Below are 60,948 nucleotides of genomic sequence, written 5' to 3' on the forward strand. Positions count from 1 at the left end.
AAAAATTGCGTCTTTTGATGATTTCGATCTATTTGAGACTATCTACGTTTTCCCCGGCAAAATTACCATTAACAGAGCGTGTTATTCTTAGTTCTTTTTTGCAATAGCGATAAGTAATCCCTCGGGCCTTGCTCTTTGGTTTGATGCACGAATAGTTTTTCTTTTCACTTGTAGTTTTGTTTAGAATTTTGGTCGAATCAATTGTTCTCTTATTTGGGTCTCTTCAGATCGTATTGTTAACCTTCTTGAATTTTTACCTAATTTATTTTCTATAGTTCCGGAGTGTTTGATATCGTAGATCACTAAGGCATTTCATATTTTGTCTAAATATATGAAAGGAGGCATTAGCATTTTTATAAAATAATTTAACAATTTGGTGGTTGGCTCGTAGGATATCTGTGTTTTTCTTATGATTATTTTCTCTTCTTTTTATCCACTTTTCAATTGATATTCAACATTGTTGCATTACTGATGAAACTAAACATATCAAATAAGCACCAGGAAACCAAATCACAGCATAATTTTGTAGCTCTGCATTCGATCATTTTTTGTTAGAAGATTTTATTGTTTTCTGTTCTCATTCATTAGATTTAGACCTCATTTCCTTATATTATCTGTTGGGATCAATCATCTTTGACTTCCAATTCGGGAGCCTTGAAATATCTTCTTAGATTCAAACTTCCGCACATGTTTTGCCCACAAGTTCCTCACTCGAAGGACACCTAATTCTCTCTCCTTGAGGCTCAATTCTTCTTCTTTTATTGTTTTATGTTATTTTCAGGATCAAGCAGTTGCAGTGATAGCAGGAGCCATTCAAGCACAACCATAGCTATGCAGCAGCACTCCTCTGAAGCAACCAAAGGAAATGCTGAGAAGTTAATCTCCAGTACTGCACAGTCCAACTTGATGAAGAACATCAAGGAACCCACCCCATTCATCTCCATGAACAAATCAATCTCAACAGACGACAGCAGAACTGGAGACAACTCGCTACCGCGGATGCCATGCGTAACGACGACTGGTGATGGTCCCAGCGGAAGAACCATCACTGGCTTCCTGTACAAGTACTCGAAGTCGGAGATCAGCATTGTCTGCACTTGCCATGGGAGTTCCTTCTCCCCGGCTGAGTTTGTTAAGCATGCAGGGGGGAGTTGCACCTCTCATCCTCTGAGACAGATAGTTGTAGTGCCCTCATGAGAGGAGGAGGAGGTTGTGAGGAAGGAGGAAGATTTTCTCCTTCCCATTCTGTAGGTGTGGGGAGTTTGTTTTTGGTTCTTGTTTTTGTGAACTATTTTGGGATGACAATGGATGGACAGATGAGATGGTGTCTTGATAGATGTAGAGATGTAGCAGAACAAAATGTTGGTCAAGGAAATATGAGGGAGGACACTGTAAATGTTTACAGAAGGTCTTGTTTCATTAAAATTTTCTTTGTTCTATTGCTGATTGCGTTTCCTATCCTGCATTTCTTTTTTCTAAATTGCAACAAGATCTATCACTTATATTGAACTTCCACGTTAGATGAGAAGTTGATTTTACAAAATTCTTCTTTTTATATACACATTTGAGCTGTAAGGAGGGGGAGAAATTGGAAGATATTAAGAGAGATTGAGAGAAAAGAGAGTAAAAGTTGGTAAAATAGTTGGTAGAAGAGGAAAATGTTGGGAGAATAGGGGAAATGATTTCCAAAGATTGGGAGAGGAGGAGAAATGATTAGCAAAGATTGGAAGGGGTGGAGTATAAATATCTTAGTATAAGTCGATTTGAGCACAAATGTAGCAAAAAAAAGGGCTATTTTAAAATATTTGAAAAGTTTAGGCAATTTTAGTGTCACGGTTTTTGATACCGGATCATAATTTAGAGTGTCCTGGTGTGTTTTTATATAAAAAGATTTTTTTTTTGTTTTTTGTTTTATAGGGTATGCTAAATTGGAAATTAGAAAATACAAATTCATTCATAAGAGAGTTTTTTTTACCAAACTAGCCCGCTCCGAATTTTATTTACTAAAATGGACGGGCTCAAGCTTATTATCAAAAGGGATCTATTTCAATGTAGTCCTAAATAAAATGCTAAACTCGTAAACATTTTACTTCTAAGTAAAAACACTACCAAAATAAGCATTTTTATATGAAAGTAAAATATTAATTTACGCAACTAAAATACTAACTTAAACGGATTCATACAGATAAAACGTTAAAATATTCAACGTTTGTAGCCTTAGATCAAACGCCGAACTAATTAGTAATTGGGTCCAAATGTAAAATGCTTATGAGTTCAGCGTTTGGTAATAAATTTGAGGAGCAATCATGTGTCACTCACCACTAAACATGTGCCTAGGTAGAACCCACAGGGCCTAACTGGTTAATATTTTAACACAATGTATAAAATAAAAATTCATATTTTCACAAATAATACAGAAAAAATAAGCCCATTTCATAAAAGGCCACAACAAGTCATAAAATACATATCATAATGCCCATGTAGGAGCTATAAGCCATCTAACTTACTTTACAAGAATAACTAAATAACAGAATTATAAATAAATCTTCTCCAGCTCCTCCGTGAACTCGAGGTCATCTACGAATCTAAAAATATTTTCACCAAATATTGGTGAGCATAAAGCCTAGCAAGTATCTACTTCTATAGTCTACGAGTAGTGTAAACAAGAATACAATAACAAATAAATATAAATATGCACATCATGATTAAATTAATGCATCAATACCCCATACTCATCATGTTCATTTAATGCGCATATGCATTAGCAATCAAAAACATAACATACCTCAATCCGGACTATCAAGTCCTCAAACTTGAGCTCACACCGAGCTCCACCCATAGGCCATGTTAACATTATACCATATGATATGTATCACCTAAGATTATCAAATCTGTAACTCAGGCTCATGTATAGCTACGCTTGTAGGCCACATCAATACTCACACATAATCTTACACATATCCCTAAGGGAGGGTAAACCCTAGCGGTAGAATCGCCAGCCCATTACTCGGGTTGAATAGCAAAACCAATTGTTCGCCATGCAGACTAAAGACCTTAATCGCAAGCTCATCACATGAGTTAGCATTGCACCCGATTCTACTCTCTAACCCATTAGCTCCATATCATCGCAGCACCGTATGAAATTTCATGAGCCGTTGCTTACGGACGCTCTCACCTTCTTCTTCTTAATCCACTTCATCAATGAAGTTGTTAAAGGACGACGAAATGTATATAGAATAAAAAAATAAAAGTTGTTAAAAGACAATAAAATATAAATTTTTACCACTATCTCTGATTAATCTCTTACTTTATTAATTAAAGAGTGACTAGAGAGACTTGTATAGAAAAAAAGAATAATTAAGGCATAGAAGAAAAAGAAGAAAGAAAGAAAAAAGATTTGTATAAAAAGCGTATAGAAAAAACAACGAAATTTTTTATTATATTTGTGAAAGTTGTTATATGTTTCTTCTTCTTCTTATTTTTCTTCTTAATCTATTTCACCATTGAAGTTGTTAAAATATGACGAAATGTGTATAGAAGACAAAAATGAAAATTTTTAAAAGACAACGAATGTAAATTTTCACCACTATCGCTGATTAATCTCTTACTTTATTAATTAAAGAGCGATTATAGAGACTTGTTTAGAAAGAAAATAATGATTAATAGAGACTTGTATATAAAAAACAACGAAAGTTATTATTATATTTACAAAAATTGTTATTATATTTACGAAAGTTGTTATTATATTTATGAAAATTGTTAATATGTTTATTCTTCTTCTTATTTTTTTGTTATTGTTTCTTTTTCTTAATCTATTTTACTACTGAAGTTGTTAAAAGACAACAAAATGTGTATAAAATAAAAATAATGAAAGTTGTTAAAAGACAAAGAAATGTAAATTTTCACCACTATCTCTGATTAATCTCTTACTTTATTAATTAAAGAGCGATTAGAGAGACTTATATAGAAGAAAAAGAATAATTAAGGTATAGAAGATGAAGAAGAAAAATAAGAAGAAAAATAAGAAGAAAAAGAAGAAGAAGAAGAAAGAAGAATAAGAAGAAGAAAGAAGAAGAAGAAAGAAGAATAAGAAGAAGCAATAACAGAAAAAAAAAATAGAAGAAAACTATATATTAACAACTTTTGTAAATATAATAACAACTTTTATATATTTTTAACAACTTTCGTTGTTTTTTCTATACATGACAGAATTTACATATTTCACCATTATAATTTACATAGAAACAAATAATAATTATACAGAGTCATAAAGTTGTTAAAAATAAATAAAAGTTGTTATTATATTTACGAAAGTTGTTATTATATTTACGAAAGTTGTTAATATATAGTTTTCTTCTTCTACTATTTTTTTCTGCTATTGTTTCTTCTTGTTCTTCTTCTTTTTCTTCTTCTTCTATGCCTTAATTATTCTTTTTTTCTTCTATACAAGTCTCTCTAATCATTTTTTTAATTAATAAATTAAGAGATTAATCAGCGATAGTGGTGAAAATTTATATTCGTTGTCTTTAAACAACTTTCATTTTTTTTCTTCTATACATATTTCATGTCTTTTAACAACTTCAATGGTGAAATATATTAAGAAGAAAAAATAACAATAGAAATAAGAAAAAGAAACATATTAACAACTTTCATAAATATAATAACAACTTTCGTAAATATAATAACAACTTTCGTAAATATAATAACAACTTTTGCAAATATAATAACAACTTTTGTTGTTTTTTCTATACAAGTCTCTATTAATCATTTTTTTTTCTATATAAGTATCTATAATCGCTCTTTAATTAATAAAATAAAAGATTAATTAAAGATAGTTGTGAAAATTTATATTTCATTGTCTTTTATAGCAACTTTCATTTTTTTTTCTATACATATTTTATTGTCTTTTAACAATTTTAGTGATGAAATCGATTAAAAAAAAAGAGCAAGAAGAAGAAACATATTAACAACTTTCGTAAATATAATAACAACTTTTGCAAATATAATAACTTTCGTTGTTTTTTTTATACGCTTTCTATACAAGTCTTCTTCTTTCTTCTTCTACCTCCTTCTTCTTCTTTTTCTTCTTATATGCTTTAATTATTATTTTTTCTCTATACAAGCTTCTATAATCACTCTTTAATTAATAAAGTAAAAGATTAATCTGAGATAGTGGTGAAAATTTACATTTTGTCAACTTTCATAAATATAATAACAACAATCGTTGTTTTTTCTATCCGAGTCTCTATTAATATTTTTTTATGCAAATCTCTATAATCGCTCTTTAATTAATAAAGTAAGAGATTAATTAGACAGTGGTGATAATTTATATTTCATTATCTTTTAACAACTTTCATTTTTTTATACACATTTCGTTATCTTTTAACAACTTTAGTGGTGAAGTAGATTAAGAAAAAAGAGCAACAATAGAAAATAAGAAAAAAAAAATAATAAATTAACAACTTTCGTAAATATAATAATAACTTTCGTAAATATAATAACAACTTTTGTAAATATGATAACAACTTTCGCAAATATAATAACAAATTTCGTTATTTTTTCTATACGCTTTTTATACAAGTCTCTATTAATCATTATCTTCTTTTTTCTATACAAGTCTCTATAATCACTCTTTAATTAATAAAATAAGAGATTAATTAGAGATAGCGGTGTGAATTTATATTTCGTTGTCTTTTAACAACTTTCATTTTTTTTTCAATATGCATTTCGTTTTCTTTTAACAACTTCAATGGTGAAGTAAAAAGTGCGATTAGAGACTTGTATAAGAAAAAGATTAGAGATTAGAAAGCGATTAGAGACTTGTATAAAAAAAATAATTAAGAGATAAAAAAGGAGCAGTAGAAGAAGATGATGAAGAAGAAGAAAAGGAAGAAGAATAAACATATGAAGTAGAAGATGAAGAAGAAGATGAGTACAATGTCCCGTCAGGCACTAAAGAACAGAAATGACCTCAACTGCAAGAAAAACTCAAAACTCAAAATAACCCTGGCTTACCAAATCGAAAACCAAGTAAATTTTCGGTGCAAATAACCCTTTCCAATATGATTTTATTATTCTCTATTATTTTAATATCAATTTTATGTCATATCAAATATAATTATTATTTCTTAACTAATATATAACTAAACATTAGAATAACTTATATCAATATTAGCACTTTTTCCTAATATAAAAAATTAGAATACTTCTTATTAAATTAACCTTATTCCACAAAGTGATCAGAACCAAAATGTACACTCTGCAGTTGCATACATAATTCCCTTTTGTATCTACTCAGATAGGAAACAGCAAACCAACCACAGTTTCAGAAAAGGAATAGTAGAAGCTACTTCACTGGATGGTGTAGCAATACAAAGTTGAGAACAATATGCATGATAATCTAAAATTCTTTATCCTATATGAGGAATTTAGGTTACTGTCTAGTTACTTTGACAAGATCGCCGTAGCGATCACAACTTTAAAGAAACAGCTATAAATCAAGGATTCCTCTTTGATTACCATATCTGAATCAACTGCAATGTCCTTTAAAAGTTCTAGCATCATCTAGTTTGACAGAAAGAAACATATACAAGAGCTGCGAATATGTTAAGTTTCTGGCTCATTGGAAGAAAACGAAAAAAAGGGAGCATGTGATATATATTAGGCAAATATGCACATAAAAACAAACTATGATAGTGTTATAGGTCAGAACTAGGAGCCCGATAGTCAAACACAACATTTAGCATCATTATTAGAAAAGGTTATGCTCTTGGTGGAGTAATTCCAGAGAGTGAACAACTAAAAGTTCCAAATACAAGATGAATAAAGAAGAGGGAATAAAGAACTGAAGCTTTCCATCATGGAGGAAAGAAAGAATACAAGATAACAAGGGTTACAAGATAACAAGGGTTAACTCCTAAAAATGACATATTTGAGCCACCTACCAAAAGATAATGTAGTTATCCTAAATTTTTTGAAAGAGAGTTTTCTTATGCCTTGCTACGAAATAAAAGAGAATGATGGACCAACAGAAACCTAACAATCCACTTGGAAATATTAGCAGAGTGGTGGCCATGGATGATTAACATCTGAATGTCTGATGAATGTGTCCTTTGAATCATAAACCATTAAAGGCAGCTTCCTGATTCAAAGCCTTAAGCTGGAGCTGGCACCTGAGATGCAACATTTCTGGGAGATGCATTGCCAGTCGATGACCCAGGGCGGTTCCCATGGTCAAAATTAGATCCACTATGGTCAACTCTCTGATATCCACCATCACCTCCAGCACGGTATGAAGATCCTCCACGACTGCCACTTCTGTTGCCAAAATCAGACCTGCTATTATAATCTCCCCTCCCATAACCTCTCCCACCACCATAGCCTCCACGCCCTCTACCACCATCATTCCTGAAAATGCCTCCTCTACCAGAAAGAAACCTTCCTCTGCTGCTAACTGCTCATACAATGTGAACAATATGATGATATAGGGCATAAGTGTAATGAAACTTTGGAACAAAAAGATCAATATTCGAACATATTAGCAATATTTGTAAGACTTAAAAATTAAGATGATGTAACATCTTTGTGCTCCCAGATGACGAAAATGACTGGGCAATTTATGCATTAAGAATGATGTTGGGTAAACTTGAATGGAAAGAGCCCATAGATACGGCTCAAGATCAAAAGCACACTAAGACAAAACATGAAAATAATGTTCCACTTGCCTCGTGAACCTGCGGGCCGCTTTTCCTCAACATATGCTTGCCGACCACCAATCATAATGGGTGAAGCCTGTAAAAAGATGAATCAGGCCTCCATATTATACTTCAAAAATTGCAACAAACTAGTAAGCCAACAGCAAAGTATAACGCAAGCTACTGTAAACTTAATTCTCAAGATTTAGTTGATCACCATCCATATGTCATCTTATTCTGACACCACATGAATAAAGCCTATATTCTAGTGTTAAACTTATTATCCTTGTATTTGCATTTTTGCAATCAACACAAGATGTCCACAATTTTATGTATTTCTAATGTGTGTCTCTTACATTGGTGTGTTACTCTCCTAAACCTAAAATATGATTAGACAGAATGAAGGGCTAATACTCCCAAAAAAAAATTTTTTTGCTAGCTCAGGTTGAAGAGAAACATATTTGAGGCTGTTTGGTTCCGTGTATCTGGAGGGGTATGTCTCCTAGGATAAGTGCCTTTGTCACCTTAAGGTAGGGTCTTCCACTCATTTATTGGGTGTCCATTTACTAACCCAATATTTAGTCGGAGAAAAACCTAAATACCTGCCCAACTATTGTCTTCTCTGATTATTCTCCCTCCTTCCCAAAAGGCACCTTCTAGTTTCTTTTGGTTCATCTTCCTTTCTGGCTTATTCTACTAAATCTTGGATAATACTTAAAAGAACCATGAAGAATAAAGTTCTAAAATTAAAGAAGGCTTTGTATGGCTTAAAGAACCTCCAGGCACTTCAAATAAAGAATTGTTTATTCTTTGCAAATAAAGAAAAAGACAATCCTACTACAAGGCGGCAACAGTAGTTTCCCCTAAAAAAGCTTTTGCATATGATTTCTTTGTAAGTTTATGAAACAGAAGCAACAAGATATTTCTTTGACAAAATATCTCATAAATCCACTATTTTTTCATGTCACATTAAATATAATAATAACACCACTTTCTAGTTTAGAACTAAACACCTAATTTTCCTAAACAAATTTAAGGTACCTTCTAGTTTAAAAAATGAGAGTTAACTACTCTAATTTTGGAGCTAAACTCAATCCAAATGGACTGTAAAGATATTTTGTATCCTCATGTCTATGTCGTATTTGTGCCCTTGTCTATGCTTCTTAGTAGCTTTTAGCAAAGATAGAGCCTAACTTGAAAAAATGTAGGGAGTACATGATATTTTAGGCAAAATGTAAGGATCGAATGATAAATATCTATATTGTACGGTGTAAATGATAATAAAAATAAAAGGCAAGGTATTTTTGATTAATTTCCAAAAAATAAAAGCTAGAAGCCAATGCACTCATTATGTAATATAATTTCACAAACAAAAAAAACAAAACTTCTTAGAATTGGAAAGATGGACAAAACTACAGAGTGTAGGGGTGTCAAAATAAACCAGCGGCTTAGGCTCGACTTGAGTTGAGTTGAGCTAGAGCTTTGTTTTTGGCTCGATTTGAATTTCAAGCCAAATCAGAGCCAGAGCCGACTCGCTCAGGCTCGGTTCAAATATAATATGTATATATATATTAAATAGTTCTTGGCTTAGTTTGAATAGTTCTTGGCTCATTTTAAGACTTGGCAGCTTGGGCTTTGTCTAACTTGGCTTGAATAATAGGTTTGGTTTAGCCTAGTTTCAAAATAGCCTAGTTCCAGGTTTGGGCTCGACTTGATTTGAGCTGAGCCGAGCTTGAATCCCAAGCTATGCTCGAAATTAATTTTGAGCAAGCCTGAGCTAGAGCCAGCTCGCTCAAGATTGACTCGTTTACACCCCTTAATAGAGTGTAAATCAAATATTTGATGCTATGCCTTGTATGATCAACACTCATGTAACAAAAGAGTAACATAACACGAAAAGAAACAACCTTAAAGTACAAGAACAAAAGGACCAAAAGAATATACTACAGGACTAAAGTATAATACAGAAAAGCTCCCAAAGTATGAAAAATCAGTGGCCTACGAAACCATATATAGTCTGAAAACTTAGTCATAAGAGATATATTTGCCAAATAATAATATACTACATCCTAATAAGGAACGCATAAGTATAAGTAAAATGAAACAGCTTCTAGCAATGAATAGGGTATCCTTTACTAGAAAAGTTACAAATCAGTTGGCTCATGAACAGCACCTCTATTGCAGTTTGGACAGAAGTAGCCATCTCAAACTCCACAAAACCAAAGCAGAACCCTTGTTGCTGCATTTCATTAAAAATGCCACTTATTAGAGGAAAAGAAAGAATACATTACATAACATAAAAATAACTTACAGGTTAGTAAATGAAGAGAAAGTTCAACAAAAAGATACCTTATGGCTTCTAACTTGTATGCCTCCAGGCTTAATAGGTCCAAACCTCTTGAACTCCTCCTCAAGTTGTGCAGGAGTAGCATTTAATGGAAGGTTTTTAATATAAACCGAATGCCCCTCAGCTGACAAAAAAGGAAACAAGTTTAATAGTTGTAAGACCTAGTGTATGTGAATTGTAAAAAAGGGAGAACTTCTTAAAAAGGGATCTGCACAACCTTCTGCCTCTTGGATCTCGTTGGCTTCGGCAGCACTGGAATTGGCAGCAGAGTTCTCCTGTGAAACAGGTGTAGGAGAAGGGGTTGCTTGCCTCTCTACGTTAAGAATTGCAGGCCTAGCAGGAGTAGGTGTGGGAGCTGATACAGGTGTTGCATTCTCTTTCCTATCTTTAACCTACATCAATTGATGCGTCTCAAACCAGTGGACAGATTGGACCACAAAATACTTTAGAAGGATATATATAGTACTATAACATATGATGTTATAGATGAGCAAACCAATAAGTTTCAGCAAATTGGAAATGCTCAAATGAATACTTACTATTGACGCATATGACTTCTTAGGAGCCTCTTCCTGTATAGTACTATGACTCACATTAGCTACTACCGCCTGAGAATTGTTTGGGGCCGCATCAATCACCTCGTCCATTGGAACTTCCTCCTCCACAACGAAGCCATTCTCATTCTCCGGAGGGTTATACACTTCCTCCTCGTTTGCTTCCTCTTCCACCGGTTGTGAAACCGTTCTTTCAATTTCCTGTTGCTCCCGTGGAGGAGCCTCTGCTACAATATAAAGAGGAATGAGGATTACTACAAATTTGAAAAGAAAAGCTTTCAGGAGCTTCCGAACCATACCCAGCTCAGGTGTGGGAGCTGCATCGCTACAATTCACTGATCCACAGTTCCCCTCCTGCGACTCCGTGCCGTCTTTCACGTACCTAAACATGTCATTCAAGACGTAGTAGCCCTTATCCTGCGTCGCAAGGAAGAACGACTGCGTGAAGTGCCTCTTAACGTTGTCACTCCTAGTGAGACACCCGGTCACAAGAACAAGCACCCCGCCATCAAGCGACTCCTGGGCGTCCACCGTGCTGATCTCCGCATTCACATCGCTATAATCCATGGATAAAATCTTCTCATTGATCGACTTCATATCAAAATACACCAAAAAGTTGCATCAATCATTCCAAGTTCAAATCTCTCTAACAAATCAAAGCTAAATAGGGTAGAGTACTGGACACTTACTTGCATAGTGGTGACGGAGGACATTATGCCCTGGGATTCGGGGCGGCCGAGCTTGCTTCCCTCTTGGTAGAAGCGGTGGACGAGCTCCGGCGACCCGTGGAGGATGTGGTAGTACTGGTGGACGAAGGCATTTCCGACCTAACACAAATCGCACAGACGGGAATCATTGGTAACCGGATCAAGAATGGCGAGAAGAGAGCAGAGTGATCGGATCGAGAAAGGGGATTACCACTTGAGCGGAGGGAGGAGACGCGGCGGATGCGTGCTCGGAAGCCATTTCCGGTGCTCGAGAAGAGGGGAAAAAACCCTGTACCGGTGAGGAAGACTAAGAGGAGGGACCTCTCTCTCTCTACTTTCTCTCTCTTAGGGTTTGGCGCTTCGGATCTGAGAGCGAGGAGACGAGAGCAGAGGAAGCTGCACTTTTTGCTATTTTTCTGTTTATTTTTGGAATTATTCTGGTAATTGGTAATGATAGGCTAATTAGGGGTTTAGGACAAGAAAGTTAACATTGTGAAAGACCGCAGAATTATATATAGGCGGAGGCGTATTCTGCCGTTGGATACTGATGGCAAGAAGAGAGTAATGGCAGATTCTTTTATACGCATAAGATTATTATGAGACAGATTAGGGATGTTTAAATTTTTTTCTGTTAAAATAATTATTGGCACACGATTAAACTAACACTTGGAACAAAACCCTGACGTTGATTGGTAGATAAGAGTGGGACCCGCAAATCGACTGGGTGTTATAAAAAGTGGGTGCCTTACGTCGTAGCCATTCTGACGCGATACGGGAAGAGCACGTGGGAATAGTAGAGGTACGTCAAATAACCTCGTGGCATGGCGCGAGGGCTTCGGGGGTATTTTGGTAAATCAAAATTTCTCCATTATCTTTTCTCTGAAATATAAAGGTCACATAATTTGCAGGCGATTTGCACCGTCAAGCCCCATTTTTCCTGTCCATCACCTTAGCGTGATTTTTCAGATATATACTCCCTTTATTTTTTTTCTCTCTTGTTCGTTTGCCGTCTTCCTCTTATTCTTCTTCCGTCTTCATCTATTGCTCATCAATAACAATTTAAATATTCTATCTCATCTAAAATAGTATTATTTAGTAATATTAGAAGATAGTTTCTTGATTCAACATCTCTCTCATATTTTTCCTCGTTCATCTTCATCATCTTGTTCTTCTCTTATTAAAGTATTCTGAAAGATAATTTAGAGATCGCATGCAATGTAAGCATATAGATGCATATAAATATTAAAGGTCTTTGATGTATATTTATGAAAATATGTGTATATTATAAAGGTAAACGATACACATATATAATGCTTACTATGTTGTATCTATATGAGACTATTAATTTATAGAAAAATACTCTTATTTTTAGTAATAGAAAGTTTTTAGTCTTAAAATTGAATGTGTTTATTTTATATACTAGATACGTATCTTTTTGTAATTAAATACACATAAATTATATAAGAGATGCGTAAAATGACCCATTATTAATATTTAGAAAATTAAAAAGTTGTTGTGCAAATACCCCTCAATTTGTGCGTATCTCTTATGTAAGTGGTATATAATTTGTCATAAAAAATATGTATCTAGTAAAAAAAAAAGAAGAAATGAATGCATTTAGCTTCAAAAGCTCAATCTTGATATTGCTAAAATCGAAGGCATTTCTTTTGTAAATAACCCCTAAACATAATCTAATATAACTTGAACTCAATGGGACGCGTATATCGCCTATTATGCAAGATATATTCACATTGACTCTGCAAAATATGTGCATAAAATTAATATAAATAATTAGCAAAGGATAATATGATTTGTATATTTTGTTATCGAAGCTAAGACATTCTTTTTAAGTAAGTAATGATGCATACTATTTTATTTCAGGTCTGATATCTTAAAACAAAGTTTAAAGGAAACAAAAGATGTTAATTATCTCTTGCAAATATGTATGTTCTTATAGATGAGGAAATCGATAATTTAATTATAGACAAGTAAGGCATTCCTCCTTTAGATGACAAAATTAATAATTATAGAGTAGTAGAAGACTTTGTTTGTGAAGATAGACCACTTATTTCAACACCTATTGAGTTGATCATAGGCTTTAAAAAGGGGGTACCTACGGCTCAAGCAAATGCATTATTGAATGAAACATTTGAGGATTTTCTTGATGAATTTATTATTTACTTTAACACTCTTGAACAAAAGGGTGATACTTATATACCCATCTCAGATTTATATATTAGACAACGCTTTCATGGGATAACTAATTTGAAGCATGCTCTCAAATTATACATAGTCACTCATCGATTTGAATTTAACCCATAAAGTGTAAGCACTATAAAGTAAAGGTTCGATGCAGCTCCCTAGATTGCTCATGGATGATAATGGCAAGAAATTGAATTGAATTGCAAATTTTGATATGAAAAAAAATTTATTGATAAACACACATGCAATTAACTAATAGTTGGACAAGGTCATAGATGGGTGACAACTGATTTCATTTTGAATAAAGCTCGAGAGTTAGGCCAAAGTTAACACAAACATTTATATAAATGAAGTATGGCATGTGTGTATCATATTGGAAAGTATATGTTAATGAGTACAAATAACTAAGGAAGTCCGAGAAAACTTTGACAAGTCATACAGTTTGCTAATTTCATAAAAGGATCCAATGAACATAAGCACACTAAATTATGAGTTAGATAGGCACATTCAGAGCTAACATACGTCCATTTTTTGCTATTGATGACACATTCCTCATAGGCAAATATACATGGTCATTGTTAGTTGCAACAATAGTGGATGGCGATAACCATATGTTTTATATCGGTTTTGTTGTAATTGAAAGATAAACTCTTGGACTTTATTTCTTACACACCTTCGTGATTGCATTTCACCAATTTCAAAACTCACATTTATGCTCGACCGACAAAAGGGGTTGATCAATGCAATACAAAAGATCTTCCCAAATGTAGTACATGGGTTTTGTTTGGTCTATCTTTCAAAAAATCCTTCAAATACTCTAAAAAATTATGTACCTTACAATCAATTTTAGGTTGTTGCTCGTGCTTTTACATTCTCTAATATAAGTTATATGGATATGTTAAATGAGTTTTACCTAGAGCAGTATAAATATATCGAAACAATTCCAAAGGAAAGGTAGGCAAATCATTATTTTTCTAGGTGTAGATATAATATTATTTCAACTAATATTATAGTATTAAAGTTATGGACCAGATTTGGAATGATCCGTCCGTAGGATGATTATGAAAATTTAGGTGGTAGTAGCCTCATGAGATAGAATTTTAATGGCTTTAGTTGTACATCAATCAGATGTTTGGATGGAAATATATAATTAAAAAGTGGAGAAAGGTCAGAATAGGGTATAATAGTAAATATCTAACGTTGCGGCCATCGTCGGAGGGTGGCGGACGACCAACGGTGGTGGTGGATGGCCATAGGACAGGGTGGCTGCTGGAGGTGATAGTGGCTATGGGTTAGAGGTAGAATTAGGGTTTCTAACTTAGATCTACTCTTAGAAAGATAACGATGATCTAATGGCTACGGTAAAAGATAAGGACAACAAGTAATGCAAGGCAAAGAAACTTAACTTAACTCAATATTCCTTCCATTCAATTCCATGCTTAAACAAAGAAGCCTAGCCCCTTTATATATAGATGTCGGGTATAATGAGTCTTACTCGGATTATCTCTAAAGACTTATACAACTCAAACTAGGACTTGCCTTAGAGGCTTACGTGACTTAATTAAACTTACCTAGCTTACATGGCTTAACTAAACTTGTCTTAAGTGCTTACATAAGAGATAAACATGACCCAGAGATAAACATGACTTAACTAAATCAGCTTTCTTTATCCTTCTCAGATTGATTCTTCGTTCTACCATAGATAGAGTCTGAATTTGGAGAAACTTTAAATACGGATGTTGTAGATCAGGACGTATTCGATCTTCTTCAAGTGGTTTTGTAATATTTGGTCATCTGTGGAATATCTTTTAAATATTTTCTCAAAACTACGCATAGCTGAATTAGTTAACTAATAAAATCTAAATTAATAAGACTCTAATTAAGGCAAATAAGCAGATAAGATAACTAGACTCAATCCATTAAGCTCAGTCTCCCTTGATGTGATCCAATTTGACCCGGTTCACATCGGTTAAAGAGGTAATATATTTTCCTATACGATATATGATTGAAAGAACTAAAAAGAAAGTAGCAAAATATTTCTTGAAACGGCATAATATTGCAACAAAGATAAATACTACCCTGACAATATGGGCAAAGAAAATAATTATGAATGCAAGAGAGAGGGAAAGACAATATATAGTAGAGCTGTCCAACATATTTGAATTTCATGTATAAAAATGCTTACTTACTAGAAAAAAGAGAATACACATATAATGTATGGAAGGTAGTTGGTTCTCTATGCAAGCATATACTTGTCGCTATCGGATTTATATTACTTTCAAAATATAATTATTATGATAAATAGTTTATTATATAAGAAATTGCACCCAAACTATAATAAATGATGATCAATTTGTCATGAAAATAGACATAATAGAAGAAGTTGCACCCAAAACTATGCCCATTCAAGGATTGACATAGTCACACTTTAATATTTTGTCAATATATTATAAAGAAAGAAATATTTGGAATATATGATATATATGTATTGTCTTCATATATATCATTTTGTGTAATTAAGTCAATGTTTGGTGACCGTCTAATCTTGCTAAAAAAAGGTGTATAACCTACGTAAATGTTGTCGATGCATGCATATTATTTTGTCAATATTTTTATTCTAATTTTACAAAGGTGTCTCTAATTTTGTAAAATATTATTATGTATCATTTATACAAATTATGCGCATGCATAAACAGTATAAAATGTGCGCTTTGATATTAGATAAGGTATACATTGAAAGTAGTGAAAAAAGTCTTGCTCATTACTTATATATTATACGTAAAAACTATACAAAATGTGCACTTTAATATTATACAAGATAATAATTGAACTAATGAAAAAAATATCGTGCATCACTTATGAACAAAAAAAATACAAAATGTGCTCTTTGATATTAAACAAAGTAAGCATTAAAAATAGTGAAAACGTTTTGCGCATCACCTATGAAAAATATATATTGTATTATTGAAATAACATTTTATTTTAGAACAAGACATTTATTTAACAAATTACTATCTATCCTATAAAAAAACAACACAAAATATGTAAACAAGATGCGTCTAAGACTCTAAAAGTGGTCAAACAAATAATTTATGTATAAGACAGAGTATTTAATACTATTTGATATATATCAATTGAACTTATTTGCACTCCTATTGTTGAATTGCCTCTATTTGACACATACCACATTAGATCCTATCAATCAATACTCTAATTGAGAGATTGAATTATTTAATATAATAAAGATGACTAATTTGAAAAAGTGTATAGAACCACCAAATATTTCAAACAAGTACAATTGTATTATATCTATCTATCTAGTATATTTAAGAATATTAGTTACATACTAGGTACCTGAATTGGCTAGCCACCAAATTTTTTTAGCCTCAATTACAAAAGTAATGTGATTCCGAGCTATATTTTCAGATGAATGTACATATATATGATAACGATGCAATGACTATAAAGTTATAAAACTCGTGGTGATAAAATTTAGGGATATTCATAGCTAGGTGCACATGATTTATGGAATGAACTTTGAAATTGTATATGTTTTAGCATGCTTGTTGGAAAAAAAAATTAGAACTCCTTAACTCATTTTTGCCATCATATTTCATATCACACATTTTTTAAATCATTTTTCAGTATACTGAATATTATATCAAGTATTTTTTTGTTAATAACTATCAAATCTATGTCCTTTAAGAAAGGAATATTCATATTCTTCTAATATTTGTTCCTACCAAGAGTCTGTTTTTCACCTACACTTGCATAGAAACACATGAAAACCTTTAAATATTTATATTTGAGAGTTGATACAGGGTGTTGTTTCCAATTATTTAACTCCCCAAACTTTCATATTTATGATTGTCTTGAATCCTTATACAATTTGTTAAGCTAATGTGGGACATTAGCTTGTAGATAACTATGAGTAAGACCATTGCTATTATACTTTTCCAAGTTCTCATACCAAGAATATAATTATTTGATATTTTACCTTTTAGTGTCACTTCCTATTCTCCTATTATTTTTCTCTTGTTTATTATGTATGAATACATGTTTTCAAATTGAGTAAGTAGAAGCTGAATATATCTAAACTTGTGATGCCCGAATTATATTAAATATTGGATGTGATACTTATATGATGCTTCATGAATATCATTTACTTGCTTTAAGTATCCGATTAAGAGACTGCTGATATATTTTATTTATGGAGTATGATTTATCATCTGATATCCATAATAGACTTTTAAAGTGCTAGATACTTTCTACATATATCACGGATCTGAATTTGTAATATGTTAATTGTTTAGCATCTACGTAAGGACTTATACAACATTCATCCTTCAGCTTTTTTCATACAATCATTTATTAAAGCAATCCATGATAACACAGAAGGCCGTTTCAGAAGTATAATGTCAAAACCCTCTCCTGGTGTTTATACTTTTGCTACTTTAAGAAGTAGAAAATTAAATATTTCATACTAATCAAAATACTAATTACTTGAAACAACCTCAGAATTTGTCTTGCACCTTTGCCGAGGGGGTCATAAGATCAACCAAATATACTTAAAAATAGTGAAAAAGAGAAAAAAAAAAAGAAAGTAAGAATTGAACAAAAATTAGTAAAAAAGAAAAAAAAAAGCTTGATTCAAGTCTAAATTAATTCAAACTTGCTCAGGATCGAAAATGGCTTGAATTAATAAGACTTGAAATTACTAATTGAACAGTTCGTTTAAGCTCGAGCTCGGCTTAAATTAAACTTATTTCAATTCAAGCTTGATCAAAGAGCTAAGCTCAAAATTAATTTCAATCCAAGCTTAATCAGAGCCGGGCTCGATCAAGCTCGGCTAATTTACACCCCTACAAACAAGTAAACATTCCTCCAGCTCTCAAGATCTGCCATTTGAAACAATAATAAGAAAAATAGCAGTTAGTAGGTGATGGCAAACATACTGAGGACCTTTATTGGACATGCTTGCAGTTATCTATGAAATCTTTTTGAAAAGTGCATGCATGTACATGATAGCCAAAATGTTTCATTGGAACCTGTGGATTGTGTGCGCAATGAACCCATAGTGGGTCTTAACGCAAATATTTTTTTTCCAATATATTGTTATTCAATTTGCATCTGTTAAACTAAATCACATATATGTAATTAGTAATATGTCACATCAAATTTTAGCAAATAATAAAATTAAAAAACAAAAGCCTGAAGAGATAAAAGAATATAGATGTAGAGCCAGTGCTGCTGCCCTCTGCGCATAGCGGCCGTTATTAGTGACCCGTAGTACGAACAAATTAGCTGCAGATAAGAGTTATTTTTCTGCAGAGTGGGGTTATTTTTCCACAGAGTAGCATTCTACCTGCACTGCATGGTTGTTTCTTCGTGCTAAAATAATGTGGGGATATTGCGGTAGTGTGGAGGAAAATATAGATAGTGCAGATATATTATGCATATATTACATATTTTTATTAATAAAAAAATAGCCACAAGTACATATTTGTTAAAATATGAGTACTTTAAATTCAATCAATGGTATTTTGGTCATTTGGTATAAAATATCACCAATTCCTAATTGATTTCACTAATTCTCTATTACTTTAATATTAATTTTATATCGTATCAAATATAATTATTACTTTTTATACTAGTATTAACTAAATATTAGAATAGCTTGTACCAGTATTAGCTTTCTTCTTAGTATAATAAAATAGAATAATACTTCTGTAAATGGCCTTATTCCGCAAATGAACCGAGCCAAAAAATAATAAAAGAAAATAGAGGAAAAACATGCAGCATAAATTCACATATCAAAATTTTCTATATCCATTCTCCTTCAAATAAATATAAATCTTGTCTAACAAAAAGATACTGGTCTTCTAATTAAACATTATTAAAGAGAAATTAATATTTTCTAATAAATGGACGTGCAGTAACAAATGTTATTACTTAAAATTAATTAGATTGATGTCGCCAATAATAAGAACGACATGTACAACTCTATTGTTTCAACTCATTCAATCATTTTATGTGATATAAAGTTGAGATAAATAAGAAAACTTTTATTTATGCTTTTGATGAATTTATTATATTTGCACATTTGCGTCCAAATCATCCACAGCCCAGAGACTATGACGGCCCTAAAATTGCTTATAGAGGCCCCATTAGAAACAATCTCCACATATAACCAATTTACAGGAAGAGAGTGGGAAGCTCAAGATCTCCCCAACGTTGGCCCACACCTTACAGGCATATCGGCATTTGAAAAATAGGTGAAATATCCTTTCTTCCTTCATACCACACAAGGGACATAAAGGCTCAAAATCAATGTGGAGATATCTTAAATGAAACTTAGTAGGAATCTTGCCATGCATAAGCTTCTAGATAAAAATTATAACTTTAGGTGGGACAGAGAACTTCCATATCTTAGCCCACCTAGTCTAGAGAGACTTGGCAGGCCCACGGAGGAAGGAGTAAAAATCCTTAGCTTTAGGGGTAGCTTGCGTCATAGGCCCCCAGAACCAATAGTCCGAGCTATCCGGAAGACTAATCGGGAGCGAGCCGATCAAAGTCCTAGTAGTGCAATCAAAAATGGAAGAGATAAAAGATTCGAACCAAATGCCTCCCCTCAGCAGGTCACTAACCTGCACGCCAAGAGGCAACACCTGATAATTAACTAAAAGAGCCTGGCGATTGAGAGGAACACTTTCCACCTAAGGATGCTCCCAAATGCTAGTAGAGAACTAGACCCAATAGAACACTTGAAGCCAAGCCGGAGGGCTTTTGCAGCTCTCCATAGAGTCCGCCAAGCCCAAGAGGAGCCAGGTTTGACCTTAGGAGCCCAAAGGTTGAGCGTCGAATATTTGTGCTTCATAATTTGAACCCAAGCTAGATTAGGATTGTTCAGAAAGTTAAAAACATTCTTCCCCATTCAAGTAGATCTGGCAAGAATCAGGTTCCTAATGGAGAGGTCCCCCTTAGATTTAGAGCGCATTGCGATACCCTAATTGACCAAATGAAGCTCGGATTTAGAGGCGTCTTTCTCCCACAAAAAAGACCGAGCGAGCTTAGTTATGCTCTATAACATAGAGTCAGGAACCCAAGAAGAACTCAGCCAATAAATAGGGATAGCATTCAAGGTGGCATTAATTAGGGTTAGGCAACCAGCCATATTAAGATGACCCTTTTTCCACCTAGCTAGCTTACTAGCAACTCTCCTCACAAGATCCATGTGGTTGTCTACCCTAACCCTATTGAAAGAGATCTTAGTCCCAAGGAAGACAAAAGGGAAAACCCCATCCTGAAGCCCAAGTTTAGAGCACACAACCTACCTAATCCAAGAAAGAAGGGAAGGAGTGAAATAGACCGAGGATTTGGCCACATTAACCTTCTGATGGGTGAGAGCACAGAACTAGTTGAGTACTGCCCGAATAGATCGAGCAGACCTCTTGGTGGCTTGAGAATAAACCAGGATATATCGGCATACATGAGATGAGAAAGAGTTGGTTGGTTAACTCTTAAAGGAAAGCTCGAGATAGCCTCGTCTTTGTAAGCAATATTAAATAGACCAGTCAGAACCTGCCAGCAGAGAATAAAGAGTTATGGGAACAAGGGATCGCCCTGCCTAATACCACACTTGAGGCGGATCCAATCTAAAAGTTTACCATTAACCAAAATTGAGTAAGTGGGAGAGGTGATGCACTCCTTAACCTAGGTGCACCACTTAGGGGGAAACCTCATACCCTCAAGAACGTGGATAATAGCCTCCCAACTAATTCAGTCATAGGCTTTCTCCATATCTAATTTTAGGATCATCATAGGGGATTCTCTAGGGTAGGAGCCAATTGAGTGAGCTAACTCCTGGGCAGCCAGAATATTTTCTCCAATGTTCCTACTAGCCACAAAAGCAACTTGCTCAAGCCCGACTAGGTTACCAAGAAACAGCTTGAGATGAGAAACCAAGATTTTAGCAATGACTTTATAATACATGTTGCACAAGGCAATAGGTCCGAAATCAGTGACTCTCTCAGGGTTAGACGTTTTAGGGATCAAAACAATGTAAGTCTTGGCCCATTGGGCCGGCAAATGCCCTTTGTCAAAAACCATAACACGACTCTAGTTAGAGGAGGACACAAAATGTTTCAATGAGACCTATACACCTCCGCATAGAAACCATTCGGCCTAGGGGCTTTGCCCCCAGCTAAGCTCCAGACGACTGATGATTTCATCAATAAAGACGTGAGTCACTAAGCCCTCAACCTCCGAGGCTGCAAGGGTGGAGAGCGAGGGCCACGCCCCAGACAGGTCAATCGAAGCAAGATTAGAGACCCATAGGTGGGAATAGAAATTAAAAAACTCATGCTCGATCAGTGCAGGTTCCGTATGGGAACCCTCAAGGGGAATAAAAAAATAACTAATGACATTCCGTCTCTTTCTAATGGAGGTAGAAATATGAAAAAATCTTGAATTAACATCCCCATCCAAAACCCATTAAAATTTGGACCTCTGCCACCACTTGAGACAAATAAGCCTGTTCAGATTAGCATGTCTTCCATATAAAAGCATTTAACATCAAAACATTGAAAGCAGAAATACTCCCGTGGCATCTGAGGCCTCAAGGCTAGCTATATCTTCAAGAACCTGAGCTCATTGGCACTCAAGGTCCCCCACCGCAGAGTGGCTCCAACGCTTGAGGTAACCCTTAGAGTGCCCCATCAAGTAAGAGAATTGCTACAAGGGATTACCCCGGGCTAGTTGAGACCAAACCTCGGCCAGCACTTCCCCATAGGCTAGAAACTCTAACCAAGTAGCCTCGAACCTGAAAGGCCGATGAAACCAATGAGGCTGCCTAGCCAGAATTACTAGTATTAGGGCATGGTCGGAGCCAGTTCTACTCAGATGCAAAACTTGACAATCAAGAAAAAGAGATAAAGGATCCGAATTAACAAAGGCCCGATCAAGACGGATCAAAATCTTGAATAGTCCTTCTCTGTTGTTACACCAAGTGAAAGGAGATCCTTGAAATCCCAAATCAATAAGCCTAGCAGTATTAACAATGCTATTAAAAAATTTCACCTTAGATTCGAGGGTGAAAGGTTTGAAGCTTTGCTTATCTGTGGCACAGAGGTAGGTATTGAAATCACCTACAAGCATCCACGATAGGTGGGTCTAAGGGAGTCTATCCAACTTGGCCTAGAGCTCCCTTTGGCCCCCTATCTCTGTGTTGGCATACACAGTAGTCAAAAGCCATCTAGCCACATGCAATGGCGAAATGATTAGATGGACTGCTTGATGAGATATTGCTAGGACATCTAGAGCTCTAATTTCTTCTTTCCATGCAGCGATAATGTCGCCTGAACCACCCTTAGTCGGGACGCAATATCCTTTGATGCATGTGATAGAAAGTGTATTGATAGGATAGATAGACTAAACCACCATAAAATAAATATTATAATACTATTCTTTATGTCTGCAATGCATGCATGCATCCGTATATACATTGTTATTGTCTATGTATGTAATGAGTACATATTAACATCTACACTACTAATATGCTTTTTTGTTGCACTCATATATATATATATATATATATATATATATATATATATGTACGCAGTGCCACCATATAATAAATTGGCTCTTTTTTCACCTATAGCTAATATTTGTAATGAATGTATCTATATATGCAGTATAATTCTCTACGTATGCAATGACTATATATCAGCACCTATAGTTACTCAAAGCACACCATTTTAAATGCTCATATATATATATATATATATATATATATATACATATACATTACTACAATGGTGCAAAACAATAGACACCCAGTTCACATATTGAGGTTATATATATATATATATTGTTACAACCAATCAAAGAAAACAATATACAACCACTCAATCAAAGGTAACCCTCAAATCACACCATCCAAGAGCTCAGATGAACTCTCATCACCGTTTTTGCCACCAAATAAGCAAGCATCATTTAAAAGGAGACAGATAAAGACAACATACATGGATATAGAAGAAAATTGATTCAATCCAAAAAGAAAGATTGTTGAGATGACATCCAAAGAGAAATTTTATACATGATTTTTCTTCTGAACTGATATAGTATACATGAGAAAATGAAGATAATTCTAGTGTAGATGAAAATTAAAGATGATCGCTAGCAAACCCCATACTCCTATTTCATGCACTATTCAAACATATGGTGACTTCTGTTTGGTGAACCTTGTGAGGGCTTTTTGCAACTTAATTATGGTTCCTTTTCTAATTTGCACTAACATATCTAATTTTATTACATTGGCAATAATGGGTTGCTTCTGCATTGTTAACCCTAACAAATAATTAAATAGCATATGTATCATAAATTAAACATCACATACCTTTTTACTCTCCTTTTCTTTCTGTTTCTTCTCTTTATTTTTCTCTTTTCCCATCACCACCTGCACCCACCTCGCCATCGCTGCCACCAACACTCCCACTAACCCACTATCACTATCAACACCACCATTTTAACCTACCACCACCACAACTGTTCTACACCACCACTTCACTGCCATTTCTATTTTCTTCACAAGCATCACCACCATCACTATCACCTCCATCCAAGTACCATAACCAACGGCACCATTTTCACCACTATCCTACCACCACTACTACGTTACTACCTAATCACTACTACCATCACTCCCTAGACCACTGCCACCACCCACCACCATTGAGGCTACCACTACCACCATAACCACTATCCTAGCACCACCTTTGTCATAACCTTCACCTAAGCACCACCAGTAACACCGCTACTACTAGCTACCACCATGGCCATCGCCCAACACCACCATTGCCACCTTCATTCCACTACCATTCTATCATTAATACATTCACAATAACTATTACTATCACTATCACCATCACTTTAACAAGCACCACCACCCCATTATAACCTCTTCAATCACCTTCACCACTACCACTACCACTACCACTACCACCACCAATATCAACTTCACACTCCACTACCATCTTTATAACCACCACGACAATCTCTTCTTGGTGTTCTGTATCCAACCATTAAGTAATCATCTTTCATGAAAGTCTTACCGCTATTCCTTGCTTCATGTTGATGAGGAAGCATATCCAATAAAATAGCATATGTTTGATCAGTCCATTTTTCAATCATTCTATTTCAATAATATATATACATATATACATATATATATATATATAAGCAATACATAATCCTACATGGCAACATTACATACTACTAAGTTAGCAATACATATACAAAGTCAGAAATACAATTGAAATAGTAATATATGATAGACATATATTCAATTAATAGATCTCCTAACTATGATGGAAGTAGCAAAAATATCACATAAAAAGGAGTTAAAAAGATCATCGGATTTACATGGGATCATAGAGGAAATAAAATTTACCTTTTCTAATGGAGGTCTCGGAGAGTAAATAAGTTTTTGGTGGTAGAGAAGGATGCCCTTGTTGAAACTAGCAAAGGGCAGATTGATCTCTTTTGTCCCCTTTGATGATTGCTGCCTCTTGTTAGTAGGTCGGATAGGGGTGAGCTTTCTCTTGTGTCCTATGCTTCAGTCCTCTCCTACTCTTGCTTACTCAGAGAGGTGCTCACAGAAGTGGTCTCTCTGCCTTCAAGTAATAGAAGTGGTGTTGCGACTGACTTTCAAATCTATCCTATGCTTCCATGGTAGTTTGCTCTTGTTGATTGCTTGCTTGTAATAGGAGAGAGGGGAGAACCTCAAAGATGTTAGTGGGAGAGAGAGAGAGAGGGAGAGATGGTGGAGGAAGAGAAGGCATTTCAAAATTAGCTTGATAGTACAAAAGAGGAGAGAAGAGATATGAGGGAGAAATTGTGATAAGATATTTAAAAAACTTTAGTTAAATCAAGGGTAAAATAGAAATTAGATTTAATATGTAGAGAATATTTGTAACAACCTATCGCAAAAAAAAAAAATTCATGGCACGACATGGCTGGCCATAATGTGGCTAGCCTCGTGCCAAGAAGGTTTGGGCGCTAGCGTGCACTGAGGGTGCCTCGCACCCCAACTGCGGGCCCGGCCAACCTGACTGGTCCAGCTGGCATAGCGGGCTTCGCCGCCGCCAACACCCCCTCTCACCGCCTCTTTCTTTCTCTTTCCCTCTAAATCTCTCTTCTCTCTCTTCTCCCCTCGATCTCTCTCTCTTCTCTCTCAAACTCTCTTTTTCCTCCTCCCCGCCAGTGCTGGCCTGTAGCTGTCGCCACTACCGTTGCCATCGAAGTCGGTAAGCCTCCTCCCTTCTCTCTCTCTCTCTCTCTCTCTCTCTCTCTCTCTCTCTCTCTCTCTCTCTCTCTCTCTCTCTCTCTCTCTCTCTCGAGTTCGCCAGAACCGAGCCACCGGTAAGAGGTTAGCAGCAGCCGAGCCCCTCCCCGCCGGCTTGACTCTCCTCCTTCCCCTCCTATCTCTCTTCTCTTCTTCCTTCTCTTCCTTTCTTCTTCTTCCTTCTTTCTTCTTCTTCCTTTCTTCTTCTTCCTTCCTTCTTCTTCTTCTTCCTCAAGTTTCTCCTCATCCTATTTCTGCAACAATGCTGGGCTTGGCCCAGCACTAATGGCCATCCTCTTTTTTTTATTTTTTATTTTTATCTATTTATTTATTTAGGTATTTCTTTCTTGAGTAATGCAGATAGATTATTTAAACAGTAATTATTTTAATAATAATATATATTCTTCAATATGATTATTATTAATTATAATTAGTATAGTTAATGATTATACTGTTATTAACTATTACACATAAATATAGGTAATAATTTTATTTATTTATTTATTTATATTTCTATTAGATTAATAGATAGATTTGTAAATTAGAATTATTAGATTTATATACTAATATTCTTATGATATACATTTTTAAGTAATTCTAATAATTTATTATATATTATTATTTTATAACAAATGAAATATTATGCTTATTTATTTATTTATTGTTATTATTTTATAAAGTAAAGACTACAAAGTCCCTAATTAATCAAAACAGAGTGAGAACCACAACTTAATTATAATTAGGTTTTTATCTATATTTTTATTTTTATTTATAATTATAAATCTATCTAGTTATAAAGTTAAGTAGAATTTCTAAAACCTAATAAATCATATATTTTACATGAACAAATTTTAATTAGATAAACAACTAATTTCACGTTACCTAATCATTTTCAGATCCCGAACCTCTTATGTGAGGCCCCGTGTACCTTATTAGCGATGAGTGATGGTTAATTGATGAGCATGAGGGATACGTGTGTTGGGTCTTCTAATCTGAAGTGAGTAGTCTTATCCCCTAGACGTCTTTCTCAAATTAAGATATATTATATAATTATGTATATGCATGTTTTAGTTTTCAGCATGATTAAATGACATTATCTAAAGATAATTTCAGTTGAGCATATTTTATCATGCATTTAATTAGACTGACCTCGGATATGAGTATACTGGTGATATATAGATATGATTAGAGATGATTATACTATTATGACTATATGTCGATATGATCTCTAGCGTGAGTATGCTTGTAATACATGTACTATTGGAGTTTTCATCACATCATATATTTCTTTTGACATTCCTACCACATAAATTCTTGATATGCATGACTTGTTATAGTACTGGATAAAATGCATATGATATATCATTTAGAAGAAAAACATGAAATCTAATTGATAAGATAGTTGGTAGAAAATATGAGGATAACTGAGTGGGCGCGAGGGTTAGGGCGTGCCTGGAGATGATTGTTCGCTTGATATAGTGGCAATCCTGTGGACTTACATCCGAGGTTAGTAGTCTATGTGCGTAGTAGACATTCGGACACATGTCGTTCACTAGGGTATATGTGGCGAGTTATCCTCATGTAGTTTATATTAACTAGTTGGGTACTCGGGTTTGGATGATGATGATACCCTTAATAGTTGGCAGGGTATACTCTGAGCCTTCGGGCTGGATTTTGAGACCGGGTACTGAATGTTGACTATGCATAGTGGTCTAGTATGACGATAATATTTAGAGATGACATTGATGATTGAGATATTGAGAAATGCATATGATTTTATTATCATCTAATATACTCGATTATCGAGTAGTCAATATGCATCATATATAGTTGCATTTGATATCATAGCATGGTCATTGTCGGCATGCATCATATGTGTCATATTTGAGAGAGAGTTATGATGATGTCCACTACTATTTATAGGAGTAAAAATTCTAGCGGATCGAATCCACATGCAGATTATTCAATTTATTTGAAATTCAAAATAATAAGATAAAGCTAATTAACTAACTCAAGTTGACTCGACTTGACTCAACTGACTAACCTAACCCATGTGATCGGATCATAACAATCCACCATACTTCCGACACCTTGTCCTCAAGGTGACTAGTCTCTCATGTCCTTGTACTCATATAGTTTGTTATGCCAATTAGTGGATTCGGGTTCATCCTCATCAGAAGAAGTGGGCGTTAAAGCATTGAACTTAGTCTGAATGTCAGGCCTGAGCCCACTAATGAAGGTACTCTTCAGGGCCAAGTCAGAATAGTTTGACCCAGTTGTAGATCCGCTCGAACTCCTCCCGATAAGCTCAAACTATTGTTAACTTAGTCAGCTTAATCAACGTAGCTTGAAAGTCCTCGTAATGGGTTAGATTAATTTGAGCACAAATCACATTTGCAAAGTCCTACCAAGACTCAAATGGTCGAGTTCGCTCAGCTAACTAGTACCACCTAATCGCCACGGCCTGGAATGAAGCTAACTGGACCTTCTAGTGGTCGGGCATAACATGGTACGTAAAAAACTGCTCCGCTAGATAGGTCCAATCTAGCATGTCTCCTCTAGAGAATTTTAGAAAATCAAGCTTGACGATCCGAGCTTAGATTTCAAAATGTGGCATGTTATTACAGGGCAAGTGACCTCATGGCCAAGGCTGTTCATGTGGGACATGGGCCTAAGGGTCTAGCTCATGTCACACTCAGGCTGCAAGCAAGTTTAGCTCAGTCTGATGGCGTTGGCCCACCCAATCATTCCACCATTCATCCTCGGGCTCGTATTCATGCTCGAGGTCATGTTCATGGGTTCCAAACTAGTTCACACGAGGTGGTCGAATGGGTTCGCAAAAATCTGGCCTACCTCAGAAATTGTGTACTTTATCATCTTTATGAACTTGCCCTAGCCCTAACCCAAGTGTTGAAATTGGATTTTGGCCTAGGGGCACCACCACAGGCCAACCTCGGTGGCGACTGGGTAGGGTAGGTGGCCGGCGGTAGTCGCCATTCGACAAGTCCACACTACGACGAAGCGGCAACGAGCAGTGGTGGCAGGCCATAATCGAGCTTGTATAGCAGCAGTCATGGCGCGTCACTAGCGGGTCCATCGGCCCTCGGCGGTTGCAGATTGGTCCTATGGCCCACTCTAGGGGAGCAGCGGCGGCAGGAAACCCCGACATAGGGATAGCTTCCAATGGTGGTGGCTGTCTAGTTTGGCCACTCGATGGTCGCCAGCGGCTATGGCAGCCACCAGTAGCTGGCAATTAGCTTGAGATAACTAGTCGTGGCCGCTAGTGGTTGTGGAAGCACCAGACTTGTGGCCACTAGCCGCAAGTTTGCTGTAGCATAAACACCCATGGCTGGCAGTCTTTCAGCTGGTGCTGGTGCGAATAGCGACTTGGGCTCGAGTGCGAGTGGTCCAAGGAATGTGTTCGACGTGGAGTTTGGCATCAATGGGGGTTGGATCGCGCCGGTGGGGAGACCCTAGCTCCCACGGCGAGTGGGGAAGATGATCCTGCGGACACTGCTACAGGCTGCACCAACATGGCAACAACGTCATGACTGTCGTGGTTTGGGGCTCCTCTCCACCTCCTTCACGATTTGAAGTTGATGGCTATGGTTGGGCTATTTTTGCCATGGTCGACGGTGCTAGCGGCACGAGCTGGTTGTGTTGGGCTAGGAGAATGGCAGTCAAGGCTTGGATCGCCTTCTAGATCCTTTTGGAGCTCTCCTTCGATGATTCTCTTAATGAGTCGATGGACTCTATTTAATGCCTTCGCCCACGCGGGTGGCTCATCTCGGCAATGGTGGCGGCGCCGGGGAAACACCCACAGGGATAGAGATGAGTTCCTAGTTCTCCATGATTGATCCCTCCTCGTTTGTCTTGGATCGTGTTAACCATCGTTTGAGAAACGTCGGCTTTGATACCAATGTTATGAACTAAATCTGGACCGATCTGGACATATAAAAATTATGATAACTTTTGGTCGGATCATAACAGGGTGCTGGTCATTGACCGAAGGGAGGTGGCAGCAGGGGTTCTTGTTGGTGAAGGGGATGGAGTGGCGGTGGTATGTTCATCGAAATAGACTCGCATTGAAAAGTAGTTGGCGCGTTTCCATTCGCTAATGCTTCACTCATCGCCCGTAACCCCCACATCATGTCCATCATCATTTGGTTATTTATGGCCATCTGTTCCGAAAGTGCTCCAATCATAGCTAGAATGCTAGGCTCTTCCACATTCAGATTTGATCGAGCAGCTCCGTTATGGTGTTCTTCTCCTCCTCATTTTGCTATGAAGCCATGTCTCTGGTTGTCATCATCAAAAGCGCGTGTTCGAGGAATGGTGGCTTTGATACCACTTTGATATGATCTCCCTTTAAAAAGGGTTGATCCGATTTGCAACCAGTTCTGGGTATAAATTTGCAAGGAGTTTTCAAGATATTTTATGATGGATCTAACTATTGGATTGACGTGAACTTTTGATATGTTGTATCCCTGTGAAAGAATTTTTCAACGAATCTAATTTTACTCGAATCGGACGGCTTGATCGAGAGATATCATGAAAATAGTGTATGAAGGTCGAAAGATCTAAGGAATTGAGATCTATGGGTGGAGGCACGGACTCCTAGGTATATGGTGATGGTAGATCGGTGATGATAGGGTGGCACTAGTAGGGTTGATGGTGATCAAAGGTTAGGGATGGTGGATGGTGTTTAGACAATGGTAGGGAGAGTAGAAGAGGGAGAAGTGGGCCTCCCCTAAGGGTCTAGGGTGTTAGGCTTGTCAATGGGGTTTGAGGCGATGTAGCTGTAGAAGGAAGGAACAAGGAGAAGGAGAGGAGAATATGTGGAAGCAATTCAATTCGTTTGATAAGCATGATAAGATTGCATTCCACATATTTAGAGGCTAACCTAATAAGCAAAACAAACCAAAAATAATCCTAGAAATAATGCATTCTCGTCAAGTCCGTTCGAATAGGGTCGGGGCACGTTCAAACGTGCTAAACACGTTCTCTGTATTTACGAATACATGCAGGTGTTCTAATGGGGCGTTCAAATGTGGCTTTCCTATGTTCAAACGGGCAAATCGCGTTCTCTATGTTTGCAAACGTATGTAGGCATTCGAACGGGGCGTTCAAACGTGACTTCCCCGTGTTTGAATGCGACAGCCATAATCCTTATTCTTGGAAAACAAAAGTGATTCAGCTCGAGACAACTAGGTCCAACCCCATTCGTATTATGTTTTCTTGACTTCCCCTATTTATAGGAAAAAAAATCCTAGTGGATCGGATCCACATGCAGACTATCCGATTTATTTGAAATTTAAAATAAAAAGATAAAACTAACTAACTAACTCAATTTGACTTGACTTGACTTAATCGACTCGATTGACTAAACACATGTGATCAGATCATAATATTGCAATATTTCAATACCTAGAGAATAATACATCATACCAAGATCTGACATATCAAATTCTACCATATAGAATTCTTAAAACCTTCAATCATGGAGCTTTCATTTCTAGTCTAAATTAAGTCATCCACATATAAACAGACCATAATCATTTTACCTCCTCCATTTTTTATAAAAATGTGTGCTCATATGGAATTTCTTAAAACCTTCCTTAGAAAAATAAGCATCTATATGACTATATCAATCTCTAGGAGCTTGTTTTAATCCATATAATGCCTTATTTAATTTATACACCTTATGCTCTTTTCCAATCTTAACATACTGAGGAGGTTGATCAATAAATACCTGCTCGTCCAAATCTTCATGTAAGAAAGCCAATTTCATGTCCAATTGGAAGATAGGCCATGAATTTTGAGCTGCCAATGCAATCACCAACCTGATTGTATCAAGCCATGCGACAGGAGAAAAAACTTCTCCATAGTCAACACCAAACCCTTTTTTGTAGCCTTTTGCTACTAAGCATGCCTTATACTTATCAACTTCGCCATTTTTGTTTTGTTTTATTTTGTACACCCACTTGATGCCAATTGTCTTATGACCTTTTGGAAGCTCAGTCAACTCCCAAGTATTACTTCCTCAATCATTGCAATTTCTTCGTCCATTGCTTTTCTCCATTTTGGTTCTTTGATAGCCCCTTCAAAAGTGGTAGGATCACAATCTAAAAACAAAGGAAAATGTGTAAGTGGGTCCTCAGAAGGGTTAGTTTCAAATACTTCATAATCAATCATCCATGCAGGTCTTCTTGTAGCACGTTGAGGTTGTCCCTCTTCTTGTGTAGCTATTGGAACTAAATGTTGTTCATTCATGATTGGCTGCTGCCTTTCTTCTTCATGTTCTCCATCAAAATATGTTGAGATTTGTTGTCTAATTTCCATTGTTCTCCCATGACCAAAACTTCTCTTCATCAAAAAAACATCACGACTAATTATGATTTTCTTGGTGTTAGGATTGTAAAGTTTGTATGCATTTGATTGATCACTAACACTAATGAAAATACATTTTCTCCCTTATCATACAACTTTCTCCTCTTTTGGTCTAGAATATGAGCATAGGTATTACACCCAAATTTTTTGAAATGATCCACACTCGGCCTTCATCCGCTCCAGGCTTCCTCCAGTGTCACATTTTGAACAAGTAAAAGTGAGACTTCTATTCAAAATATGAACACTCCAATTGACTGCATCAGGCCAAAATCTTTTTGGAATTTCACTTCTTGATAAAAGATTTCACACCATATTCACAATAGTGTGATTTTTTCTCTCACAAACTCCATTTTGTTGAGGTGTATATGCGGTAGTAAGTTGCCTTTTGATTTCATGAGTTTCACAAAAATTTGCAAATTCATGTGAGTTGTATTCTCTAACACAATCAATGCAAAGAATTTTTATAGGATTGCTAGATTCTTTCTCAACAAAGTGCTTTGTATCATTTGAAAGATGCAAAAGCTTTTGATTTCTCCTACAAAAAATAAACTCATATTTTCCGACTAAAATCATTAATGAAGGTGATTATGTATCTTTTACCTCCATTAGAAAATGGATTAATTGGCCCACAAATGTCAGAATAAATTATTTCCAACACATTTTTCGCTCTTCATGATTTTCTTTGTGGAAATTGATTTCTATGTTGTTTGCTAACAATACATTCTTCACAAACTTCAAAGGGAGCTGTGATTTGAGGAAGACCAATCACCATTTTTTTTTGTTGGAGAGTCTTTAATCCACCAAAGTTTAGGTGACCATAGCAAAAATGCCATAACCACGTAACATCTTTCAATTTTGCTGAGAAGCATAAATAAGTGGTATTATGGAGATAAAGCGGGAACATACAATTCGACGTCATTTTAACTTGAGCAATTAAGCCCAACTTTGCATCTTGAATTCAACAAATTCCATCTTTGATAGAAATCTCATATCCTTTTTCTTGCAGCTGACCCACACTAAGCAAGTTGATTTTCAAATTTGTCACAAAAAGAATATTAGAAATAGTGTGAATGGAGTTTCCTTTGATTTGAATAGTTACCCTTCCTTTTTCCATGACAGAAATTTTGGAATTGTCACCAAACTTGACAGTGTTCTGGAAAGACTCATCCAAATCAGAGAATGCATTTTTTTCTCCACACATGTGGTTGCTACAGCCAGTATCCAAATACCACAAATTTGGCAAACTTTCTTCTTTCACATGGCACACCATCAAAAGAGAAACTTCTTCTTATTTTTCTACAAAATTAGTTTTTTCTCCATTTTGTTTATACAAATTAGTTTGACATTCTGACTGATAATAGTCATACCTATAACATTTGTAGCATTCAACATTTGACTTGTCTGCTGACTTTGGTTTGTTAGAGGTTGAATGGCAGCCTCCACGTCCTCCTCTTCCTTGAGATTGATTCTCTTGATAGTAGTCTTGTTGACTTGCACTTCCATTGTTTTCTCGACCTCCTCGACCTTGACCTCTACCTCTTCATCGTCCTCTATCACCTCTATTTGCTGTAGAGTAATATTATGATGAGGCCTTTAAAGCTTATTCCTCCTTCTCTGCTGATCAACTTTGCATTCATGAATCAATAAAGAACTTTGTAATTCATCAATTGCTAGATCATCAATATTGTTAGATTCTTCTATAGAGCAAATAATATAATTAAAATTTTGATGTCATGTATCAAAGAATCTTCTCTACTATGGCAACGTATGTCGTCTTGTCATCGTGGATCCACATCTTATTCTCAATTGCCATTGTACGAGAAAAATAGTCTATAACTGATTCTCTCGACTTCATTTGAAGTGTTTCATACTCTACACGAAATGCTTGAAGTTGCTGCCTCTTTGCTCTTGTGGAACCTTAGTACTTCTTCTTCATGGAATCCCATATATGTTTGGAGGTGTCCTTTGCAAAGAATGGTTTCCAAGATTGAACGATCAATCGTTTGGAAAAGATAATTCTTTACTTTGAGGTCTTTCAAACGTTGCCCTTCTAGCTCCATTTTTAGCGTATCCACCATTGTCGTGTCATTTGCAAGTTCTGCAATTCCTTCGGAGACGACTCCAATACTCATTGGATATGAGAAAATTCTCCATCAGCATGCTCAAATGGTCATAGTGACGATCAAAGCGGGGAATAGCTACCTAATTGAATAAAAATATCACTTGACAACGTTTTGTTACTAGGAATAATAGCTCGATGGCATAATGACTTGGAGCTTAGATTTGATGGCTATATCTGTTTGCTAAAAGCTTAGTGAGATCTAAGTGCTTTTGTATCAAGAGAGGGCCCTTGTCCAGCCCATACATATCTAGCCTTCTGACTCTTAAATGATAAAAAAAGTTAAGGAAAGATAATTTAGCATAAAATTTGTATTCCCCAGATATAATTAACGGTCCTTCTCAACTAATCAAAGATCTCCATGACTGTCAAAACAAGTCTAGTTGTGGTCGAGAAAATCATGGAAGCTGTGAATGTGGATCACCACAAAGTTTCATGGGGTGTGGTGAGAGACGTACATGTTAATTCCCATGCCATTCTCAGTACTCTCTCATATCTTATGTAATGGTCTAATCAGAATATTGCAACTGTTACAAATACTTACACAAGGATGACTCTCGAAGGCTGAGAGGGTGGCCACAAATGGAGCTAGGAAGGTGGTGGTAGAGCTCGGTGAAGGTGGTGGTGGTGGTGGTGATCGATGATCGGATTGAGCTAGGGTTGGTGGAAGCTACGTTAACAAGTACTCCTAAGTGCAAGAAAATAACTTCCTTTATTCAATGGTTAATCCAATAGGGTATATGCCACTGCTCTTATAGGCGGCTACCTTGATGAATTATAGACTCAATTAACTAACTTGACTCGACTCGAATATTAGACTCGAGCCCCTTTATTTGATGAGCTCGAGTTCGACTCACTCCTGATCAACCAAATGCAAAATACTTGTTAGACCCTTGGGTCTAGCCGGTTACAATTGACTTAGCTTACCATTAACAAAAAATCTAAATAAATAAAAATGCAAGGTTCTTATTGTAAACAACAACCTTGAACCTAATGTTCTTGCGCTCCTTGCTCCAACTTGGCCTAGTTGGACAGTAATAGTCTACCACACTTTCTTCACCTTACCCTCAAGGTGTCACTGAAAGGAAGTCCCTGATTATTGCCTCTTCGCCTTGCTGTTCTTTGATCTGGACGCCGATGACCAATAGTTTGCCCGATTTGAACTACCAGCTTTTCGACAAGCGTAGCTGGTAATTCAATTTGGGACAAACAGTCGGTCCCAAGTGTGTTATCCTTCTCGGTTTCCTCCTTGCTGCTCATCGGGCTGGGCGTTGGTGACCGAGAGTTCTTCCCAACTTGACTACCGACTTCCAAGTGGGTGTAGTAAGTAATTCAAGTTGTGAGAAACCTTCAACCCCCCCTCCACTTGTCCTTTGTTGAGCTTCTTCGATGAATGGTTGCCCTTACGGGCCGTTGGCCATGGCAACTTCTTGCTGGAGACCGGATCCTTAGTCCAACTTGAGTAGTCGACTTTCAAGGAGCGACAACTCAAATTGGGATAAAGGCTCGATCTCCAACGCCGACCTCTCAATTTTTCCATGGATCTTGTGAGCAAGGGTTTCCCTCTTATAGAGGGATTTCTTCTCTCGCAAGCTAGAGTCCTTTTACTTTCTCCAAGAATCATAGTCCAGTGTGCCTTCTCGCGTGCCTTGGTTCTCCAAACTTGACTCCATCCCACTGCTACCCCCTTGGATGTCACTCTAGTTGGGTTCGCAACACCTTGTTTGCCAATGCGGTGCTCTTGGTTTGGCACGGTGCGATTAGCTTGATTCGATTAGTCTCGGTTTTAGAGTAGTGGGGCTGAATCAACTTTGGAGGATACATGCAATTTGGCTTCCCTTTTCTACACTCAAATAAGTTCTCCTTGGTTTGGTGCGAGAGTGCGAGTCTAGTTCGGTTCCGATCAGGATCTTCTAGTTTTGTGCCCAATGCAAAATACTATTTAGACCCTTGGTCTAGCTGGTTAGCTTTTCAAAAATAAAAATTCACATTATGTGGTATACGGGGTTATAACTCGGCACTACGCGGGTATGTGGGTTATAACCCCTGACTTGGGTATGTGGAGTAATACCCCCATTACACGGGTATACGAGGTTATAACCCCGCACTAGAGTGTGCGAGATAATACCCCGCACTGTGCGAGTATGCCGGGCTGTATTTGGAGAGGAGAGAGAGGAGATAGCAACTATAGATGATATGACCAGTAATTATGTGTTGTTATCTCAAAGGTAAAATAGTAATCTTGAATTATTAATAAATAGTTTTTAGAAAATTGTATAGAATAAGATGAGAAAAAATATTGAATTAGTATACTAGAATAAGGTAAGATATTATTTAGTTATTCTAGAATAAGCTTATTCTTATTCTACAAGTGAACGAGGGCTTATTTATTATATTAACATGCCCTATCCGTCTACTGCTAGAACCCGATCCATTAGGCTAATGGGTCGGGTTGGGCTTCAGCACCCATTTTCACCCCTAACTCTTGGTCTCGGTCTTTCTTTCTTCATCCCGACATCTATTCATCTTTCATCTCTGGCCCTAGCTGCCACGAGCTACACCCTCTTCATCTCCTCCGTTGCCAAGCCATTACCTCTTCACCAAGCTCCGCCTCCCTTTTCCTCTTCGCCAAGATCCGCCTCCGCTTCTCCACAAAGCTTCGCCTCCGCTTCTCCGCCAAGCTCCGTTTGACAATCTCTCTACCTTCGTCACCAAGCTCCGCCTCTCCGCCGCCGCAAAGCCACCGTCTCTCCGCCGTCGCCAAGATCTGCCTCCGCCTCTCTACCTCGAGCTCGCCTTCCACTTTGAGAGCCCCCTCCCTTCGCGTTTAGCTTCCGCTATCGCCAAGGTCAACTTTTGTTTCTTAGATGTGACATTACCATGACTCTCAAATCAAATTCTCACAAAGCTCAGATGTGATAGTACCATCTCAGACATCTTAGGAGTATCCGAGAATTTGATCTTTGTTCAAGGGCGGACTGGTTTTGTTTGTGGAGCTTTGTGAGAATTTCAAAGATCAAATTCTCAGATGTGATATTACCATGTTTCTCAGATCGCTTTCTTTTGAAAATTCTTGTGAAGCATCTTCTTAACCATATTGATAACAGCACACAACACATTAATAAATGTATTTTTATATTGTATTTAGCAAATCTATTAATTTTGATCTTTTTTCTGCTTGGGAGTAATATAATGGAGCATATAGTGATACAGAATAGTCATATATTTTTCGAGTTTTTGTACATTGACAGAATAGTTATAGAATGGAGCATATCCATATCTTAATTAGTCATATGTTTGTTAGGTTAGGTAATTTAAAATGGAGCATATAGTTTTTTCAATCAGTTAGTTTATAGAATTAGAATGAAGCATATAATTTTTTCTATCAGTTACCAAGTTAACTTTTTTTGGCATGTGTTGAACTGGTGATCCATCTTAATTTTGTTCAGCATTTTTTGCAGCTAGTTTTTCTATCCTCTTGTCTGATATTTTCACAACTTGGAAGACTAATTAGTTTTAAAAAATTGCTAGACCAGTAAAATTACCTTCAAAAATTGCTAGACTAGTAAGAATGCTAGACTAGAAGAGTAATTAGTTTTAATCAAGTTCCCAATATTGGGATCGGCATCGGCCGTCCAGAAAAACGATATGTAAGGGCTGTTGGATTTGACTATATTTTAGTTATGTAAAATTCTAAATATTATCTAAAAATACAAAAAAAATTAGAAAAAATGATAGAAAAATAATATAATAAAAATTACTCACATATGAAGCCTAAAGATTTAAATGTATTAACTTACTCAAAATTTAAAACTTTGATAAATACTAAGTTGGCTTCTGTAAAATTTTGTGGTCTTCATCATCATAATTACCATAAGTTCATAAATAATGTTACTTAGGACTTGGTGCTCTAAAATGTGATTCCATCATACTAGTCATATTGTATGGATCTTATTATGTGACTTGTGTCTGAGGAAGATAATAATAACCATATAAAACTTGTGTCTAAGGATATCGAGGATAATAACCAGCATATGTATCTTATGATGGTTTCAAACTAATAAATGAATATACCATAATCATAGGAAGCAACATTCTCATGACGACGTCGTTGATATGTATGTACATCTTCACTTTCTCTGTCTTTAATCCTTATGTCTTCTTGACTTTCCTTAGCAAATATAGATGGAACGATCTCACCAGATGTATAATCAAAATTATGACTAGTACTGGTAGGTGCACTATATCTCGCTGTTGAATGACTCGTGCCTATGCCCTCTTTGTAGTCTCCCCCAATATCTCATCTAATCATGAGTTATCCTTGTCATCTAATAATTTATCCTTTACTTCTCTGATCCATAGAGTTAAACGGTCTTATTTATCAAAAATATGATTTAAATCAAACAATATAGCCATCCCTACCTTATCACGTCAATCCCGTTTTCATTTTTCTTATAACTAGATCATCAAAGGCTTCCTTAATTCTCGGTAGTGCGGAAAGTATCTTTTCTCTAGCCCTATAACGGAGTCAGACCCAACCACACTCTTAGTCTAAAGCGGTGCGACTGAAACCGACTTTCTTGGCTATGCTACTTTGCTACCGTTTTGGGAACCTCCTATATATTCGAAATATGCCTTTCTAGGAGCATTACGATCTGCAGCTCAAATGGCCTTATGGACTGATGGCTAACTAAAACAATAAACATTATCTTCCCCTGCTCCTTATAAAGCCCTAAAAAAATAATTGATTGCACAAGAGAACGAACTCTTGTCTTCCCTGAAAATAGGGCCACCTTTCAAGCTCCACTCGAATGGGCTGCTAGCAGATTTATGGCTCCTAATCGGGGGTACACCGCCAAGCTGCTAAGATCACCGGAGCTGTGATTAGTATCTTCCTCCGAAAAAAAAGATCAGCTATTTATTTTTTATCTTTCTTCTTAAATTTCTTTCTATCAATTTCGTTATCAAAAACATGATTTAAATCAATTAGCTATTTATTTTTTATCTTTCTTCTAAATTTCTCTCCCTCAATTTCATATTATAACGACAGAAAACTAATTTCTCTAATATTTCCATTGTTAATCGATTGCGTGTTTTGGTGTAGATTAAGGAGAAAATAATTTAATTTCTTTCACACTGTGGTGAAGATATAGTTTGACTTAAAATTTTCTTCACTATTGGTGTTAAATTTGGTGTCTTCTCCTATCCATAAATAGATCGCCATTCAGCTGGAGTGTTATAAAATATAGCTATAGCAATTTTAGTAGTATTGAATCAAAAATATATTATTGCATATATTTAATAAGAAACTGATTATATTGAAAGTTAAAACTTGAAACAAATAATAATAAAATTATTTAATTGAATCATAACTCACTCTTTATCGCGAAGGATTTGTTTATGAATATTGGGCTCAAGTTTGCTGATTACATTTCTAACTCCCAACAAGACTTTAGTATCATTATTGACATTTGTAAGAATTAAAATTTTGGATTAAGAAAATACCCTCTAAAAATTTAAAATTTGTAAGCATTCAAATTTTTAAATATTTATAAATAAAAGTAAATTAATAAATTAAATATTTTTCAAAGTTTCATTTATAGTTTTATCTTCAAGTTTCATATTCTTAATTTGTATAGATCACTCCTGTAATGTAAATATTTGTATAATATCATCTTTGTAGCGCATGATGTTCTTCAATGCTAAAAAATGAGGCAAATCTAGTGAGGCCGGGTCTAATGATCTTCATACCACTAGTCATCTACTTAAGTAAATTAAGAACCCAATTGTGGTTGTATATAAAAATTTGTCAACCTTCGACCTTCATATATGATTATGTTCAATTTTAGACTCATTTGCAATATTTTTTAATACAAGATTAATACAATGTGCAGCACATGACGTTCAATATAAATGAGGCATCTTTATCATAAGTAAATTTTCAGTAGCTTTATAATTAGCCCCATTATTAGTAACCACTTGAACTACTATTTTTTCACCTTTTTCATGTACCACCTTATCCATTAATTGACAAATATAATTTGTACATTTGAAATGAGCATTAGCATTTATAGACTTCATAAATATCGTTCCCATGCTCGAGTACATGAAGAAATTAATTATATTTCTTCTGTTTTGTGTAATCCACCCATCACACATTAGTGTACAACTAAATTCATTCCAAAATCGTTTAAATGTCTCAATATAAGTGCGAAGCTCATTTACCTCTGAGTCAAGATATTTAGTAGCAATATTATTTAAACTAGGAGGTGGAACACTAGGTCCTACTGATTGTATAGCATCCACTATTATGTGATAATAAAGACTATTAGCTGTATTAAAGAAATATGGTTGTATAAGAAAAATTTAAGGATAGCCCTAAGAATGTGCTTCTTTGTATTTTTAATTTCTTTGAGGGCTGTCTTAGTAGAAGTTTGTGTACGACTCATTTTCTTCTAAAGATATGTATCCATTGATCCAATATTTCAGACTCAGCTGTAATACCAATAGTCCTATGGGTAGAATTGCTGCCTTTATATCTTCTTTTTTCTAGTATATGAACTGATCTAGATTTCTAAAAGTTATCACCACTACTTCTCATTTTATCACCACTACTTCTCATCTCTTCTTTTTCACTATGCTTATTTTTGCTCTCTTTCATTACTCTCCTCATCTATTTCCTCATTATCCTCCCCACTCTTCTTACTACTGTCATCATTAATGTGTATAAGATTATACATCAATTCTTCATGAACTATTGGCTCTTTGTTATGTAGATTGTTTATCCTTCGTTTTGCCAATTAGATGAGCCAACATCTATTTTTTAACTTCCACGGCCATCTGAGTAAAAATTGCTACATTTTTTTTCCTTCTAGCCAAATATTTTTTCAAACAGCTGACACCATCATTCATTTCTTTTCCACACCAGTTGTATTTAACACGTTTTTTATCTTGCCCAATAGTGCTGCAATGTTGCCACCCGATGTCAGCATCATATAACTTTTTTTTTGGAGCCATTAATATTTTTAGTTTTTCACTGTAGCTCTGTAAGTAAACATAAGCAAAAATTGAAATAAAATATAAAATAATTTAAAATATAAGAAAATAAAACCCTCTCAATTTTTTTTTCTAATTTTTTTTCTTTGTACTTCTTTCCCCCCTCTCTTCTCTCTCCCTTGACACCTCCCCCTTAGCAGCATCGTCATAGTAGAGTAGCAGGAAAAGAAGGAGAGAGGGAATGAGAGTGGAATTAAAAATTAAAAAAGAAATTAAAAAAAAAACTCACCCGAGGTCACTAGAGGTCGAGGTCATTGGATCTTAGTCGGAGAATATTGTCGGAGATCTACTCGCCGATGAAAGAGGTGAGGATGAGAGAAAGAGAGAGAGAGAGAGAAAGAAAAGAGAAAAAAAAGAGAAAGATAGAGGGCTTGTGGGGGGATGTCAATTAATTGATGCCCCCCGAGTCGAATCCAGCCGTCCCTGCCCATTTCGACCGATCCTATTTGGGATCGGCCAAAATTAGAAACCTTGGTTTTAATGTGCATGTTTAGGAGTCAATGACATCTACAAGTGCATCAGTTTAAGATCTGTTCCTTATTGGAAAAAGATCCTATCCTAATCTAAAATAAAATCTGATTCGTATTCGAAAATTATCCGATCTGTATCCAAAAATTATTTGTATTTATTTTGTTAGGATATGGTTTTAAATTTTGCTATTTGTTCAATATCCGTATTCGTACCAAAAATATGGATCCCGATATAGGTTGAACATTATCCGATCCGTATTCGAACCGTTTTTACCCCTACCTATAATCTTGATGTTTCCAATGAGCTTTGAATTTAGTCATCTTGATCATATCCTTTATCAATGTTGACGGATAAGGTTGAACCCTTGATTCAATGACATGACTAGGGACCGAATTTGACCACAAACTTGTTTATTGAAAATTTTGTTTTACAAACTTGATGGAATCTAGAAGTCATAACAAAGATGAAACTATTATTCAAACCAGAGAATATACCTCTCTAGTTCATCCTTTGAGCAGTGTTGGTAACTCCATCAACAACCAAGTTGTGGCTACTAATGAATGCATCATTATCAGGTGCCTATATCGTTGAAAGATTTGGTTCATATTCATATCCATGTAAGATCTGGTCCGTATCCAATTCATCTTTGTATCTGTTTAAGATTAGATCCGTATCTGATCTATATTTATATCCTTTTAGTTAAGATATAGTTTTAAATTTTTTTGTCTGTCTAATATTTATATTCGAATTTGTATTCAAAGCAAAAATATGGACCTGGATGTGTGTTGAGCATTAAATAATCTGTTTTCACCCTACTTCCCCCTCTTCCCTCATATCTTAACCCATTAAAATTTTCTCCCTCACCTTGATAGATCTCTTTCCACAATTCCACCCCTTGTGGTTTCCTGAATCCTAGGTAAGCAATGAGCCTTAATTTGAGATGAGAACTTGATCGAGAAAGATCGTACTCTTTTTTGTTTATTTCTATCTTTGTTTGGATATTGTTTTTGGATTCTTGGGTCGTCATCTTCTTGATGCTTGTGTGTTGTAAAATCAAACTTTGAGTGGGTTATTTGATGGTTTTTAGATCTCAAGGTGTTTGATTCTGAAGGCATTCGAAGGATTTGACCTTGATGGATCGCGCTGAGCTCACGACGGAACAGGTTGATGATTCAATCAAATTGTTGTTATTGTTTTATTTGGTTGTAATGCCTAGTTCTTTTTATATTGCATCTTATTTTGTGATTATCGGTTTAAGGTAGAATTTTGGCATCATCGAATGTTTGATTCTGGAATATTATAGTAGTTAGTAGGTGATGGCAAATATACTTGTGACCTTTATTGGACATGTTTGCAGTTTATCCATGGAATCTTTCTCAAAAGTGCATGCATGTACATGACAGCCAAAAGGTTTCATTGGAACTTGTGGATTGGGTGCGCAATGAACCCATAGTGGGTCTTAAAGCGAATATTTTTCCAATATATTATTTTTTTGTTTGCATCTGTTAAACTAAATCACAACTATGTAGTTAGTTATGTCACATCAAATTCAAGCAAATGACAAAATTAAAAAACAAAAAGCCAGAAGAGATAAAACTATAAAAGAATATAGATGTAGAGCCGGTGCTGCTGCTGTTTGCACATAGGGCCATCTCTTACTCTTGTCCTGGGGCTAAAGTATCAAAAAGAGTTAATAGTTCGAGATAGCATCATGAAAAAGAAACGTAGAACTCCTGATATATGGTGCCTAGAAGGCATTCATCTAATTTTTAATCAAATTAAGGTGCATCATTTTCATATGCTTAGTTCCTTTGTTCTACTTGATGAAGAGAGCTAGAAGTTTTGGAGTATAAGGTAATGAAACATATTATATCTAGGGGTGGCAATAGGATTGGGTCATGATATTGCAAACACGAACACGATCTATTTAATAAATGGGTCAGAGTTTCTATCTGAACATGACCCGTCTATTAAATGAGCTAGATGGGTCACAGCCAGGTTATCGGGTGACACAAATTTATGAAATTTATACAGGTTATTCAGATTATAAATAAATTTTTTCAGGGTATAAATAAGTTCTTTCATGTTATGAACGGTTTAAGTGAGTTATAAACAAGTTGGCTGGTCATGTCATAAACGAATTAAATAAGTTGAGGTAATAAACGCAAACACGACCCATTTAATTATTGGAATAGACAGGTAAACCCATGGTCTAAACTCGATTAAACTAAACCCAAATCTATTTAAAAGTTGGGTTACCATATCGGGTTATCGGGTCGGGTCAACTTTTGCCACCTGTAATTATATCTTTGGTTTTAATGCCTTGTGGTACATGTTTCTAGGTCCTCAAGCGTGACATACCATGGGAGACTTATATGTCAACTAAGATCATCACTGGAACATGTCTCCAGCTGTTAAGGCGCTACGACAACAGAACTGAAAGCCAGAGAGCTGCTTTGCTTGATGATGTGAGTATTGGTTAATTATTTGCATTGTGATTTCTGAAGAAAGATGTGGATTTTCTGCATTTATATCTGATTTGTTATTTTCTATGTATTTTTTTACTCCCCCTATTTTTGTAACTCTGCAATTATTTTATGTTAATTGTATGCCCTTTTCTTTCTTCCGTTTGTTTTCGTGTGAACCTGTAGAGGTAATGTATCTTGTTAAGTTACTTTCTGAAGTAATGAAATTATCAATAGTTTAATTTATTGCAAGCTCATACTTTAATTTATCGTAGTTGGTTCTGATCTACTACACGAAATTCTATAATGTAAATGCTTCTTAAATTGTTTATTCTCCACTATCTAGACTGTAGACCATCTTGTGAATTCATCTTTTCTGTGCATGAACTATTACAAATTGAGAAGGTTAACCGTTGATCTGCAAAATTATTAGAATTTGTTAATGTCCAAGTTAGAGTAGCAAAGTTAGTTTACTTAGATTTTGAGCATATTGATATGTAAATTGTGCTCGAGTTGCATAAACCCAGGCCATTATCAGACTCTTGGATATGGTGGTTACTTCAAGTTCATATATTACAGGATGGGCCAGCATATGTTCGGGTTTTTGTGAACATCTTACGGGACATTTCGAAGGAGGATACAGTAGAATATGTGCTTGCACTTATTGATCAATTGCTAACAGGTGAGAAATGGTACAGAAAGTTGATTACAAGTAATGCATTACAAACAAAATTGAATGTTCTCTTTTGCAGCAAATCCCAAACGGGCTAGAATCTTTCATGACAAATCTTTGGGTGAAGATAGTTATGAGCCTTTCTTAAGTTAAGCTTTTATTCCTTTTGCTTCCTTGTGTTATCATTTTTAAAGTAGGTTGTTGCATAGCTTGGTCATAGGATGGATATCTATTGCTTATACTTTTGAGCCATTATAACATTTTTTTACACTCTTATTGATATTTCTTGAATAACTAAATTACCTTTTATATAAGTTAGATTAATGGCTTGGTTTCTCTTCTAAAATGGAGTAGAAAGATAAATTCTGAAGAACCTAAAAGGGCATATCTCCGATCACCTCCTTCTGATGCCATTTTAATGGTCTAGCATCTAGAATCCAATAAATGGTTATGGTTATTCAAGAGTTCATTTAGCATTCTACACTTCATCCAAGCTTACTATTTTGTTGTGTGGTACCTCAGTGTAGTCAGATATATCTTGCTATTTATTTTGAGTAACTGACAGTAAAATATCCATTTTCAGATTGCTTTGGAAAGGCAACTGGTTCATACAAGAAAAAAGCTGTAAAATTTTGTCTCTCATAGTGAGGTGCTTCTTAGTCTCTGTCACATTGATATGCCAGATTTACTTGATTAACAGAATATCTAACCTGTACTGCTTGATGTTTATAGTGTGCGGCCTAATGTTCAGAATGGTATGACTCCGAATGGAGAATCTTTATATTCAAAGAGCAAGTCTACAAGCATTGATGATGTGCTAAAGAGCCTTGTTGAGTGGCTATGTTCTCAGGTTCGAATAGATACAAGTTGATATACAAACCGATGCTTACTTTTCCAGGGTTGTAGCCATAGACAACTAAATCTTTCAATGTATGAACTAGTTTGTAGACTTGTAGTTTATACCTTTGCTGATCTTTTGTTCTTGTTTATGCTTTTACATGCTACGCAATCAACAGTTTGAAAATTGTTAGTAAAGTTGACAACAATACGGATGGAGAGCTTTCAACAATATTGTTAGCAACTATCGAATTTGCAGTTAAATGAAGATATGAACATTACTTTGAATTTTGTTCTCCTTTTAATAAAATCACATTATTTTGCAGTTGAAAAATCCATCTCATCCCAGTCGTTCTGTCCCAACAGCTATAAATTGTCTGGCTACTGTGCTAAGAGTATTATCTGTTAGGTCTTCGTTTGTTCAAGCAGATGGTGTAAAATTGCTAATTCCTTTAATATCCCCTGCATCCACCCAGCAATCCATTCAGGTGAGAATTTGGTTCCTTATGAAGCTTACTTCTATCACATTTCTATATGGTTAATGATATTAATATGCTGGTCCAAATAAGTGATTAACTTCTCATATTTGTAAATCATGCTACTTCTCTCTTGTGCCTATGTTCATTAATAGTTACCCTTTCCTTTCCAGCTCACAGCAAAGTAAGACATAGCCAGACAAGCAAGAAAATTATTTTCATGCAGTATACCTTACAGTTGGGCAATTTTCTTTTGTAATTGTTAAACCAGCAGCTTATGAGGATTCAGCTTGAAGCATAATTGTTCTTTTGCTGTGTCAATCTTCATTTAGTTTGATGTTGACTTGGTTGGTACTTTGTACTGTTAGCAAAGGTTGAATCCCATAGTGATATTCTAAATAATATTGATAATCCATTTGTTTTCCACCATAACAAATGTCTATCTATCCTATTTTTCTATACTTAATCTTTTTTCACATCATTCAGAACTAAATGATTCCAATTGCAGATTTCTTCTAATAATGTGGCTTGCTTTTGTTCTATTATGTAGTTCAATCAAGTATTTAGGAATTTCAAATATCACTATTGTATCATTTATCAAGTTGAAACTACATTGTTGAGAAACTAGAATGTTCCCTTGATACATGATCCAAATGGGCTCTATAAATTGTGCCGCATCATAGCTACATTCTATGTAACTTACACCACCCTACAAATCCTGAATTAATTCCCAACACACTTGCTGCAAAGGGTGTGTTTGGTTGATGAAAAATAGAGAAAAAAGTGATAACTTTCTAGAAATCTATCACTTTATGGTATTTGGATGAAGTAGAGTGGGAAATGAGTTCTTCACTTCCCTAAAATCACCCAACTTCCCTAATTTTGCTTTCTATTCTAAAAATTGCACTTTCCACTTTTTTATATACTACATGCTATTATTAATTATAATATTACTTCTTTTCACCAAACATTTCTATTTTTTTATCAAACACCACTAAATCATGATTACTTACTAGAAGCGATTTTACTAGAAATTTCCACCAATTTCTTCCCTCACTTATCATCAACTAAACACCCTCAAAGGAAAACTGAACCACAACATGAGATTCATAGTACCAATGTTTTGTGATTGGAGTATCAGCTTGGCGGTTGAATGAATCTTGAATAACAACAATTTTTTGGTCTAATTTGCAAATTCTCTTGGTTATGTCTAAAATGTTAACTTAGTAGTGTTTAATGGACTTTTAGTTTCAGCCTTTCAGGTTTCAAAGATTTTAAAAGGCACTCTATTTTCGGAAAGTTAGTTTAGGCTTTTCACTGATGCTTAGGAACAGTCGTTCTAATTTGTACTGCAACAACATCACATTCTGGGAGTAAGCATTTACATACAGAAGTTATATGGCAATCTAGAATTTACTTATGATTAGATATTAGTCACATTGACATTATATGATTAGTAGGAAGTCAAATCTGTACCGCATGAGTGCTGATGGAGATATCTTCTTCGATGACTGAGGAAGAAATTGAATCCTTGCTATATGGTTGTTTTGCTTTTAAGCTTGCTCCATAAGTTTTTAAATGTTGAGGTGTCACAAATACGTAGGTTTGGCATAACTTAGTATGCTTTTATTGATGATAACTATAGAGTTCCTAAATTATCTGCTACATTTTCAATATTCATGTTTTCCCTTTTCTGTTTGCAGCTTCTGTATGAAACTTGCCTCTGTGTTTGGCTCTTGTCATATTATGATGCTGCAGTTGACTACTTGGCCACTACTAGGGTCATGCCAAGACTTATAGAGGTTGTAAAAGGATCTACTAAAGAGAAGGTGAAAGTTTATTTATATTTTCTTGTCTGTACCTTATTCTAAATTTAATGATATTTAACTTTGCTATTGTATTGCATATATTGAAGGTTGTGAGAGTTGTTGTACTGACCTTCCGAAATTTGCTACCTAAAGGGGCATTTGCGGCTCAAATGATAGATCTTGGATTGCCACAGATAGTCCAGAATTTAAAAGCTCAGGCATGGAGTGATGAGGTGATGTTTTGGCATCTTTTCACTTTATATATAGTTATTGAAATTTGGGACATGAAAATATTTTTCTTATTTGATTATGAATAAAATCCTAGCTTTTCTTATAGAGTGGAGAATTTTATCTTTTATCTTATTTGATTATGAATAAAAGCATGCAGCTTGTCCTTTTTGTCTTCTGCAAGAAAATTACATGAGAGCCTATAATGTGCATTCTATGATATATTTATTTCATGTTTAGTGATATCATGCTCATGGATTGAAGTACTGGCCAATCCCGATTCATATCGCCGAAATGGAAGACCGATACAGTTGATATGGTTGATATATATTATTTTTTCAAGCATCCGATTCCGATTCTGAAACTGATACTTGGAACCTTGATCATGCTCTAATTAGTTTAGTTTGTAAGTATGTCTTGTGTTACTTTTAGGATATTGAGGGTTATTTTGGGTATTTAGGACCTGGTATAAGTGTATACGTACAAACATATTTGGTGACACTTTCTTGTGTTTCAAGCACTGAATGGTGAGTTGATAATTAGCAACCAGCTGAAGGGATTCCAAAAATGTTAGTTGAGAAAGGTGTACTGCGTTTCTAGGCTTATAAGAAGAATAGGTTCTTTATCCTATTTATGTATGAGGACTTGTTTACAAAAGGAATAATGGCTCTCCTTGGTTGGCTGCATTTATGGATATAGTGATCTAACTGGAGTGCAACACCAATTCTTCTTTTTGCCATTTCACATGTAGCTCACATGCACCTGATCTTTATGTATCTTACCATGTGTTTGGAGAAAGAATGATGCACAGATTGGTAAGTGCATAAAAACAAAGTGTGTATGCGTCTCTGTTGGTCTTGGGAGGGACTTCAAGATGGATTAACTGATAGGTAGGCCAATGCAGCAAGTGAGCAGTTCTACTTCTATTTACTCCTGATTTCGTTGTCTGCCTGCAACTTTGTTGCAAGCAGCCAATCTACTTGTAAAAGAAAAAGAGATCCAAATTGAGCTGTCTATATGCCCTCCATTTTTTATCTCATATCGTTCAGGTCAAACCTCTATTGTTCTATTGTTTCCTCTTTACTCTGTATTTCCTTCTGACTTCAAGTATTTGTTCTTCATTGGCAAATTTTCAGTTGATGTTCTGATAACATATAAAGTTTGTGCATAGAATCTTTTGATTTAATTTTCATCTCCGAGAAAAATTACAGATACATGTAAAACACCTACTTCCAGAGTAAGTTGGAAATCGTTGCACTAAATCTTCTCAAGGAGAGCAAGCACATTTTGTAACCATAAATGCTATCTCTACCAACTCTTTGGCTTATCTGCACTATAGCCAATGCGAACTGTTATGTGTCAGTTTCCCTATCATTTGGTTGCTATGCTAACTTAGAAGTATTTTTATAATACATCTAATTTGCATGTCTGTAAGGTCAGAAGGGAGAAATATTAACCCTTATACAGATGACATGATCACTAGTATGGGCCATACTGTTGAATATTGCTAGATTTGATATAGTCAGTCTCAGTCATGTCATTCTGTATCTGATTTGAGTCCAGCTCAAACATCAAAAAGTGGTATTAGTTTTCAAACTTCAAATCTTCCATGTTTTTCTGCTGATAAAAGAACTGTCATATCCTTTATTTATTTATTTATTATTATTATTATTGTTGTTGTTATTTATTATTATTGCTTTTTCTTTTAATCAGAACTGCTCCTCATTTGTTCTGATTGTTCTTTTGATGATATATAGGACTTGTTGGATGCGTTGAATCAGCTAGAAGGACGGCTGAAAGAGAACATTAAAAGGTTGAGCTCCTTTGAGAAATACAAGCAAGAAGTCCTTCTGGGTCATCTTGACTGGTCCCCCATGCACAAGGATCCTGGATTCTGGCGTGAGAACATCACAAACTATGAAGAAAATGATTTCCAGGTATTGCCCTGCAGCTCTGACCGTTATTTTAATTATGACCACTTTTGCTAATGTAGAACCATGACAATGACCTCAAATGCTTGTGAATATTTGAAGTCAGGTTGCATCCTAGGCTCCTAGCACATCTGCACTTGGAAGTAGTGCAGTGGTTTCTATCATTTTTACTGATGATTTAACTGTTAGCTTTATTTTAAGTGGCTGGAGTACCTTCCACAACACTTCTGTATACTAAATAACCAGTCTACTATCTGATTTTCTTGTTTTGTCTATAGTAACTTAGGGTTCCCAAGTGCATATGATTTACTAGCTTCTAGTTTACATCAGATATTTCTCTGAATATGCAAGACTTATGAAAAGTTAATTGCAGATTCTGCTTGTCCTTATGACAATTCTTGATGCATCGAGCGACCCAACAGCACTGGCCGTTGCCTGTTATGACATCTCCCAATTCATTCAGTACCACCCTGCTGGGAGGATTGTTGTTTCAGATCTCAAGGCAAAGGAGCGGGTCATGAAGCTAATGAATCATGAAAATGCAGAAGTGAGAAAGAATGCTCTTCTATGCGTCCAGAGGCTTTTCCTTGGTACCAAGTATGCCAGCCTTTTGCAGTCTTAAGCTTGTTGCTTGTATGTATGTTCATTCTGAATCCATAAAATGCTCATGCTATGGCCTAAAAAATAAAGCCTTGGTTATTGAGTTGTAATTGTGGATTACAACTGGGAAGGAGAGGACTTCTAAATTGTCATCCTATGAGGTTTTTTTTTTCCATGATTTGTTCTTCCTATATGTAATAAATCTTATTGCTTGTTTTGTAATTTCAATAATGTTATTGTCATGTTGCTTGATGTTTGGGCAACTTTTGACTGAGGATTTGTATGAGCAGTAAGCTTCATTTATACTCTCATCCTTGATGTTAACCTGATAGAAGCTGGATCCTTGGTGGGAGTCTGGTGTTTCACCAATCTGATAATGCCTTTCTTTGGTCTCCGCATCTTCTATCACTCCAACAGCTCTTATCCTATGTGGGTGATTTTAACGCTATTTGCAGTTCCTCCGAGAAAGGTGGTGGCCTTGCCTCTAGTTCCTCCAGGTTGACATCTTTCTCCCAAAACATAAGCCGTGCCAAGCTCTTAGATTTGGTTTTGTTAGTTAAGCGTACACTTAGTTGAATAGGAGATTGACACTTGGTGTATAGGATTCCTCAATGCGAAGGTGCTTCACCTGCCCATGGTCTCTAGTGACCACAACCCCTTGTTGCTCGTCACCAACCCTTCTATCATGTCCTCCCCTCAATGCTCCTGCTTCGAAAACCTGCGGTTTTGCATCGAGTCATTCTACAAACAAGCTTAGGTCCTCTCATACAATTCCAATCAGCCCGCTCTTATAATTTATACTTTTTTACTAAGCATATTTAAGAGTTAGGCTTCTTCAAATGCTTGCAGTCTTCAAAGTCAAGTTAGAGTTGTGGAACATGACTTGATACAATCAAGCCCTAAAGACTCCTACAACTGGGCTCTTGAAATGTCCTTTGTGATAATCATAAGGAACTACTTAAAAGCTAAAATTTATTGGCATTAGCGTTCTTGATGTAAGTGGTTATCCTGGGGTGACTGCAACAATGGCTTCTTTTGCTCTTTTGGTATTTCTTGCAAGAGGAAATGCATCTCCTCCATCATGTTGAGTAGCTGTGCTAGGGTCTTTGAAGATTCTAGTATCATGAACGAGTTTTTTACTTATTTTCATAACCTCTTCAATTCCTCTAACCCAATTTCTCTAGCTTCCTAAGATACATTTGGATCACATTGGCTCTCTTGCTTCTCACCTTCGGATGAGAAGATCACTAGGTACTTTGAACAGCTTCATGGCTCGCCTTTTTTGATTCTTATGGTCTATTCTCAAGCCTCATGTCATGAGGCCATCCATAGGTTTTTCATCACTAGAAAGATGGATACCAATATCTATAGAACTATCATTGTTTTCATTGCCAAAAAGTTCAACCCCACCTCTGGTGGATTACATATTAATCGGCCTTTGTAACACTATATACAAACTCATCGATAAAATTCTTGTTGGTAGGATGAAACCTCTTCTTAATGGCATCATTTTCAACTGCCAATTATAATCATGTGTCAGCTCAAAAGATTACGAGGTTCCTAAAGACCTCTAAAAATAAAACTGGTTCTTTCTTACTCAAAGAGGATATTTCTAAGGTCTTTGACAAAATTGAATGGAATGAAAATTTCTTATTGATTCCTTGTCTCTCTATAGTTTCCTGACTAAATCCATCAACTTGATCTCGGAATACATCTCCACTACCAATTTATCTATTGAGATTATAACACCAAAAAAAAAAGAGGGCTGACACATGCTATGCACACGCCTCCTTTTTCTTTCTTCCTTCTCCCCTTGCCCTCCCCATTTATGCCTTACCAATGATATTGTGCAGACCTATTCCCACCCTTCACACACAACTAGTAGTGAGTTGGGGCCATGTGCGCTCCCATCCTCGAGCCACTCACCCCCTCTCCTCTCTCCCTCGTGTATTCACATTCTTTTTGAGCCCCCTCTCTCTCTCAAACTCCCCAATGAACACTCTTCCTCTCATTTTATTTAAATAAGTTGTTTTGGTGTGTGTGTGTGTATTCTTGTCCATTCGTCACTATCGAATTTGTGTTGTAAATTGGTCGATCGACGAGCTCTGGTGACCTTCATAGTCGTGAAGTTAATTGAGCTTTGGGCTTCGACTTTGACCTCTCTTGGCCACTAGCGAAGCTTAGGTGAGCCCATCCTTGTCACTCGGTTTAGCACGTCTTGGACGCTGTTTTCTCCCACTGGCATCCTCCTTGAAGAGCAACAACACCCCTAATGCATTCCCCGACTGCCCTAGCCTATGCTTAGTGCTTTGTCATGTCACCTCCCCCTTCCTCGATATCTAAACCGTGTGAGCCTTCTACTCATCCTTCAGCCTGGGGCTACCATTGGGTGTTTGCAAACACGGAGCCCCTTCCTCATTGTTACTTGTGGCCAGCCGGCAACAGGTGGTCGTCGGCATTGTTCCCCTCCTCCACCTACGGTGTGTGGCCACGAGCAAAGGAGGTGGGGAAAGACCCCCTCCCTCCCCCCTTATTTTGGGTGGACAGGGCTAAGCTAAGGTCATTTGGTGGTTGTGGGCTAGGTCAGCTCGAGCCTATTTGGGCTATGAGTTAGGCTGGCCAAAGCCTATGTAGGCTAGGCTGAGCCCTAGCCTAAGCCCATTTTAGGTTGGCTCTTAACCAGAGCCCATCATGGATGAGTTTAGTTTTTTCTTATTTTTATTTATTAAATATTATGAATATAGTGATAACTCAGTATTTTGCTGCAGACCTTCCTAGGACAACATAAATGCAGAAGCAAGCTTAGAGTGGGATCATCACTAGGGAATTAGCAATTGCATGCAAGTAAAGTATCATCCTTTACTATTATTAATTTATATATTATATTATGTTGTATATTAGAACACTTCACATATGGCATGGTAGAGTTAGCTTACATAGTTGTGCATTTGACTCTATATAATAGTTGACATGGCTGCATTTGTCATGATGATTGTGTATCTTGATTAGCGTGTTCATGTAAAATAATATATTTTTATATGATGATGGTGTTTTCAATTATATTTGTTAATCATCATGTTAATGTCGTGCCTACGTCCGAAGCTTCCTTTGTAACTCCCGGAACTTCTTCATAGTGGCTCCGTTCCATGCCTCATTTCATAGGGAACCTCAAAGTGGCTCTATTTCATTATATTCCATCTATATCACAATTCCATTCATTTAATATCTCTTTGGTCTTATTGACATAAGAGATGTTATAGTCTATTTGTTTCTATATATGGAAAGTTAAGAAATCATCATATAATAATTGAGAAATTGCAATAGAAAAAAAGGGATAATATCATGTCATTATCACACGTGCACTACCATAAAGGGTGTAACCTTTATGCCTCGACAATATCCAACATCTCCCCAGCTAGGATAAGGGATGTGTGAAATATATTATAGTATTATATAATAGAGGCCTATATTGAAGTCCGAGTTTGTGATCCTAGACAATCAAGCACATCATTCGTTGGGCTTTAATGGACAATTATACTGTCGATTGACAAGAGTCAAATCTTTAGAATATTTAAGTTGGAGGTCGAAGGGTATGATAATATAGACCTAGTGATATCCAATAACACTGGGTGAGAGCATCCTTGAGCGGTGGCTTGTGATTTTTAATATACGCGATAATCTCACGATGGCGGTGTGATAAAGATGAGATATGGGTCAAGATTGAGGTCATTAGTCTGCGGTGTTGAATAATCACTCGATTGTTCGCTAAGTAATGGCAAACGATTCTATCAGTTAGGGGCATTTATATTTGACGAGTATAGGTGATAATTGATAGGCCTAGTGTTAGATGCGATGACCAGTCGTGTTGAGGGTGGAAAGAGATGGCATGCACTAGAGTCGAACTGTGCTAACCAATATATTTGTATGCTTATCTTATTGCAATAATGATGATTGGTTACCAATATATTTATACACTTATTATGTACTTATATATATTTTTTTATCTTGTTGGAGATAGTTGTCTCTTGTTGAGTATTATATCTCTTTTAGTAGACCTCTTTTTGTAGCATTATATCCAGCATACCGCTTTTAATTTTTAGTGTATTAATATTGCAAGGGGCATTTTTTTCGTTGTTGTATCTTATATTCGACATGTACTCCTGTATTCGAAGACTCTACAAGCTTTTATACTATGTTGCTTTCGCTATTTTGGTCATATCTAGTGATGGTTGTATATTGCCAGTTCTTTTGGCTTTTCATGTGAGAGGCACAAGGTGGGTTTGGGATGCTTTAGAGATTAATGGGTGCATAAACGACTCTAAACCTCCATAATTATCTCTCTAATTTCGGTTCCTTTTTTCTACTGAAATTTTAATAGCCTATATATGGGCTTTGGGCTTAAACATATTAATCATATTAATATTTAATTAAATACATAATCCCATATATTAAAAGGCCAACATATAAGCTACTCTCATTTGTCAAAAGCCATTTAAAATATATCACATACTTTAAATATTACTAGGATTATTTTGCAACATCTCCATGTCATAAAATTGTTCATGTATTAATAACATATAATTTGTACAAATTAATTATAACTCCTTATAATTAACACAACACATATTATATGCATATCATATATGTTTTATTAATTTATTTTATTTTAATCTTTCATATGGTGTGATCATGTGAGATCCCACCATTATGGCAATGAAATTAAGCATTTTAATTTCATAAATCAATAATGCAATTAGCCATGCTATATTGATTACCTAAATAATATGAATGAAAAAGCACAATACAAAATCACGATCCCTATAACATTAATATATTGTTGTGTCAATTTCTTGCGACATGATATCCAAATAATTATAAGTTAAGAATATATCATCCTTACCAATTCTTATTTCTTGATTTTCAAAAATTTAATTATGATATGATTATTATATAATCATATTGCATGTACATAATACAAACTTTATCAAGGGGCCTAGAGATATCATCACTTATATTAACATATAAGGGGCAATAGTTTCTTAATACGTATTGTTCTTCCGTATAATTATACGCACTACAATAACTGCTTGTATAACTCGTAGTTAAAGAAAGCGTTGGACAATATCAACAAAAATACATCATTAATGTAAGAAAAATAAATATCCCAACTAAAGAATTCTAGACAATGAAATATCAATGACTCAAAACACAATCCATATGATATTTTATTCTTGGGTCTATCTAGTGCCATACATCTCCATGTATGCACATGTGTGATCAAATCAATAACTCTTATTGTATAACATGTAGAACATGGTCATCATCTAATCTCTACACTTATCTTATACGGTTAATCAGTGTACATTGCAGATTGCCAAGATAAAGGATATTTAAGAGTAAATAAATTTATCCATTGTAAAGTTCTACAATTTAAGTCATCAGCTCAAATGATCCACTAATATGAATACTCAAGGTATAAAATGATGAAATCATTCATTAATAAACTAAACATATCATTCATATGATCTGGGTTTAAGATACCAACGCTAACAATGCAAAGTGTGATTTTTCATAGTTCCATCAACCCGTAGAGTTCTTGGCATGGCGATTCCGATATAATCACGCATAGAGATTTCGGTGTGGATCCCTTCACTATCCACCGATAGTTCTTGTTCTTCTAGTTGGTCCTCTGGTTTGCCCCTATTGATTCTTCTCATCAACTTCATTTGCATCATCCAAAACCATCACCGTCGTCACTAGTCGAGCACATTTGTGCGTCGTGTGTATCATTCATCATAATAGAAACATAGTCATTTAGCTATTCTATCTTTCACTTAGGCCTTTGTGAGTCATCAAGTGGGGCCTCTTGGAGGTCCCCTAGCCTATCGAATTAGCCGGGAAGGAGGGCAAATTCCTACTGTCCTTAGCAAACTCGTCGGCACCACCGGTGCAATTACGATTTGTTGAATGGTGGTTCTAGCCTCCAAGGCATTCTAGCTACTCCTTGATGTGTTCCAAAGCTCTCTCAACTTCTCTTCCATCATTTAGGTAGTGGAGAAAGCTTCGATGAGAGTCGTTGGTTTGGCCACCTTCACTTTGGCTTTGCTATCCCGTAGAAGATCGCTCACAAATGTGCTCTTCAATTGTGAGTTCGTCCAACCCTGAACTTGGTTGCTAATGTGCTCAAACTCCTCTTAATACACCCCTACCATGGTCTTTTAAGTGAGCTTGGTGAGGGCGGCTTGGAGGTCCTCATAATCAGAGGGCCCAAACTGAACGCATATTACCTCCGAGAACTCGTTCCAAGACCGGAACGATTGTGCTCGGTTGGAGGCCTCGTACTATCTAATGGCAATCTCCTCTAGATGAAAAGACGCCAATAAGACCTTCTAGGCTTCTGGTGTGTGCTATTGCTCAAAGAATTGTTCCGTTCGATAGACCCAATTGAGTAAATCTCTCCCATTAAATTGAGGAAAGTTAAGGCACACAGTTCCTTCATGGATTGCAACTTTCTCTTTATCCTCTAGATGGAACGCCTTTCATCTGCTATAATTCCCTCCTACAACTCTACGAGGAAGACATTGGGGCACCGATTCTTTAAAATATGCTCATATGTCATCCCTAAAGTGAGGAGCCATCAGTGCCCAGTTGTGGTGAATCGTCGGGGCCGATTCAGTCCTTCTCAAATGTGAGGTTGGCAACAAGGCTTCTCGGATGAGTGCCCACATATCCTCCATGTTCTTCTTAAATCTCTACATGAGGTGGTAGAGTTCACCTCAAAGGACCTCTCTCTCGTGTCGAAGGAGGGGCTTGGTTCGAAAGAAGGGCTCCGATGTTGCCATGCGTGAGCCAACGATGGCCTGCATCAAAGCCTCGACGGAGTCCTGCATGGTTTGCTGTGATGCCTCAATGAAGGCTTGCATAGTACACTATGATGCCTGTTGATAGAGCAGTGATTAGATTCATCTCCTCAAAGGTAGTCGCTTTTGCCACCACTAATGTGTCTTCTTGATGGTGGGATGTCATTGATCTCATTATGGACATGATGATGACTATGATACCAATTATTATGTCCCCAATTAAGGTGGGTTTTGGTTGGTGGATGGATAGTGGTATTGATAGTAGACACGGGTAGAGCGAGAGTAGTGATGAGGATGATAATAGTGGCTTGGAGAAATGAGAAGGGAAGAGGGGGAAGGAGAGGCCGACCCTACAAGTCTTGGGAGGTATGCGATCATTGTTGCCTGAAGTCATGGATCTTGAAGTGGTTTCCTTGAAAATGATGTGGCATGATGTCTTAATAACTCTTCCCTTTGAAGGGAAAAGAAAATTATATCAATTAACCACCACAGTTATATTAATTGCCTTAATTGCTTCATTGGAATATTTTGGTCATTCTCTTTTGTTGATTTAGATAATCAGAGATCAAGACTGAAACAAATTCTCTTTCAAAGTTGATTTGTAAGACATCAGAGATGTAACCATTAAAAAAAATTTAAGCATGTAAACTATAATTCACACTAAGTTACAACCGTTAGATTGTTCATAAAAAACTAACAATGCAATTGCTAGAATTAATGAAGTTTATTGGCGCCAATATTTTCAACCATAAGCAAATTATTAAATGACTAATGACTAAACTACTACAATTTTAAATTAAATTATATTTTTGTGGGGTAATTAAATATTTTTGCATCTCATTAAATAGTTACAACTTAGTATGGACCGCAAGGGAGCTAAGTTGAAATTAGGCTTAAATCATACAAGTTAAAATTGTAAATTACCCTTATGAATATAAGGGCACCTAACTATGCTTCAAGAATAAATATACCTAAAAAATAAATAAATATAGAGTTCTCTCGATTAAGAAAATGTGCTATGGTCCACTCAATCTTTATAGGGCAATTTGTATCAAAAAGCCCCTCAATTTTCATGTTGGCATATATGAGTTCCTCTATTTTTTTAATTACAATTTTAGGCATCTTTTACTCATAATACCTAATTTATACTTTCCCTAACCCAACCCAACCATTTAATTAAATCTCTACCTGCTCAAAACCCCCTTCTTCTCCTTCTTCTCCTTCTTCTTCTTCTTCTTCTTCTTCTTCTTTCAGTTTTTTCTCTCCTCACGATCCTAACTTCATCTCTCACACATCTAGCTCTTCTTTCTCTTCTTCCTTAGCATTATCCTTCTATTCTAATGCATCAAACCTTAACATATACATTTAACTCTTTCTTGTTCAGTACTTGTTCTCTTCTTCTCTTCTCCTCTTTTTCATCATTTTTGCACCATTTATGTTTGATCTTATGGCTCCTTGGTAATGGCGCAAAACAAATCCTTTAATGATTTTAGGTAATTAGTATTATGATTAGTATGAACTATTTACTTTTGTCTATAACTTTATAGTCATTGCATCATCATCATAGACTTACCACTGATCTAAAAAAAATATGAGTAGAAACATGGCTAAGAATCACACTGCTTTTATAATTGAGGCTAAAAAAATGATAATTGGAGTTGACCAAATTACAAACCCAGTATGTAACTAATTTCCTAAATGTATTAGATAGATGTAACATAGTTGCACTTGTCATGGAAAATAATTTTAGCATAATACTTCTCTAAAACATTTGGTGGTTCTATATACCTTTTCAAGTTAGTCATTTTAAGGCACGTTATATCAAATAACACAATATCTTTATTAGAGTATTGGCTGATCGGATCTAGTGTGACTATGTGTCAAATAGAGGCAATTCAACAATAGAAGTGCAAACAAGTCCAAAATGTGTATAAAAAGTATTAAATATTTCTCTGCATAATGATAACTACACAAAAAAGGCCAACGGTACTAAGTAATTAGTACATAAAATTATTTATGGCTATCAGAATTTGATAATTGCATTTATTTATACAGGTACATATTATAAATAATTTTTCAATTGGCAGAAAGAGATATACAGCCAAAATAAAATTAATAAAAAAGGTAACTGAAATATGATTTATGCTGAAAATATCCCACAACAACGAGGAATGTATGTATTTTATTTATTTTTCATCTTATTTTATCCAAGTTTTTATTATTTTTTATTATAAACTCATTAGTTATATCACCTTACATGGCCATTCAAGATTGTGGCGTAATTCTCTTACAATATGAAGATTTGATATAACGATGTTCGCAATGTGACTTTTAGTAGTGAGATATTATGAAAATCAAGGGAAAGATAGTTACTGAGATTGCTTGTGATAATCTAGTGTGTAGAGGTGGCAGTAGTGAGAAGTTATAAAATTATATCGTGTAATTGTGATTCTAATCATTTTGGTGTGATTACAATATTTATGGTGTAAATTGGATGTAAGGCATACTCAGTTAGATTGTGTTGTTATGTTATTCTTAGTGATAATTTATTATTTTTATGTTAGTTGCTGTGATATGATATCTTTGTTTAGAAAATGGATGCAAATTTTTATTATTTGAGTGCATTCATTTTATTAAGCAAATGTAGATCTTTTAATTTCTATAGATATATATTGTATTATACAGTGATATTTTGGTCTTATGTTAGTTATTGTTTACTGATATTTTGTTGTTCTTTAATATTTTCTTGTTTAGAAAATGGATGCCAATTTCTGCAAACTAATTTGTGTAATTTTAGTGCATTCATTTTTTGCATCAGATGCACACCTTTTAATTTATTTTATACAACTGATGCATAGATTTTTACAAGCGATGCACATCTTTGCATATGAAGAGTGTATATTTTGTATAACCTTTGCACAAAATTTATATAGGAGATCAATCTCTAGTATCTTTTAGTAAGTTTCAATGCATACATTGATAAAAACTAATGCGTACATTTTACGTAGTCTTTGCGTATAATTTATATAGTTAGTGCGTGTCATTTTTTTACTAGGTTTCGATGCGTACTTTGTTAAAAACTAAAACGTACATTTTACATTTTCTTTGCATATAATTTACATAGGTAATACGTGTCATTTTTTACTAGGTTTTGATGCGTACCTTGCTAAAAAACTCAAATGTACAT

The 60,948-nt window shown here is 35.7% G+C and overlaps 3 protein-coding genes across 4 annotated transcripts in view; 2 read left to right on the forward strand and 1 right to left on the reverse strand.

Moving 5' to 3' along the window:
• The window catches only part of LOC140791647 (uncharacterized), a 3,232-nt gene extending 1,793 nt beyond the window's left edge, over positions 1–1,439 (forward strand). The window contains exon 2 of the mRNA XM_073142254.1: positions 782–1,439. Within this exon, the coding sequence (XP_072998355.1) occupies positions 782–1,197 (416 nt within the window). The 3' untranslated portion in view covers positions 1,198–1,439. The remainder of the gene's footprint in view (positions 1–781) is intronic.
• A 5,284-nt stretch (positions 1,440–6,723) lies between these two features.
• LOC140792673 (nuclear transport factor 2-like) lies at positions 6,724–11,779 on the reverse strand. Of its 2 annotated transcripts, none has more exons than XM_073143799.1 (9): positions 11,514–11,779; positions 11,285–11,422; positions 10,895–11,186; positions 10,581–10,819; positions 10,259–10,433; positions 10,044–10,165; positions 9,868–9,933; positions 7,725–7,791; positions 6,724–7,453 (listed from the first exon to the last, which is right to left on the reverse strand). In XM_073143799.1, the coding sequence occupies exons 1-9, from the start codon at positions 11,559–11,561 to the stop codon at positions 7,155–7,157; spliced, it is 1,446 nt and encodes a 481-aa protein (XP_072999900.1). In that variant the 5' UTR covers positions 11,562–11,779; the 3' UTR covers positions 6,724–7,154. The 2 variants fall into 2 exon arrangements, with proteins under 2 accessions (XP_072999900.1, XP_072999899.1); XM_073143798.1 differs by having other exon boundaries at positions 10,581–10,822; positions 11,514–11,754.
• Positions 11,780–36,864: 25,085 nt separating this feature from the next.
• LOC140792795 (probable V-type proton ATPase subunit H) lies at positions 36,865–51,143 on the forward strand. The gene is made up of 12 exons (XM_073143998.1): positions 36,865–37,204; positions 42,971–43,046; positions 44,226–44,351; positions 44,928–45,030; positions 45,101–45,168; positions 45,603–45,670; positions 45,754–45,871; positions 46,185–46,346; positions 48,038–48,163; positions 48,250–48,375; positions 50,128–50,307; positions 50,675–51,143. The coding sequence occupies exons 2-12, from the start codon at positions 43,017–43,019 to the stop codon at positions 50,921–50,923; spliced, it is 1,356 nt and encodes a 451-aa protein (XP_073000099.1). The 5' UTR covers positions 36,865–37,204; positions 42,971–43,016; the 3' UTR covers positions 50,924–51,143.
• The last annotated feature ends 9,805 nt before the right edge of the window (positions 51,144–60,948 follow it).

Source organism: Typha latifolia, chromosome 7, assembly GCF_019914945.1.
Source record: "Typha latifolia isolate L0001 chromosome 7, TyphaL0001v2, whole genome shotgun sequence".
Classification (NCBI taxonomy): domain Eukaryota; kingdom Viridiplantae; phylum Streptophyta; class Magnoliopsida; order Poales; family Typhaceae; genus Typha; species Typha latifolia.

Excerpts from the sequence above, each read along its gene's own strand:
- LOC140792673 (XM_073143798.1), bottom strand. The coding sequence starts at position 11,561 with ATGGCTTCCGAGCACGCATCCGCCGCGTCTCCTCCCTCCGCTCAAGTG. Across the intron at positions 10,434-10,580 it reads AGAAGTCATATGCGTCAATA|GTTAAAGATAGGAAAGAGAA; the intron begins GTAAGTATTCAT and ends CAATTGATGTAG. Across the intron at positions 10,166-10,258 it reads CGAGATCCAAGAGGCAGAAG|CTGAGGGGCATTCGGTTTAT; the intron begins GTTGTGCAGATC and ends CTTTTTTGTCAG.
- LOC140792795 (XM_073143998.1), top strand. The coding sequence starts at position 43,017 with ATGGATCGCGCTGAGCTCACGACGGAACAG. Across the intron at positions 44,352-44,927 it reads GAGCTGCTTTGCTTGATGAT|GATGGGCCAGCATATGTTCG; the intron begins GTGAGTATTGGT and ends CATATATTACAG. Across the intron at positions 45,031-45,100 it reads TATTGATCAATTGCTAACAG|CAAATCCCAAACGGGCTAGA; the intron begins GTGAGAAATGGT and ends TCTCTTTTGCAG.